This window comes from Mustela putorius, unplaced genomic scaffold, assembly GCF_011764305.1.
Source record: "Mustela putorius furo isolate JIRA1106 unplaced genomic scaffold, ASM1176430v1.1 tig00003962_pilon_pilon_pilon, whole genome shotgun sequence".
NCBI lineage: Eukaryota > Metazoa > Chordata > Mammalia > Carnivora > Mustelidae > Mustela > Mustela putorius.
Window position 1 is genome coordinate 3,065,821 of NW_025422106.1, and position 68,928 is coordinate 3,134,748.

The window sequence follows — 68,928 nt, forward strand, 5'->3', positions numbered from 1 at the left end:
GGTGCTGGCCAAGGCTTGGACCAGGGCAGCCACAGTTGGACAGCAGACCAGCTCTTCATCCGTGGGTACTTTGTGGTCTGAGATCTGTACTAGGCGGCTAGGTGGCAACCTCCAGAGAGGAGATTTCATAGGAACCAAAGGGCCCTATGAACAACTCTCCGGCTAGAGAGGAGGGGCAACCGAAAGACTTTTTCCCTTTTAGTCCAAGAGCCTTGGACTTTACTTCCCTTACTTCCGGGCATGTAAACACCTGGTGGGGCAGATTTTTCTGGAATGCGCCTGAACACTCTGCACCCTGCCAGGCTTACCCGCCAGCTCTCAGATGGCCCTGCAGACGAGTGGCTCAGATGGAGCCGCTGGAGAGTGTGGGAGCCTCCTCCTAGACCATCCTTCCACACACAGAGACCTCGGTGCCAGGAGGGAGCCCTCACCCTGAGGCAGAGGCCTGCCTCTTGGCGGAAGATCCCGCGGGACCAAAACCTGCTTTGTTCGCTCAGAGAGCCGTGTGTGTGGTAGGCTGCTGTACCCGGCTTAGTATATGTGCTGCCGAAGCGAGCACTGCTGTACCCGGCTTAGGACGGCATTCCCCGCAGGCCACTTTGGCCAGCACCAGGCCTGCAGACCCCCGCATCCCTGCCCCCTCCCCCTCGGGCTCCTTGGGGGCTGCCGCTTCAGAATTCCTGGTATCCTAATCGAATGTCCTTCGCTGCTGGACTGTAAGTGCCCTATATGTAAATTTCATTTAATCCTCACAACGTGAGATCTGGGTTGGGCAATTGTTACTACCGGTTTTGTAGATAAGAATACTAAGGTTGAGGAGGTTAATTTGTCCAACTTCTAGAAGCTAATGATAAATGCTGGACTCCAATACGTGTCTTTACGAAAACCAAATCCTGGCTCTGACCACTTCACTTTCTCTTCCCTGTTCAAACGCCAAGCTTTTCCAGTTTTTGAAATGGAAATAAGGGGCGCCTGGGTGGCTCAGTCCTTAAGCGCCTGCCTTCGCTCCGGTCGTGATCCTGGGGTCCTGGGATCGAGCCCCTGCCTCTGGCTCCCTAGTCAGTGGGAAGCCTGCTTCTCTCCCACTCCCCCTGCTTGTGTTCCCTTTCTTGCTGTCTCTCTCTCTGTCAAATAAATGAATAAAATCTAAAAAAAAAAAAAAAAGAAAAAGAAAAAAAAGAAAGAAACAGAAATAAATCTCATTAAAAAATACAAACTGATACTAGATAGACCTGAGATATTTGAGAGGTCCTCAAAGGGAAAAGGGAAAAATAAAGGGGTTCGAGAAAAATAAACTATTGACTCCAAAATAAAGGAAATCTAAGCACAATAATTTTAGACCAGTGACACCACCCCTCCCAATTTTCAAAACCATAAAGGTGGGGACTAAATTCAAATCCCTCTCTCCACCCCACTCTCCCCGCTCTTTCACTTTGGAGCTGAGTCTAGATGAGTAACAAGGAACGACACTGGGAAATTTTCACCTAAAGCTGAATGACTGAAGACCAGACTCCTTAGCTTCTCTGCCTGCCGGGTTGTCCACATCCACAGCACCTAAATCACTTTCCAGAGCTGTCCTGTCCTGTGTGTGTGTGTGTGGGGGGGGTGAAGCTGTTTGGTGAGCCTGAAGATTCTGCACCTGTTTCCATGTGCTCAGTCCTTGAAATGGAGGGTGAACATTGGTGCATGTGTGCGGTTTTCTGGGAGATGGATTCACAACTTTACTGATTTGTTTTCTAGTGGCAGATTTCACATATACAGAAACGTAAACAGTAAAAAAAAAAAAAAGAAAAGGTAAAATTCACATATGTTGAAGAGGATAATAACCCCTTCTTTATCCTTATTATTCAGCCTCAATTATCATTCATAGCCAGTCTTATTTCATGGGTTTTTTCTAGAGTATTTTAAAGCAAATCCTAGACATCATTTTACCCAAAATTACTTCAGTTGGAATGTTTAACAGATAAGGACTTCTACCTTTCTTTTTGTTTTCTGTTTTTTTTTTTTTTAAGATTTTATTTATTTATTTGACACAGAGAGACAGCAAGAGAAGGAACACAAGCAGGGGGAGTGGGAGAGGGAGTAGCAGGCTTCCCGCTGAGCAGGGAGCTGGATGCGGAGCTTCATTCCAGGACCCTGGGACCCCAACCCCAGCAGAAGGCAGCCGCCTAAGGACTGAGCCGCCCAGGTGCCCCTCTGTTCTCTTTTAACAAATCCTCCCTACGATTATTACACGTAACAAAATTAACAATAATCCCTTAATACTATCCATGTTTCAATTTCCTCAGCTGTCTCAAAGTTCTTTCCATGATTAGTTTTTCAGAGCATGACCTAAACAAAATCCACACCTTATATTTGATTGCTACATTTCTTAATTTGCCTATGACCGGTACCAGTTTCCTCCTTTCCTTTTCCTCTTGCCATTTATTCATTAATTGGGTCAACCCAATTCTCAAAGGACTGCCTTAGAAAAGTCCCCAAAGGACTTATCCTTACAGATTCCCACCCCATTGTTCAGTACAGCTTGTGGCCTGGAGAGCTAACCTGGCTCCCTCCGCTCCCTCCCAGAGAGAGTGGAGCAGGGCCGGGCAGAGCCTCCTCCCCACCACTTCCAGACTCGCTTTGGTTCCTCCGTTGCTCTTGGAATGGGAAACCTCTCTCCCTTTCCCTCTCCCAGACAGACAAGAATAGGATCCTCTGATGAGTCTTTGGGTTATCCAGCTCTCAGACTGTCAAAGACAGAACATATAGTCAGACCTAGAGGCAAAATTGCTGCCATTGGGCCAGGACTAACCAGTTCCTTCCTTGGGGATGCCCCCAGAGACCTCCGTTCTCCCCAAAGGAACCAGAGCACCCTCGGTTTCTGAGGTGGAGTGGCCAGACTAGCTTTGCCATCTCTTATTCCTTTCTGCCCCTAGGGCATCATTGACAGGGGGGCCTTGAACTTCTGTCTCTGCTCTGTCGCTTGTTGCCAGCTGTGTGCCCTTAGGCTAGCCATCTCTACGCTCTGACCCTCAGTCTCCTCAACGGTAAAATGGAAGTGGATTTTCTCTGCCCCACCTTCCAGGCATGGCTGCTAGGATACAAACAAAGAGGAAGGAAGGGAAGACAGTCAAGTGTACTATACATATGTAAATATCGTGTTGTTTCTCTCACAGTTGGTGGTATCTGAGGTGAGGAACCAGCCTACAGCCTTTTTCTGGCCTCGTGCCTAGAACAGGACTTCCCAAACTGGAAAGAGACCTGAGCTTGGTGGTGTCCAGCCTGCGCAGAAGCTGTGACTTCTAGGCTCCGAGAAGAGTTTCAGGATGCCCGTTCCTCTTTCCCAGGGACTGCCAAGGAGCTTGGAGCCAGAATTTTGTCTCATCCCTGAACTCCCTCCCTACAGCCCACACCCCTTCCCTCTTTCCAAGACTCCCAGCTTTGCTGTATCACCCATCCCCAAACCCCAACTTGTTTCCAGGAAGAACTCCAGAAAACACTGGTGGGGCCCTGGATAGGGCGGGGGTAGTTGCAACCCAGCTGCTCTGCTCTAGGCTTCCAATCTCAAGTCCCACCCACCGCTGGAAGATTTTGCTCTCTGGGACCTGGTGAGAGGGAGACTCCAGGAGCCAGAGCAGAATGCAGTGCAGACCTCGTTCATTGAAGAATACTCACATTTTTCATTTCCAAACCACACTTAGCTCATAAAAAGCCGGCAAATGTAATAAATTCTCCCCTGCAGGACATGGTTTTAATTAATTATTGGGTTATTCAAGGTGACTCATGTGTGAAATACAATTTGCCCTCATAAACGGAACCTCACATAATCCATTCTGAGTAACAGGCTGCTTGTGATCCTCCCTGAGACATATGCAAAGCTTATATGGATCCTTTGAAAGTCTTGGGGTGAAATAGAAGTGTGACTTTGGCTTAGAGCGAGTTTACTCATTGCAACAGCAATGCCCTTGGAGGGGGGTGGGGACAACTGGGGGAGCTCAGGGAGAGCGAATGAGCTCAGCCAGCTAGGGGTATTAAGAGATTGAGTCTGATTTTCTCAACTGCTGGTTTGATAGCATTTCTTTCTTAGAAAATCTGGTGTTGGGGCGCCTGGGTGGCTCAGTGGGTTAAGTGTCTGCCTTCGGCTCAGGTCCTGATCTCAGGGTCCTGGGATCGAGCCCCCGCTTGGGGCTCTCTGCTCAGCAGGGAGCCTGCTTCCCCCCTCTCTGCCTGCCTCTCTGCCTACTTGTGCTCTCTCTCTGTCAAGTAAATAAATAAAATTTAAAAAAAAGAAAATTTGGTGTTATATACCCGCCCCACATATATATTTATATACCTTATTCACTTATTTTGCAATATCTGCAGGGAAAATGTGAAGCCATCTCATTGCAGAAAAGAAATTTATGCTGACTTTTCCTTCCGCTGACCTGGCAGCCTCAGCTCCTCCTGCTACTGAAGACCCTGGGTCTTTATCATCCAAGGTTCATGTTTGCCTTATAGCATGAGGTCTCCACTGTGCAGCCCGGAGTCTCCATTTGGGAGTTAAACTCACTTCTACCTAACTTAAAAGCCCTTTCCTCCAGGCCCCACATCTACAGAGCGGGCTCCTTCCCTCCAGAGAGCTGGATCCCTACAGAGACATTAGCATTGCGGGGCTGGTTCCCCACACCAGTGAATCTACATTTCCAAAACTTTTTTTTTCCCCCTGGGAGTAGAAAGCTGATGCTCCGGAAGTACAATGGTGGGGGGGCAGTCTGGGGACTCTGGGCAGCGACACCTGTATGTCAGACTCCTCCCCCCTGGCCAAGGCAGTGCAGAGTGGAGTGGGGAAGAGAGGAGGAGGGCAGGATTCCAGGCTGACTTTGAGCTGGCCACCCAGACTTCAACCACAGAAGGGGTGGAAGACTCTGGCACTGTGGCTGGGTTCCTGCCCCAGGGAAGTGTATGGGTCTTTGAGGGGCAAAAAGAAGGGGAGATTTAAGGAAGAACTGCAGATGCCTTCTTTTCTCTTTGGTCCCTGAGTTGGGTGTGGAAGGGTCTGCCAGGGGCCCTGTACTGAGCCAGTTCTGAGCTAAGAAAGGGCTCCCCCAGCTTTTTTTCCTTCCTGGTCTTCTCTTCCCTTTTGCGTCCTTTAGTTTCCTTCCTTGATTTGGATGCCAGAACTTATTTATTTTTTAGTAAAAGGAAGGCTCGATTCTGGACACCCCCTTAACTCCCTCTGGACCCGCGAACTCTGTCCTGGCCGGTCCATACGGTTTCCAGGTCCTTCCAAATGGTGGGAGAAGTCATATCTCAACTGGAGTCTTGGCCTGGAATTTTTTTTTTTTTTTTCCCATTCACGGCCAGACCAACAAGACTACAAACTGAAACGAGACAAAATCCTCTTCTGTCTCTGACCTCCTCGAATGTTCAGTTTCAGGAGAAAAGAAATTTTTATATCATTTCAAAGTATGTGAATTTAATAAACACAGGTGGTGGTGGGTCACCCTCCCCATGAAGGTAAACTTTACCCCTAAGCACCTGCCTGGAAAAGACGGACTGAGGGAACGACAGGCAGCAGCTGCGTCCTCCCATTCAGGTGCTCTGACCTAGCATTTGAACAAGCCAGTTAGGCGTTAACCAGTTAATTCCATCACCAGACCTGTGGGACTGGACCCAGAGGACCCTCCCTCGCCTCCCAGAGAAATGGATGCAGAGTGCAACAGAGAAACTGGAGCATACATAGATGGGGGCGGGGAGGGGGGCAGAGGATGAAAATCGAGGTTAAAGAACGTAGGGAATTTCAGTGCAAATTCCCTGAGCAAAGGGAAGTCTTGGCAAGCAGGACAGGAGGGCAGCCGCGGCTGGGATCGTGCAGAACCCAGGTCGACACAGATAAAGATCACGCAGCTCAGCACCCCCTAGGCTGGCTTTCTAAGATGTCAAAATAACCAGCCACTCAGCCAATTCTGGGAGAAATCAGCCAGAGCTACCATCGGGCTTTTCTTTGACCAAACACTATTGGATTGGCTGGAATCTTTACTTTACCTGAGTTGTTAACTCCTTTAGGGAGTCTGTCAGGGCTCCCTTTGCCCTTATCCAGGAACAGACCCACCCGCATGGGGGAAACCTCTCACCTCCGCTGACTGAATATCAGAGAGAAAATTGTTTATAAACAAAACAATCTAGAAGATCCTGAAGTTTTATCAACTCTAATCTTAGGTCGGAAGCAAGACCAGACACCCACCCACAATTTTAAAGTCTCCCAAAGCCAATGAGGTTTTGTTTTTATTTTTTTATTTTTAAAAGGTTTTGTTTATTCACTTGAGACAGATGAGAAAGAGAGAGAGAGAAGCAGACTCCCCTCTGAGCCGGGTTCCATCCCATGACCTGGAGATCATGACCTAAGCTGAAGGCAGACACTTAACTATCTGAGCCCCCCAGGTGCCCCTAGTTTTTATTTTTAGTATTAGTCTTATTCTTGGTCATTTCCTTTCTGGTGTGACAGTGTCACAGCCACATGGACACAAAGAAAGCTGGAGCACTCCCATTCCAAGCCTCCCCCAGTTTTAGCCACACCAGTCAAATGGGGGGAGGCGTAGGGGGGTAGGGCAAAGGAGTAAGAGTCCAAGGACCCTACTGGCTGACTCTAGCCGTCCTTCATTTAGCAGTTTCTTTTGAGGGAACTGACATTGCTGACAGTCCCCAGTAAGGGACAGGAAGGAGAAAAGAGTGGACATTGCTGGTTTGGAGGGGGCGACGGGGGGTGGGGGGGATTTAATCCAGTTTATCACTCCTGTAATGTTTGGGTCATTTTAGGATGTCAGAGGCTGCTTTTTGAGAAAACACCAGAAGCTGGGGAGGCTGACCGCTAGCTCTCAAGTTAGAGTCCTCCTCCCCAGGGCTCCTTGTGGGGCTCCTGGGGGCAGGCTGCTCCTGTCCTCCAGACCCCCTCTCCTAGCCCAGATGTTCCTCACAACCCCCCACCCGCCCTGGGCCACCCTTACCTGTTCGTTTCCCTTTGCACGATGCATCCTCCAGGCTTGCCAAGGATCCTGTTAACCAAGAAACCATCCCCAAGATCTCCTAATCCAGCAAATGTCTTTAACCTCGCGTGCCTCGGTTTCCCTCTATTTTTAGCGAGGGAGACTCAGCAGACAGCCCAGGCCTCGGTCTAGGCAAGAAGGAGGATTTGGGCAAAGCTGTGGGGAGGGGGTTTGACCGGAGGCCCAGGTTTCTCCCGCACGGGTCGGAGTCGGTCGCTCGTCGCTCCAGGGACACGGAGAGCAAAGCGCCCAGAGTCGTCCCCACCGAAACGGGTGGGAGCCCCGGACCCACGGGCGCCCGGCCCTCGCCCCGCGGGGGAGGCGGGGAGCCAGCTCAGTGCAGGCAGCGTGAGAACCTCAGGCCCGCAGGCTCCCCTACCAAATTCTCGGGTGACCGGCACCAGGGGCCGACCTCCTTTTGGATGAGGCGGGGGAACCGGCCCGACCCAGTGAGATTGCCCCGAAGCGGGGCCCCAGCGGCCGGGGTGGGTCGCGGAGCGGAGGGCTCCGGGTTTGGGCTCTCACCTCTCCCCTGAGGGTCGGGAGAGGGCTCAGAGGGGCGTATAGGGGACGCATTTCCCTGGAGACGCATTTCTTTCGGTCAGGGGTACAGTGCATCCTCTCTCCGCAGGATGTGGGTCCCCAGATGCCCTGCGACCCCAGCAGCCGCGGCCCAGTTGGCCCAGTAGCGGCGCCTCTGCGGCCCCAGGCGGGCCGGAGATCTATAGAGCCTCCCGCCCAGGGCGGGGGTAAGTCGGGTGGGGGGGCCCCAACAGGCACACAGGGCCTATGTTTCTACCGTTAGACTTTGGCTTCATTTTTAGTCTGAATGGTGCAAATTGTTCATTTGTTTGAAACGTTCAATTGTTTGAAAAAACAATTTCAATTGTTTTTTCATTCGGCCTTCGGAGGTCTCAGCTGTACAGACCTGGTGTGGGAGCTAAAAGAGCGAGTTGCTATACACCCTCCACCCCACCGAGTACATCTTTGCACGCAGACTACCAGCTAAGTACCTGCTTTGCCATCATTCTCTTTCAGTTAAACTCAATTAAACTTCGTTCAGAAAAAAAAAAAACTTTTTTTCATGAATTAAGTCAACAATCTGATTTTTGTTAGTTCGAAGTATCTGAGAAAAGTCCACACTTTGGTTATCATCTGGATTGTGTAGAGACCTTATAAACAGAAATGTAATTAGTTTCTAATTTTTCTGCTTTCAATTTTTTATAAGAAACTTCTATTGCTTATATAACTAAAAAGGAACAACATTAAAATAATAATTGCTGGATTTTAATCTATCTTTTTAAAAATCAGATAATGTATGCTTAAGGAAAAATTCAAAATTTACCAAAGGACAGACGTTGAAAAGAAAAGTAATTCTTTTTCCCACTTCTTAACTCCTTCCCAGAAGCAGCCACTGCCCTGAGTTTCATATGCACCCTTACAAATATAGCCTTTACCACAAATGGAAGTATACTGTACACAAAGCTTTGTATTTTGTCTTTTTTTTTTTAAATCATGTTGATAATGGTTCTGTATCTTTACTAATGCCTCATTTTTAGTGACTCCATTTCATTGCGTGGATGTGCTGTAACTTAATCAGGCAACTACGGATAGCTGTTTAAACTGCTTCCAATTTTTTTCTTCCTTTTTTTCTGTTACTGTATTCAATAGTCACGACTCTGTATATATGCAATGTATCTGTATGGTATATTCTTAGAAATGGGTTGTATCAAAAGCCTTGTGCATTTTTAACGTTCACAGAGTTTAAACTTATTTTCTTCGTGTTACTTTTAACAATTTGCATGTCCATTTTTAGAAAACTGTCTTTTTGTGTCCTCCCGTTTTCTATGTTTTTTGTTGATCTAGATTCTTACTGATTTGTTTTTGTGAAACTTGATTAAAATGTAAGATTGTGGTTTTGTTCAGTCGATAGGGTTAAGCATGTGACAGAAGATGTAAAATTTATGCGTCCGTATATACTGGAGTTTTCCCAACAATTTTTTCTGGGAGATGGAGGACAGAATAGAGCAAATGGGGTATGGATTTTGGACTATCGCCCACTTGGATTTTCTCTTGCAGAATTCCATCTGTATTGGAAAACGGGGGGAGATTTTCTTTCTCTTAATCATCTCCTCATCTTCTCCACTCTCCTTAAGATTAGAGGACTCAGGGGCACCTGGCTGTCTCTTTCATCTTGGGTTGTAAATTTAAGATTAAAGATTACTTTAAAGAAAAAAAAAAAAAGATTAGAAGACACAGAAAAGTCCCTCATGGGACTATGACGGAAACTTCAGTGCTGCAGATAGAGCCCTCAGGCCCAGTTCCCCCAATCCTGGCTCCCTCTGATCCTCACCCCAGGGCAACCCCCTCCCCAGCTCACCAGACTCTTACCCAACAGCTTACAAAACACTAAAAATTGGGGTAGTGTCTAATATATGGCTCCTCCAGACATCTGGTAGCTGGGCTTCTGGAAATTCTACATTTTCACGAGGGGTGATGGTCTGTCTTCTAGGCCTTCAGTTTTCTGGGGAACAGAGAGAAAACAGCTAGTGCCCCTGGCGGCTACCTCCCACCACCTAGCGACATGTGCTTATTATGTTCCCAGAAGACAAGTGGGGAAACTGCAGACTGGCGGGGGGCGGGAGGGGGGGGATTGGAGGGTCGGTGGGACTGGAGTTGAGGGGCAAGAGGGGCAAGGGAGGGGTCAGAGCGATCCCGGGGACCTCAGAGACCACTCTCAGCCTCGGGATCCCCGCGGTGAGCCGATCACCCCTCACCCCCGCAGCGCCGAACTCCAGGCCGGGGCTCGGCTGTCCCAGGCTAGGTCGCAAAGGCAGCCCCTTGAGGCTGCACGGGTTTTCGTCTGACACACTTTGCAGCCGTAGCCAGCGCCTTGCTGGGGTCTTGCTGCTCAGTCCCGCGCTCCGGCGAGCTCTTTGGAAGACAGAATGGTTTGTGTCCGTTTAGGCACTTGAGATACCAGTGGAGAAACTGGGCAAAACCCCTAAGCGGATCTTTAGAGGGAAGTCAAGAGAGAATTATGCGAGCCAAGCCCTCCGCAGTGGGGGTGAGGATGTTGCCAGCATTCCCTGAGCACTTACTTGGAGCTGGGAACTTGCTAACAACTTCGGATGTGCCGGGTTCTCCCTTCTGCTCAAATGCTTCAGGGCAGTGTTGAAGGTTTGAAAATGAAATATATTCCCCCCTGGGTTTTGTTATCGAGTTTGATCTCTTCAGAATTGTTGAAAAGTGTCATATAGGTTGGGAAAAATCAAATTTTAAAGGTTTTTTTTTTTTTTAAGTATTCAGGTAATGACTTAATAATCTATTTCTTTTTTGTCAAAAATCTCTCTCAGGAGAAGTCTTCAGGGCTATATTACCTAATTTCTGACCAAACGACATTGAACTTTTTGGTCCTTTCACTGCATTGTTTTAAGTTAGAAAATGTTCCGATGTATCCAAATAACTGTTCGAAGTGGTAGAAACTGCACACTTGGACTTAAGACCTGAGCTCCTGTCTAGAAAGGGGGTGACCGCTCCAGGAAGGATGAGCTCCCACCTCCACCCCATCTGCCCTCTCCTGTGGATGCCACGTCCCCACATGCCCACCCTGCTTCCTTGGCCAGAGCCTGTCTTCCAGGGGTCTTCTCCAGGAACCTTCTCTTTCTTTGGAGAAGGAGTGGGGAGAAGAGAGCTAAGAAAGGATTTGAGGGCAGAATCCATGCTGCTGGTGGGAGTGGGGGTGCCTGGAGCAAGCAGCTGTAACGGTGATCAGCTTGCTTGCTTTCCTACCTTTTTTCTTTCTTCTTAAAGCTTTTATTTATTTATTTTAGAGAAAGAGAGAGCAAGTGGGGACAGGCAGAGGGACAGCAAGTCTCAGGCAGACTCTTGAGATTGGATACCCAGTGCCCAGCCCAACATGGGGCTCGATCCAGCGACCCTGAGATCATGACCTGAGCTGAAACCAAGAGTTAGCGGGAGACTTAAACAACTATGCTACCCAGGGATAGCCACCATCCCCATACCTCCCAGCAACTGGTTGTTTTGGGGTAGACATTTTCTCCTATCCTTTTTTGTGTGTGATTTCTCCTTTTTGTGTGTGAGCGAAGTTTTAACAAGGCAAAGGGAAAGGAAAAAACGAAAGAGCACTATTCGGATGTGCGGTCCTAGGGGACAGTCCACCCCTACTCCCTCTTCCCCTCGTGTTCAGGGTTGAGCTGAGAGGGATTTTAAGTTTCAGTTTCTGAAAATATTGTTGACCTTCTCTGACATCAACTTCCCCTTTCTGTCCTTTAGTTTTTACTGGTTCCTGGAAGTTTTCTCGGACAGGGTCCACACCGCCAGGGGAGATGAGCTGTGGCATAGTGGAGGGTGAGGGAACACTATTTTATTTTTTTAATAAAGATTTTATTTATTTATTTGACAGAGATTACAAGTAGGCAGAGAGTGAGAGGGAGAGAAGCAGGCTCCCTCTTGAGCAGAGAGCCCGATGCGGGGACTCAATCCTAGGACCCTGGGATCATGACCTGAGCCGAAGGCAGAGGCTTTAACCCACGGAGCCAGCCAGGCGCCCCGAGGGAACACTATTTTAGACCACCCGAATGTGGCAGAAAGTTCGCTCCCGGTCCAGAAGCAGGAAGATGGGAAAGGGAGTGTGTGGCGAAGTTCAAATGTATGGTGTGTAACAGTCCAGTTCCTGGGGGAGCTAGGGGCACACACCCAGGCGAGCCCTCAGCCCCAGGTTGGAGAAAAGACAGGGTGGAGTCTAGAAAGACAAAGAAGTTAACAATGTTTGGCCGTCTGGGGGCTTATCAGTGCGTGGGGTCAGGCGGGGGCTGAGGCGATATGCTCAGGCAGAGGCAGCTGGGGTGGGAGCTGCGCAGGTATGGAGGGGCTGCGTAGGGCCCAGGCCTCCCCACTGACCCAACCTGGGACACCGTGGTAGCTGGGCCCCTGGGGACCTGCCCTTTCCCAGTCTCCAGATGGAAGGGGTAGCTGGTGAAATATTAACCCCTTCTGGGTTCGAAGTGGGGATGCTGCAGGTCCTTGGAGGGTATGGAGAAAGAGAGATGGGAAGCTACACCCCCTTCTCCTTTCCTGCATCCTGGGACTCAAATCCAAGCCTTTCAACCCCCAACTCCCAGGTGGGGTGGGGGGAAGGGGCAAGTTCTTGGGTTTCTTCTGCCTCCAGGCTCCTCCTCTGCCAGAGGGAAGAGCTGTCAGCCTGGTTAAGGGGTGGGAGGTGGCTAGGCGGAGAACCCAGGAGGGGATGCCTCAGGCAGGGTCAAGAAAATCTTCTAGTGAATTGAGGGGGAGCAGATTATGGGCACCCCCTCCCCACAGCCCTCCATCTCGATCGGGACCGGAGGATGGGGAGGTGTCCAGGGCCCCTTTGGAGTTCTCTCACAGTAGTGCCCACATCTGGGCCTAGCTGACAGAGCAGGGAGGAGGGTCGGTGGCGGTGGCGGGAGGGATGCCCTCCAGTCTGGGGAGTTGCAGAGGCATTTATTGGCCGGGTGGGGTGGCGTTTCCAATCTAAGTCTCCTGGCTCAAGCGGGGGCACCGGGTGGGGGCCGAGCTAGGGTGCCTCCCTGCAGTGAATCAGGCTTCTGACCTCAGCCCCAAGTCAGCCTCACTCCCGAGGGTAAACATCCTCTGTGCTCTAGAAACTGGTGGGACCAGAAAGGCGAAGGGGTGGTGAGGTTGAGGGGGGGGTAGCGGGTAGGAGAGAGGCCTAGAAGAGGGGGATTCTGAAATCCTGTCTGTCTCCTGCCAGGTGACAGTAGTGACCTTCCTTGGGGGCAGCTGTGCTGCCTGCTTTCTCCTGCTAAATAAAGAATCCATTCCTCAAACCTAGCAAAAGCGCTTTGGAAAAGGTTCCAGGCTTGGGGGCCTGGGGGGGGGGAAGGAAAGGGCTCAGAAGTGCTGGCCCTATTCCCATTCTTCCAGGATCACCTGAAGGACATCTGTCTGAAGCGAGACTGGGCATGTGTGAGGGGTTAAGGAAACCCTCACCCCTTAAGGAAGGATTTGGTCATTAGACTTTAAGAATATGGTTACTATGGCATTGGTTTTATTTTTTTTTTAATGTTGAAGATGATGTGGGAAGAGCCTGTTTTGACTCACAACTTAAAGCCATTCTTAGAAGGGTAGAAAGAAGCTGTCAAGTCAAACAGACCCAGCATAGACCTGGATCCCACGAGCTTCAGGTCCCAGAAAGTGTCTTCGTCGCCCTGAGCACAGTCTCTTTGCATGTAAGAGAAGGTTGATACTAACATCCACAGAGTTGATGCTGGAATGAAATCAACCAAAGCGCGGGACACACCCAGCACAGCGGAGCCGCAGGGTTGCTCTGCCGGCCTCAGCTTCCTCTCAGACCTTGCCAAGCCCCAACTGCTTGTGTCCCAGAGACACCCTCAGCCACTTGCCCTCTGCTTAGTAGTCCCAGCCAAATGACTAGAGGCACTGAGAAGTGGATCAAAGAAAAAGCCATTCTCGGCTCGGCTCCTCAGCCCCCGAAGGAAGGGAAGGAGGCAGGGAGCTCAGTTCGCTTGGCTCTGGCGAAGAGGGGTAGATGTGAGTAGATCTTCGCTACTGTGGCCCAGAGACACTCCACAAGCCTGTGTTTTCAGCACCTCACTTAAAAAAAAAAAAAATTATTTATTTGTCAGAGAGAGAGAGAGCACAAGCAGGGGGAGCAGCAGGCAGAGGGAGAAGCAGGCTCCTCGCTGAGTAGGGAGACTAATGTGGGACTCACCCTGGGATCATGACCTGAGCCAAAGGCTGGTGCTTAACAGACGGAGCCACCCAGGCATCCCCCTAGCATCCTGTTTACTTTAAAAATGAAAATAATTCAGCAGAAGTCCTGGCTGAAAACCCTTCCTGGGTTTAGGACATCAGAAGACCTTTTTTTGGAGCTCACTTCTGGACTATTTGCCCTGGTTGCACCTGTTCCTGTTTCAGTCTGTAAAACTGGGGTAACACCATTCCTACCTTGTCTGGGGTGGGGAGTCCTTATAAGAACAGTGACAGAATGGAGGTGACTACCCTGGAATGCTCTGTTCCCTGCATGGTATTACACTGATCTCCAGACTAGAAACTAATCTCGAGTGCACAGTTCAAGTTCAAGCAACTTGAACTTGGCCTGGAAGGGTCTCACCAAGGTTTTGCCTGGTCTTGGAGCCATGCCCCAGTTCATCCTTGCCGTCCACACATATTGCCTCGAAAATTATTCCGCCTCTCAGGGCCCAGTTTTCTCGTCTGTAAATGGGGATTGAACCCCATCACCACCACCCCCAAACAGGTAGTTTGGGGAGGAATAAAGTTTCTAAAGCGCTTGGCTCCGCTCCTGACACATAATACGCGCTAAATAAACAGCAGGGACGCGTATTCCTAAAAAGATACCCGAGGCCGCTGATTGCAATGCCCCCTGAGGGGGACTTTACTTCCGAGGCTTTGGGGTATTTGAGCGGGAGCCGCTGGGGCGCAGCCTGGAGAGCAGCGGGAGGGAAGCGCTTGGTAACTTGCTGTCTGTCCGGCCCCGAGCACTGTTACTGGGAGCTCTGGCGCCATCTCCTCCAACCTCCGTCGTACTTCTTCCAGCCCGGAGCGGATCCTCCTGGAACCCCGCTGGGGCGAAAGCCCGCTTCTCTCCCGGAGCCGCGTAGACCCGCGCTGCCCGTGGCCGCCGAGCCGCGTCCCTACTGAGACGCCGGAGCCAGGTTGCGCTGGGCTGGGCTGCGCTTGGAGCGAGACGTCCGGGAGGCGGGCAGGGAGCAACGGTCCACCTGGGATTATCCCTCGCCAAGGAGCGCGGAGCTCAGCACCCTGAATCAGCCGAACTCCTCCGGTCGCATGGAGCAGCATCGCGGGCCTGGATTGTGGGCAGCGAGGTGTTCTCCAATTCTGTGCGAAGTCGCCCGGCTGCGCCTTTTCGGCGCACACTTTCTCCAACTGCTCCGCACAGGCCTCTCCCTCTCTCTCTCTCTCTCTCTCTCTCTCTGGCGGACCCCCAGCTCCACCCTGCTCTCTAGGTCCTCTCTCCAGATAGGGGAAATGGAGACCGCGCTTCAGTCATGCCCTCCGCCTCCACTGTCCCAGACCCCAGCAGGGTCCCCAGAGGCAGAGCAAATGAAAATGCCAGGGAAAGAGGGCAGGTTGTAGGGTTTGAGTCCAATAAGGGACGCCATTTTCCTTCTTTGGTCGGTCTTTCCCGCCCCTCAAACAGGAAGGTTGGAAAAGAACCTGGAATTTTCAAAGGATCAGGAAATTTGCTGAGGAATGGAGACCCAGAAGAGAACAGGCAATCCAACAGCTTTCTTCTCTCCCTAGGAATCCAGCCCATAGGAACGCAGTCCCTCCATTAGATATGAATACGGCTACTGGGCATCTTTCCATGAAATATAAATTTCCCAACCAGGCTGCAAGGAATATGAATTTTCATAGGTACATTGAGCCCTCTAACCACCACAAGGCCAGAAGAGTATCTATTTAGGCTATGTCTAAATACAACCAAATTAGAACATGAAAACCAGAGAACTTGATTCAGATCTTTTATGTTTAAATAAAGAGGGGGAAAGCACTTTTGAAAAATGCAAATAATGGGAAACATTCATAAATATATTAATCTCATTGGGATTCTGGTAGTTTGGTGGGTGTGGCAGACAAAATCTAGGACATCAACTAGCTGTTTTCTGGTCTAAAAACAAACCTAACCCAGGACACACATCTCCTTTGAGCCTCTGCTTCTTGGTTACAAAATAGAAAGAAGCCAAGTCCCATTTATTTTTTTAATGATTTTATTTATTTGACACAGAGAGGTCACAAGTAGGCAGGCAGAGAGAGGGGGAAACAGGCTCCCTGCTGAGCAGAGAGCCCCAATGCAGGCTCCATCCCAGGACCCTGAGATCATGACCTGAGCCGAAGACCGAAGACCAAGGCTTAACCCACTGAGCCACCCAGGTGCCCCCCCAAGTCCCATTTAGATGGTGGGAATTGACTTTGGAGAGTTCAAGTGGGAAGGCAGAGGGAATGGGAAGTGCAGCGGGCACTGAGTCAGAGACTCTGAGTCGGATCCTGGCTCTGTGTCTTTGGTGGCTCTTAGCCTCTGTGTTCTCTCATCTGTGAGAGGGGAATAATACGGATCTCACAAGACTGCTGTGAGGAATAAGCAAAGTAATACATGCGGAAGTCCTTTATCAGTATCAGACTTTCCCTGGCCTATCCCAAATTGAAAGGGGACCGCGGCAAGGAAAGCAAGGGTCCAGCTTGGGCCCTTGCCCAGGAATGGACATACGCATCCCCACAGCTACCTGATGCCCTGACATGCGGCTCTGCTGGCTCAGTCTCCCAAGAGATATCCAAGGGGAAGCAAGAGTCCGCTGCAGCGGACCTGCCTCAGCCTCTGTTTGCTTTGGCCAAACCTCTGCTGGGTTTGCCAACAGGATTTTGGTGTTTGCTCTCCTGCCTGGCATGATTGCTGCGGCAGCTGGCACTCTGTTCCCAATTACGACGCCGACCGATGTTGTATCAAGAGGGATCTCTTTCAGCACACCTGTTCTACGTCCTGCTGCTTCCACCCCTTTCTCAGATGGATGGGGACCCTTTTCATTTTTAAAGCAGGCTGGAGAGTGATGGCACAGTCTTTCCCTTTAAAATGAGGCACCTGGGTGGCTCAGTTGGTTAAGCATCTGCCTTTGGCTCAGGTCATGATCCCAGGGTCCCAGGATCGAGCACCACATCAGACTCCCTGCTCCTCAGGGAGCCTGCTTCTCCCTCTCCCCTGCCCAACACTCCCCCTGCTTCCCTGCTTGTGCTCTGTCTGTGTCAAATAAATTTTAAAAATCTTAAAAAAAAAAAAAAAAGGCTGTGCAAGAAGCCCATTCAAAGATTGAGAAGAATCAAGAGAGACCAGGCACTGATTCTAGATTTTTTTTTTTAAGGTCTTGTTTTGCTTTCCCACATTCCTTTCCTCGTGTTTTCTGGGGATAGTACATAGTTCAGGAGTAAAGGGGAAGGGGGACGCTTGCTGAAGCTCACCCAGACCAGTCGGAATCTATGGTTCATGAGAGTCATGGCTAATGTAAAATTAGCAAGTGCATGATGGGAAGAACACATGCGCGGAGCAATCACAATCCCTTCCCTCCTGCCACCTCCCCCAGCACACAGTGGGCATTCGGGAGTCATGAAATAACCTCCGCATGGCACATGGCCTGCTGGGCTTTCCCAGGCTGCTGGTTAATAACTTAAGAGTCATAGCTGAAGAATGCAAAATAATTGAAAGCAATGCTTAGTAAAATTGCAGTTCCACGGTCTTCATTGCCTTCCTAACAATTTGCAGAGCCCATTTCATTGCTTTTTTAGATTCCTTGAATTGAAATGGCACTGTGTGCTGTAATTAAGCTAAGTGACATGCCAGCTGTAAAGACAAGGGTTGTGAATGATTACATTCGGCTCATGTAATCATCCAGCACCGTTGGAGGACGACACTGGAGCAAACCAGCTGCCAATCTGCCTGACTTCCATTCCAGGCCAGAGTGGAAGGAAAACTGGAATCTGCAGTGGCCACCCTCCCCCGTTTTTTTTTTTTTTTAAAGATTTTATTTATTTGACACACACACACAGAGATCATAAGTCGGCAGAGAGGGAAGGGGAAGCAGGCTCCCTGCTGAGCAGAGAGCCCGATGTGGGACTCCATCCCAGGATCCTGAGATCATGACCTGAGCCAAAGGCAGAAGCTTAAGCCACTGAGCCACTGTGCCCCTGCAGTGGCCCTTTTAAGTCTAGGGAGAGTTCCCCCCAGCTAGTGTGAGGAGGGCTAGGGGTTTTAGAGTGTGGGGTGAGACACGTTAAGTGGTTCCCAAATGTGGCTATGCATCAGAACCCTCTGGGGGAGCTTTCTAATCCAGGACAATGTCCTCCCCCAGACTGACTATTCTGGCTTTCAGGAGGTGGGAGCACACGTGTCTTTTCAGCTGCCCAGGTGGTTCTGAGCCTGGAGAACCTCCCCAGTCCAAGATGGCTGTTTTTAACCATCTGGTCGTCAAGGAAAATAATTTTTGCACTTGGAGGGTTTTCCTTCAGTGTTGCTTTTTCTTTCTTATTTATTTATTTAAAATATTTTATTTATTATTTCATAGAAAGAATGACAGCAAGAGCAGGAACACAAGCAGGGCAAGTGGGAGAGGGAAAGCAGGCTTCCCACTGAGCAGGGAGCTGGACGCAGGGCTCGATTCCAGGATGCTGGGATCATGACCTGAGCAGAAAGCAGATGCTTAACCATCTGAACCACCCAGGCACCCCGAGTGCTGCTCTTTTAAATACATCTGGGAACAGGAACTCATCCATCTGCCTTATGAAACGGATACTCTGACTTCCATCCCCGCAAAGCTCCTTCTCCCAATGTTTCTATTTTCTTTGAGGGAACTCAGTTTTCTTTTTTTTTCTTTTCTTTCTTTAAGTAGTCTCCATGCCCAACGTGGAGTCCAATGTGGGACTTGAACTTACGACCCTGAGATCAAGACCTGAGCTGAGATCAAGTGTTGGATGCTTTATCAACTGCATTACCCAGGCACAGGACTCTCTTTTGAAGCTGTCATTGTTTTTCCCTTTTCTACTCCCTTCCATTCACTCAGCTATGATGTCCCAGATCTACAGTGCTTTTCTCGCCTGCCTCCTTCTCTTTCCCACAGCTCACCATCCTAAGAGAGGCTGAAAGGCTTGAAACCTGGGCCACCAGAAGAGCCTCCTAACCACTTGCCCAATGGTCTCTCCCTTTGCCAGTCATCCATTCTACCATCTTCTACCACATTCGACTTTCTAACCCTAAAAGGCCACATTCAAAACCTCCAGTGGTTTTCCACTGAATTAGGTAAACACTTCCCAGTGTAACATTTTAGACCCTCAGTATTCACTGATTCAGCAAATAGTTATTGAATTTTTATCATGTCCGAGGCACTAGGCTAAAAGCAGGGAATATAAAGATTTAAAGACATGGTACAGTTCCGCAGAGAGACAACCACATAAATTGGTTCACCGCCACAAGGATGAAATAAACAAGGGCACCAGGGTCTCCAGTATGGCCTCACACATTATTTTCCCATGATAAAAATTCAAATACTATTTGCTGAATCAGTGAATACTGAGGGTCCAATTTTCCTTTCAGATCAGCCTGATTGGACCAAAGTTTACTTCTCAACCATGTTCAGGGTTGTTTTTTTCTTCCAGACCAGTATGCCTCATATCACACCTCATATCCATTTTTTAAAATCGTATTATGCGGCACCTTGGTGGCTCAGTTGGTTATGCACCAGACTCTTGTTGGTTTTCGCTCAAGTCATGATCTCAGGGTTGTGGGATTGAGGCCCACGCTGGGCTCCACACTCGGCGGGGAGTCTGCTTGAGATTCTCTTCTCCCTCTCCTTCTACCCCTCTCCCGCCCCCAAATGAATCTTTTTAAAACAATTTAAGATTGTATTTCTCTTTCCCTGCTATCTCAAATATCACCTCCTCGGAAGAAGGGGACTTGATCCTCTCAGCTGGTGCGAGGGCATTTCCTTCTCAACTAATGACAGTTAGTGGCACTTAACTCAGGCCAGCTGTCTGTGGACCTGTCTTACTCCAACGCACACTCCATGGGGGCAAGATCACCCACAAACATTCAGCAGACAGTTGCTCCGCTTAGCCCTGAGGATGAACAGGAGCATGGGGGCTGCCATTTTGCCTTCTTTTTGGATAACCCAGACCTGTTGAAGTCTCTGAGCAGGACTGGCTACATAGTGTGGTGGGTACAAAATGAAAATGTGGGGCTCCTTGTTCAAAAAATGCTCAGAATTTCAAGAGGGTGACAACAGAGCATTTAACCAAGTACAGGGCCCTTCTAAGGGTGGAGCCTGTTGGGACTTCACAGATGGCATGCCCATGAAGCTGAGCCTATTTCTAGGATCAAAGATGCTGACACCAAATTGTCCCCTAGAAAGACAAATAATTCTGACTTCATCTTATTAAAAGACTTTCTTTTAATCAGCTTAGGAACCTTAACTGGCTGGTTCAGTGGTGACTAGGGAAAAAAAGGGAGAGATGCAGAGGTTCTAGAAAGCCCTATTTCATTAAGTCTTACAGCTTTTGTGTGGTCCAGACTATAATCTGTGGCAACCTGATAATGACAATGGAAAAATTGGCCTTGAATCATTTCATTTGGAGTCTCCTAAATGGCATTGGGAAGGGCTGGCAAAGGGAGGGTTAATTTTTTAAATTTTTTAACAGCTTTTTATTTTTATTTTTTATTTTTTTTTAAAGATTTTATTTATTTATTTGACAGAGAGAGATCACAGTAGGAGAGAGGAAGGGAAGAGATCACAGAGAGAGAGGAAGGGAAGCAGGCCCCCTGCTGAGCAGAGAGCCTGATGCGGGACTCGATCCTAGGACCCTGAGATCATGACCTGAGCCGAAGGCAGTGGCTTAACCCACTGAGCCACCCAGGCGCCCCTTTTAACAGCTTTTTAAAAAAAAGATTTTATTTATTCATTTGACAGACAGAGATCACAAGTAGGTAGAGAAGCAGGCAGAGAGAGAAAAGGAAGCAGGCTCCCCACTGAGCAGAGAGCCTGATGCGGAGCTTGATCCAAGGACCCTGGGATCATGACCTGAGCTGAAGGCAGAGGCTTAACCCACTGAGCCACCCAGGTGCCCCGGGTTAATTTTTTAAAATTCATCTCTATGCCCAACATGGGGCTCAAACTCACAATCCCGAGATCAAGAGTCACATGCTCCACCAACTGAGCCAGCCAGGTGGCCCAGTTAATTTTTTAGTAGTCTCCCTAGTTGTAATCAGGGCTTCCTTTTTTTTGCCATCCAGGTGAGACTTGACTTACTTACAAGAAGAAGTCTACACCAGGAGTCCTTGAAAACCAGGCCTTAAGGTGTTGTGTGTATGTGTGCTTCACAGCTGGACACAAATGGCTTCTCCATTCACTACTCCATCCACTACTTTGGATAACTGAGGAGTACTGAGGGCTTCAAGTATCCCAGAATCCCCTGACATCCTTGACAGAAAGTCATCCCATCAGGACTTCATAAAGCAAATCTGGGTCAACATTGTGAAGCAGATTCTTGACTTTAGACATCAACTTTCTTCCACCCCTGCCCCATACTTTTCCTCCAAAGCTCATTTCCGGGATCTAATTCCGAAAGAGCAAGTGAGGCAAAGTCTTAGATCACATTCTTGGAGGGTAGAGGATGAACAAAATGAAATGGCATGAACAAAATGGCAAAGCGAAATGTTATGCCTGGAGTCTAGCCAGGGTTGATGTTGGGCAGACACATGGCAACCACAGAGCTCCCAAAAGGGTCCCCTAGACACCAGGCTCCCAACAGGGAGGGCCAGGCTTATCATTCATCCAAAGAAATTCTTCAAGTTCTCCCAACATGTTTTTGGCGAATTTGGAGCTTTCTTAATGAGGAGAGCTCAGGAGAACTCTCTCTCCTGCTTCCCCCTTCCCATTCTTACTCTGGATCAGGCTCACCATCCCACCAGCATCAAACATGACAATTTATTTTATTAGTGTACACTTCAGGGGAAGATGCATCATTCTTGCAAGTTGATATAAAAAGACCTGCAGGCTGGGTAACTCTCCCCTCACTTCTTCATCAGAAAGATTGATGTGGATGTGGACTGTAAGGGAGGTAGCAGGAAGGTGTTAGGCATTGAGGTGGCTCAGGTAGGAGGAGGTCTGGTCTGTACCTGGTAAAGTTACATCTGCACCAATTCCCTTACTCAGGGCTCAGAATCCTCCAACATGCCTCGCCCTTTCTCTGTCTTTTCTCTTTGGGGTCGAAAACCAAGTGACGCAGACCTGTTGGTAGACTGAGGGCTTCGGATTCCTGGAAACTTTGAGTCCTTCTCTGAAACACTCTTCCTTTCACACTGCTCTATCTGGGGTTGGGGTCGGGGAGTGTTCTGGATGATGGGGCCATCTGAGGGACCCATAGGAATGCTACTGGTGGGACAACTGGGCTGTGTCCTGGGGCAGAACCAATACGTTTCAGAGGTCATGGTCCTACAGCACTGGAAGCTAACTGGGAGGGCACAGAAGACAAGGCTGTTGGCCCCATGCTGTTAATGGGAAGTCGTTTTAAGACCAGGATATCTAGACGAGGAAATAAAACTTTCAGTTGACTCTATGGACATTGTAGACACGTTAAGAAACGATAAATTATTTCCTGGGCGTAAGAGATGGAAAGAGGGGGGGCGCCTGGGTGGCTCAGTGGGTTAAGCCGCTGCCTTCGGCTCGGGTCATGATCTCAGGGTCCTGGGATCGAGTCCTGCATCGGGCTCTCTGCTCGGCGGGGAGCCTGCTTCCTCCTCTCTCTCTCTGCCTGCCTCTCTGCCTACTTGTGATCTCTCTCTGTCAAATAAATAAATAAAAAATCTTAAAAAAAAAAAAAGAGATGGAAAGAGGGGAAAATGACAGAGATCCAGTCTGATTCTGAAAAGAAAAAAAAAAAAAGAATTTTTCCTTAGCATTTCCTTTAAAATGGCCTTTAGAATATTCAAGCCAATTAACTTTTATCACCATCCTGTCTAGTAGGTCAGGAGACACTCCTAGATCCACATCCACAGTCACCAGAAACTCATTTTATCTACGCACCATTCACCTTCCTGCATCCTTCTAGCACCAGATGCTATGGTATGGACCATTCAAGAGCGGCCAAGATGGCTGGACAGAGACAAGAAGCGGTAGCGGTTAAGTGCGTGAGTGTAGGATCTCTCAATGCCCTTGTGCAAGTTACTTAACCTCTCTCACCCTTGGCTTTCTCTTTTGAAAAAAGAGAATGACAACAGCACTCACCACACAGGGCTGCTTTGAGGACTGAGAGAAGGTAGGCAAAGCCTTTAGTCCACTGAAAGCAAGTACGTCTTGCTTCAGTCCCTGCTGGGCTCATCGCCATCAACATGGCATCACCACCATCATCATGCTGGTGGGTCGTCCTCACCAGTGCCGCCAACTCACTCAGGTGCCAGGCATCCTGCTTTGGCAAGCTTTTAATCATCTTAAAATCTACAAAATGCGCTACTTATCCCCTAAAACTCAGTTGTTGACAGATCTGGAATCTGAGGCTGGTTGACCGACCTACTGTGAAAGTGGATCCAGAGGAAGGAAGATGAGATTATAGTGATTTAAGGAAAAACATGGAGGAATGTGTCAGGCCTCCTGTCCTCACATGGAGCAAGGTGGAAGAAACATCATGTTCTTTTGTCCAGAACCCATCACTTCTGTGAGGTTGGGGGAGTCATTTACTGTCCCCCAAACCCTGATTCTCTCCTTCTGCAAATTGAGGATAAATCATAATGTCTTCTTGTCAACCTCACAATATTGACCTGAGGATTGCATGACACATGGCACCTCTCCTTGATGTGTGGAAGGTATTACAGCAACCGGGAGAGCCCCTGATCCACAATTTGGACCTTACCTCTTTCTTTCATTCAACCATTAGTCATTATGCCGAAGCCCTATTCTTATGCCACATCATCTTTCATTTGTACATCAATGCATCGATAGCCAGGCATTGCCCTGTATATAACCAGATTTTATGAGTTTGCCTTGTATGTGTCAGTCCTTTGTGGACTGATTAATTGAGATTTTTAGACGCCATCATTTGACATAAGAGCAGAGGGCCAGCTCTGAGATCTGGTGACCCCATACAACATGCTAAGAGGGCCTGCCTGGTCTTCCTGGCTACCTGCAGAAATAGAAGAGCTATTTACTACGCCCTTAGCTCAAACTGAAGACTATTACAAACACCATTGGAAAGAAAGATGGTATGGTTTGGGCATCAGAACCATGTGACTCAAATCCTTGCTCTGTCACCAACAAGCTATGGGACCTCCCAAAAGTTAGGCGTTAATGTTTTTTGAGCCTCATTTTTTTTTCTTTTCTAAAAGGCACAATGTGATTGGAATGAAATTAGATAAAAAATATATGTAGAAGTGTTCTGGCACCTCTATGGTAGGCTCCCAAAAAAGGGGGTAACTGTTACCATCATTAATATTCATTAAAAAGTTACTGCCTTCAGCCACTGTCCACTACGGTAGTAAAAGTCTATAACAGAAGCCTCCGTGTGACAAACTGCTCTTAGAAATTAGAGCCAGAGAAACAAGTCTTTCCTACAGAACTAGCTACCTATTTCCTTTTGAACTTACTTTTACTCACTTAGGAGAAAATATCAAAAACTTCTCTGCCAACAAAATCCCAGAGCCTCTCAGGGAGCCTGAAACCAAGCTGGGCTTTGCTGAAGAATGACACAGACACGATATAATGAGCACTGGGTATTGTATGCAACAGATGAGTAACTGACCTCCACATCTGACACTGACGATACACTCTATGTCAACTAACTGAATTTAAATAAAGTAAGTTAAAAAGAAAAAAAAATAGAGGGGTGCCTGGGTGGCTCAGGGGGTTAAGTCCTCTGCCTTTGGTCACGGTCCCAGGGTCCTGGGATCGAGCTCCGCATCAGGCTCTCTGCTCGGCGGGGAGCCTGTTTCCCCTTCTCTCTCTGCCTGTCTCTCTGCCTACTTGTGATCTCTGTCTGTCAAATAAATAAATAAAATCTTTAAAAAAAAAAAAAAAGAAATAAAGAAAAAATTCCATCTGAAAAAGAAGGACACCTGATGTCAGGGGTTCAAGTAAGTGAGAAGCTCATTTCTAACTCACTATGACCCAAACCTGGTGTTGGGTCACCAATCCCTTAAGTGCCAATATGGGGACAACTAGGTGGCATAGTCTGGTAAGCCTTCGACTCTGGTTTTTAACTCTCTTTCTCACTAAAATAAATAAATCTTCAAAAAAAAAATTTTTTTTTTTAAATTTTAGTACTGGAAGATTACAAATCGAATATGGTAGGGGTGGGTTTGAGCTCCTTAAGGGCAGGCCAATAGGTCAGGCCTGGCTGTCACAGGTTCCTCTGCCCAGGCCTGGGTCTAGATGCAGGACAGTCCTCTGTACCACACCTGAGATGCTTATTCGAGAGACAGATTCCCAGGGCTTCATCTCAAGCCTCTTGCATCAGAACTTTCAGGGGGTGTGACCCAGAAAACTGTAGGCTTAACAAGCACCTCCCCCGCCACTGTGATTCATATTGTCAGGGAAGTTTGGGAAACACCAGGCCCAGTTTTTCTCTGACAGTGGTGAGAAGGGCATCAGAATCGTGGAGAAGCCCTCCTCAAATGCAGATTCCTGGACTCCCCCAGGACCTACTGAATCAGAATTTCTGGAAGCAGGCTGTAGACGTATGCATTTTTACAAGCACCCAAAGTGATGTCTACGGGGCTGATGTTTACCTGTTTGCCCTCCTGCTGCGTGAGCTACCAGTCACAAGGCGGCCGGGTCAAACTGGAGGTCACAGTCTGCTTTAGTAGGAGGGAGGGAGGTCGGTCATAGCAGAATCACATATTGCAAGGGGCTGGGGGGGGGCACATTTTGATTGAGGTCCGTCTGAACTGTTTACTTACCTGGATGTCTTTTATCAATCCAGGCACCCTCCTACTTCCCTGACGTTCCAGAAATACACACCTGCGGTGCTTGCCAGGGAAACAAGCCCATGAAGGGAATACAGGTGGACCCACCTAGTCCCTCTCACATCCTTTTTGGCCAGAGACCAGGTTGCGGCTGTAGGCTTCCTGACACGGGTCTCTTGCGGTGCTGCTGTAGCTCCTGCCAGGCCTCGGATCCAGTCGGGCTGGGGTGGCGACCACCAGCAGGTCGCTGAGGGTCATTTCATGGCTGGGAGGACTGTGCAGGAGCAGGAGCGAGGACAGACGCAGCTGCCTCTTCTCGCCAGAGCTTCGGCTGCTGAAGCAGCACTCCCAGGGCAGGCAGCGGTTTTCTGGAAAGGCAAAATCATTGGCATCACCCATTTGTAAGGCTGGGCGAGGCGCACATGGCCCGCGGAGGCCGCCTCGCCTCCCGCCGGGGTTCCCTGGCTTCAAGCTAGCTCAAGTTCCTGAATCAGAATCAGCCTCTGCTCCTCTCCTGCCAGAAGCTTCTCTTCCCTGTTTCCCTACTTCGTGCCCTTCCGCTGATTCTAACTCAGCCAAATGCCTCTCACCTCAATGACAACCAGCAATCAGGAATCGTCAGACAGGGAGCTTGCCAAAAGCAGTTTATTTTTACCTTTTTTTGTAATTTCATTAAGACCAGAGACTCCCTAAGAATGTGAATGATATCTCCCCCACCAGGCAGGGAAGGGGGTGTCTTCCTAAGGCTGCATTCCCCGACCACCACCCCAGACTGGGCGCTCCTCAAAGACAAGGACTGGTCCTGTTGGGAACCCCTAAGCTCTTGGCACCGGCCTGGCTGGGCTGGCACTCACGTGACTTGTGACTCCGCCCCAGCTTTGGGCTGCCGCAAGCTGGGAACAGGGAGAGCTTCTCCCGAAGTGGGACCTTGGTGAAGAGCTCCGACAGCAGGGGCTGCTTCTGAGTCTCATTCTCCAGTGCCGGCCAGCTTGGCTTCAGACTTCGTGAGAAGCTCTGGGATTTTGCTGGAAGGCAAATTTTGGATATTTTCCCCTGGATGAGGTCTTGCGGGAAGTGATGCTCCTTGTATTTAAAGACCACCTTGTCCATCTCGGGGCTACCGCAGCCAGAGCTGGTTGTCCCGGTCCCACCAGGCAGAGGCTCTGGGGAGTCTGAGACCTGAGTGGTAGGAGCTGGGCACGTTTCTATGGAGGCTAAGGGCTGGAAGAGAAAACAGTCCAACGTGAGATTGTGGAAGCCTGACACGCCTTCCCATTCCTTCTTGATTTAAATAAACAGACTAAGGAGGCCAAGTTCATCAGCAGCAAGAAAGATTAGGTTAGAATACTTTCGTAACCAGGAATTGGCTGAACACTAGGGCAGAGGATGGCGAATGTCCATAGAGCTTCCTCTGGTTTTTTGTTTTGGGGGTATTTTTTTTTTTAACAAAAGAGAAATTTTATTTATCAAATTTACTTAGTTTTTATTTAAAGATTTTATTTATTTATTTCAGAGAGAGAAGGAACACAAGCATCTGCCTGAGATCCTCCCACTCCCTCTGCCCCACCCTCCGTGTGCATGTGTGCTCTCTTTCTAAAATAAATAAATACATCTTTTTTTAAAAAAAAAAGATTTGATGGAGTGCCTGGGTGGCTCAGTGGGTTAAGCCTCTGCCTTTGGCTCAGATCATGATCTCAGGGTTCTTGGATTGAGCCCCGCATCGGGCTCTCTGCTCAGCGGGGAGCCTGCGGCTCCCCCACCTCCTCTGCTTGCTTCTCTGCCTACTTGTGATCTCTGTCTGTCAAATAAATAAATAAAATATTTTTAAAAAAAGATTTGAGCATTTCAATGCATGTAAATTTAATCTTAAAAAAAAAAAAGAAAAACAGGCTCAACACGAAAAAGGTCACAGAATGAGATAAATGACCCAATCACATTTAAATAAAGCTTAAATGCATATATTTTTTTAAAAAATACCTACTTTGCTAGGGAAACATATTAACAAAAGATGGTGGATAGGAGAATGGGAGGTGAGCATAGAGATAAGAGGGAAATATAAATAAATGAAAGATGTAAAGTCTTTGAATGAAGCAGGGCTTTTTATTAAATTAACACTACGCATATGAAATACAAAGAAAAACAATAAAAAATTGCTGCTTATTTAAAAAAATCTCTTTGGAGTTAAGTGATACTACTTTACACTTAGATTAATGAGAGAAGAACAAAGACAGTCTTAAGAAGTTGCAGTAATATTAAAATAACAGCTAATGCTTCCTGAACCCTTTGTGGCAGGTGCCACTCTCTACATTTTCATGTATTCTTCCATTTAATCCTCAAAGCAATCCACTGGCAGGTACTATTATTAAAATTCTGCTTTTTTAGGGGCACCTGGGTAGCTCAGTGGGTTAAAGCCTCTGCCTTCGGCTCAGGTCATGATCTCAGGGTCCTGGGATCGAGCCCCACATCAGGCTCTTTGCTCAGCGGAGAGCCTGCTTCCTCTTCTCTCTCTGCCTACTTGTGATCTCTGTCAAATAAATAAAAATCTTTTTTAAAATTTCCATTTTTATTTATTTGAGAGAATGAGAGAGAGACAGAGAGAGTGCAAGAGCGGGAGGAGGGGCAGAGGGAGAGGGGGAAGCAGACTCCCTGCTGAGTGCAGAGCCTGCCAACAAGGGGCTGGATCCCAGGATCCCAGGATCCTGAAATCGTGACGTACGCTGAAGTCAGACGCTTAACCCACTGAGCCACCCAGGTGCTAAAATTCCAGTTTTTTCCGTTGAGGAAACTGAGGCTTGGGGAGATAAGAGTGACTAGACACAAGTCATAAAGGAGACTCCAGGATCCAAATAGAGGCAACCAGATCGATGCATACTCTTTACTCTTTTCCTTTTTTTTTCTTTATTACAGGAAAAAATGCACATGCGCACGCATGACATAGAATTTGCTACCTTAACCATTTTTTTAAAGATTTTATTTATTTGACAGAGAGAGACACAGAGAGAAAGGGAACACAAGCAGGGAGAGTGGGAGAGGGAGAAGCAGGCTTCCCGCTGAGCAGGACCCTGGGATCATGACCTGAGCTGAAGGCAGGCGCTTAACAACTGAGCCACCGAGGTGCCCCATCTACCTTAACCACATTTTTAAAAAAAGATTTTATTTATTTATTTGACAGACAGAGATCGTGAGTAGGCAGAGAGGCAGGCAGAGAGAGAGGGGGAAGCAGGCTCTCCGCACAGAGCCCGATGCGGGGCTCGAACCCAGGACCCTGAGATCATGACCTGAGCCAAAGGCAGAGGTTTAACCCACTGAGCCACCCAGGCGCCCCTACCTTAACCATTTTTAAGTATACAGTAAGTAGCATCAGTAATATCCCCATCACTGTGCAACAGACCTGCAGGGAGACTCCCTGTTGAGTAGGGAGCCTGACCTGGGGCTCGATCCCATACCCATGAGCAAGGACCTGAGCTAAAACCAAGAGTCAGATGTTTAACCAACTGAGCCACCTTGGTGCCACTCAGGTTTTTAAAGATTTGTTTGTTTATTTATTTATTTATTTGAGAAAAAGCAGGAGGATGGGCAGAGGGAGATGGGGAAAGAATCTCAAATAGACTCCACACTGAGGGCAGAGCCCAATGGGGGACTTGACCCCACGACCCCAAGATCACAACCTGAGTGGAAACCAAGAGTCAGGCACTCAACCAAATGGGCCACCCATAAATCCTTCAGCCATTTAAAAAATCAGGTTATCTTTGGTATGAGTTGTAAGAATCCTTTATATATTCTGGATACGAACCCCTTATCAGAGACATAGTTTGAAAATATTTTCTCCCATTTCATAGGTTGCCTTTTCACTCTGTTGACTGTTCAAGTTTATATAGTCCCACTTACCTACTTTTGCTTTTTTTTAAAGTTTTGTTTCCTTATTTATTATTTATTATTTAAGTATAATAAATACTTAAATACTTAATAATACTAAACTACTTAAATAAATTTAGGTAATCTCTATATGTAACATGGGACTTGAACTCATGACCCTGAGATCAAGAGCCACACGGTCTTCTGCCTGAACCAGGCAGGCAGCCCAGCTTTTGGTGTGAAATCCAGTGTCATGAAGCTTCAAAGCCTAACCTCTCTTTTTTTTTTTTTTTTAAGATTTTATTTATTTATCCGACAGACAGAGATCACAAGTAGGCAGAGAGAGGCAGGCAGAGAGAGAGGAGGAAGCAGGCTCCCTGCTGAGCAGAGAGCCCGATGTGGGGCTCGATCCCAGGACCCTGGGATCATGACCCGAGCCAAAGGCAGCAGCCCAACCCACTGAGCCACCCAGGTGCCCCCGAAGCCTAATCTCTTAAAGGTGTTTATGGAATGGTGGTTGTAAACCTATTAATAAGTCATGAAATTAATGTAGTGGGTTGTAACATGTATTTTTATTTATTTATTTTAAAGATTTTATTTATTCATTTGAGAGAGAGAGAGACAGAGAGAACACAAGCAGGGAGAGACGGAGAAGCAGACTTCCCATTGAGCTGGGAGCCTAATGTGGGGTTGGATCCCAGGACCCTGGGATCATGATCTGAGCTGAAGGCAGAGGCTTAGTCAACTGAGCCACCCAGCTGCCCCAGGAACTGGTATTTTTGAAAGAACAGAACAGAACAGAACAGAATAAAAAATATCAAAGGAGTCACCATCCGTAGTATGGCTCATCGTTGTTTTAGAAGCTTTTTTCCAGTGTGTGTGTATGGACGGATGAAATGAAACAGATTTCCACTGCAGGCTATGGTTAGGAACTTGAAAAGCATTGCACTCCACCGTATTGTACTTAGGCCTGGCAATCGCCAGCAAGGCCGAACATTTTCCAGGACTTACATACAGTCATCATATAGCCTGACTACAGTAAACACAAAAGGACCCGTTCTAGAGCTGTCAGGACCACATTTATGTGGCACCCTAGTGTCCACAAAGATAGAAAATCAACTGTCACATTCAATTAATGTTCTTGATGTGAACTTTATGGGTGATGTTTGTTTTGACTTCCTCATTGTAAAAGAGTTATAAAGATTGTATACATCTGGTTTTCTGCTTATAAATATCTATAAGTTATTTAGGGCTCCAGGGGAGATCTGAAAGAGTGTTCTCTCCTTCAACAGGTGTCCATATACAAATGGAGTTTGAGAAACACTGTGTAAGGGCATGAGCTGGGTTCGACACTGCCACAAAGCTCAGACTGTGACCTTATTCGGAAACAGGGTCTTTGCAGATATCACGAGGCAGGTGAAAGTGAGGTCATATTGGATCCGGGGGAGCCCTCAGTCCAATGACTGGTGGTGTGCTTACAGGAAGGCCACGTGAAGACCTACAGAAGAGACACTCAACGAGTCCCACTGGAGTCCCAGTGCCACAAGCCAAGAAGCGCCAAGGATTGTTGGCAGCCACCAGAATCTAACAAGAATCAAGGAAGGAAAAGAAGGATCCTCCCTCTAGAGCCTTCAGATGAGGCACGGCCCCACCAACACCTTGTTTTCAGACTTCTAGCCTCCAGAACTGTGAACAAATAAATGCGTGTTTTAAGCCCCCAAGTCCATGGTGATTTGCTCCAGCAGCCAGAGATGAGAACATGCCTAAAGATGGGGTGCAGAAGACGGCCACTGGAAAAGCCCCAAAATTATGGATCCATTCTCCTAGCATGTACGCTCTCGCACAACTTGGACTTCCCAAGTGGGGACACTGAGGCTTAAGTGGCTTGCTCAGAAAGCAAGACTCCTACCACTGCCCCCTGAGTGAGCAGAGCCCTCTGGGGAGGTAGACCGCTCTACTCACCCCTGTGCTGGGAAATATGTTCACTGCAGAGGCAGATTTGACCTCCTCGATTCTGGAGATGGGTTGACTGAGCTCCATCCCTGGGCAGCTGAGAAGGTTCGAGTGGCTGAGGTCAGGTACAGATGTGTAACGCCTTGCAGCTATAGGCTCGCAAGGAGGAGGGCTGGCCCCTTCTGGGTCAAGGCTGCTGTCTGTCTCATTTGTCTTTGCATCTCTGACACTCAGGAAGAAGTCCGGTGTGCAGGATACCAATGCCATTGGCTGGAGATGCTGGGAAGGAGGAAACCAAACACAGCCCGTGGGAACCCAGCTCTGTCCACTTACAGATTTATCTGCACCAAGGGTAGGTGCCGAGGAGAGGAGGAGGAGAAGGAAAGCAATAGGTATCAAAGTCTCTCTAATCTGAGGTTCTTATCCTGGGGTGCAGGGACCCCCTAGAGGGCTCATGGACAGTTTCACAGGATCTTTGAGCTGCTTAAACCTATACATTTAGAACTTTGTATACTTTGTATCTTTGTATACTTTATGGTAAGAGAGTATCATATATTTTATCAGTTTCTTAAAAAAGACCTATGACCCTAGCAAAGTTACAAAAAAAAAAAAAAAAAAACCTAAAAATATCCTGCTGTCATCCTGTCCCTTCTGGTGAGCGTTCGAGAAAAAGGAGATGGACCAAAAAGCCAGTTGAGTCCTTCTCCTGAGCCAGAAGAAATAATGAGGCACAGAAGGTCAATCCAAAGATTCAGACTGTAGAACAACGGGACAGCTGCCCCCCGCCCCACCACGTCCAGGGCTGGCCCACACTTCGAGCAGAGAGCAGGCTGGAAGGACCTAGCTGTGGTCCCTTACCCCACATAAAGGTGAGGGTCCTGCCTCCGTGAAGCCCTTCTCTGCGGCCCCCTCTCTCAGCTGCACCCCTGGCCTGCTAGAGGGGAGCACTCCAGCCCAAACTGGGCTTGGGACCCATGAGTAGAATGGTCCCAGAGCCCGCTCCCTACACGGGGAATCGTGCTCAGCCTCCCAGCTGCTTTTCTTCCCGACGGAGGAGACCAGGACAGAGCAGCGAGAGTCCTCTGAAGGATGCCCGGCACGTCGTGACTTCCTGTGGCCTGGCCCTCGGTCAGCCCCCTTCCTTCAGTGCGTCAGGGCTCTGAGCAGCGGTCTCCTGAGCAGCCCCCCACGGAGCGGCCCCAGCCGGGGAAGGGTGCCGGGCACACATGCTCCCCTCCCAGCGGGGTTTACTTGTTTGAAGGTGAAGGTGGCGGCCTGGGGTTTCTGCTGGGGTCTCTGTCGGCAGCTTTTCGTCCTCTTGCCCCTCGCTTGCTCGCCTGCCGACTCCCCCTGCATCTCCACCTTCTTCTCCTTCACTGGGAAGGACTTTTTCTCCTGCTTCAGCCTCAGGTCCTGGATCAGCTGCCTGTCCAGGTAGAACAGGGAGGGTCGCCGAGGTTAGGGATGGGCTGCAAAAGTGGGCGCTCCCCCACCCCTCCCCGAGGGGTCGCTGATGCTTGGTAAAGAGTGCAGTGTCGTCCCCCCGGGTGTCCAGTCTGCTCAAATGACTACAGGGCCCGACGCAGGAGGTGGGGAGGGGACAGCCGTGCCTCCCACCATACCATTCCCAGTCTGGGGAATAGCATCCAAGGAGTGGACACAGTCAGGGCCTCTGCCCACCTCTTCCACCTTCTCTCTCTCTCTCTCTCTCTCCACTTCCCAGGAGGCCAAATCCCACATGTGGCAGGGGCTGGGAAGAGGGTCTGGGTAGGGGGCCAACCCGAGGGGCCCCTACGTTGGGCCACTTTATATCCTGGGCCTTTCTGGCCAATGATGTAGTGAGAATAACAGTCACGTGGGTCAGGAGATGGGGATCCCAACCCTTCTTTGGTCATCACCATTCTGTGACCCCTTCTGTGCTCCGACCTCCCCATCCATAAAATGAGGTGATGGGTAGGGACTGGACAGGACAGGATGAGTGCCTTCCAGCTCTTAGATTTTACACCTATGTGAATCTAGGAGATAGCTCCCTGGGAATTCTGGAGGAGGGTGCAGGTTCCTGTCTCAGAAACGAGTTTCTAGAAGCAGCTACATACTGAACACCCCACACCAACGATGCCTATGATGCCTGGTCCCTGTGAGACTAAAGCAAATGTTTCCCTGACAATTTCTAGGTTGGGGATTGAAGCTCAGAGACCCTCCTCACCATCCTAGGCCCGTCACCCAGGAGGTCAAGCATGACCCAACCCATCCCAACACCCATCCACCTGGCCCGGAGCCCTCCTACCGGGCATACTCCTCCCGAGCCCTGGAGGTAATAGTATTCTGGAAGAGGGAGCTGTTGTCCTGGAAAAACTTCTCATACTTCTCCGAATTCAGAGTAGGATAAATCAGGCGGAACCCCCCACGATTCTCCTGCTCGTACTTCTCAGTTTTCTCCAACTGGACAGCCTGGAAACCCTTGACTTCCTCCATCCTGTGGGGGAACAGAACGCAGGGCTGCCGTAGATTTTCTCGGGATGAAGCCTGGAAGGGACACGCCAAGCCGGACGTCCTGTGGGGCCAGGCCGAGGCCTTGCACACAACAGTGGTCAACCCGTATTTGCTAAATAAACATGTGAACGTTTCCCTGAAAGGAGATCCTAGCCCTCTCAGGACGGCCAATGTCCTAATGCACAGGAAGCTGATCAGAATGGTCAGTCTTTCTGTATGAGACTCTCTCCTCACACAAAAACCCATCTCCCCTTGGCTCAGCTCTGAGGAGGCAGACCGTCATCACCTCCCCATTCACAACCCCTGCAACCCTCCTCTGGAGAACTGGCAGCTTGTGTTTGGCTAAATGTGAGGGCCTTTTGGATGCGCTTTTATGAGAACTGTGATGATCTCATTCTCCTTCACAGCCCCTCAGGGAGGTGGAGGTCAGGGAGGGAGGAATGAGAAACCCCTTTCACAGGAGGGAAACCAAGAGCCCTGAGCTACCAGGGCCAATTCATGACCAAGAGAATGACTCAGGGGAGGGCCCCAGCTTCTCCCTGGTGGATGGATGCTGCCTCCTCCTTGAGCAGTGGGGAGAGAGCTGGCCCAGCAGAAGGCATTCTGGAATCCTAAAGAGCATACTCGCTGTGCTCCGGCCCCAGGCCTGCCCCTTCCCAGCAAGGGGACCTTGCACACAAGTTGGTTCCTCTTCCAGAAGCCTGGTCTCCTTAGCTCCAGCGACAGGACCACACAAAAGCCCCTGCTACCGATCTGCCTCGGAGGGAAGATGGAGAGCACAGGCAAAAGTGCTCGGAGAATCTCAGTGTCCTCCCAACACAGAGGCTACTGTCCCAGTTCCCAAAACTCTGGCCCCAAGAATCAGTGGGTTCTGCTCATGTGGGCACGGCAGTTGTTGTGGGATCTGAAAAGAAACAAAGGCATGTCCTCGGCCGGGTTTAGTCTTCAGACACTAGAATCACCCCACAGAATGAAGGCCCCTATTTACAGGCAAATGCTGCCAGGCAGGGAGCTGGGCACACTCGCCCCCGCCAACCCAGGGACTTGTTCCCGTCAACCCAGGGATGCGGGGAGGATGGGGGGTAGGGAATGAGGGGGTAGTGGGGGTGGGTAGTAGGGCTCATGTGTCTTTCCATAAAAATAAAGCAACAGTTTTAATTTTTGATTGGTAATCCCTGAATCTTCCTGTTGTATTAGTAAACTCATACCCATAATGTCTAGTTCTGTCTACAACTTAATCTCTTATTTTTAGGTAAAAAAAAAAAAAAAGGCTCAGAGTGAAACTGTGGAAGTTGCCACATTCTGCAAATATAAACTGATTTTCCAAATAGGATTATCATTTGTTAGAACTGACTCCACTCCCCACCAACTCCAAGCAAGATTATTTTTTTAAAACGTAATGACTTTTTAAAATTGAAGTATAATTGATATAGAACAGTCTGTTAGTTTCTCAGGTGTGCAAACACGATTCACTACTTGTATGTATTGGGAAATGAACACCACAATAAGTCTACTTAACATCTGTCAACATACACAGTTAACAAAGTTTTTTTCCAGGGTGCCTGGGTGGCTCAGTAGGTTAAGCATCTGCCTTCGGCTCAGGTCATGATCCCAGGGCTCTGGGATCGAGCCCCGAGTCAGGTTCCCTGCTCACCGTGAAGCCTGCTTCTCCATCAGCCCCTCCCTCTGCTCATGCTCTCTCGTTCTCTCTCAAATAAACAAAATCTTTTTTTAAATTTTTTCTTGTGATGAAAACTTTTAAGATCTTAGCAACTTTCAAATATGCAACACAGCCTTACTAACTATAGTCATATGCCCTACATTACCTCCCCGTGACTTATTTTATAACTGAAAGTTTGTACCTCTTAAGCCCCTTCACTCATTTTGCCCACTGCCCCCTGCCAGGCAAGACTTTTCACCACCTCTAATACACACTATTGTGCCAGACACTATGATGAACCTTTTATTACACATTATCTCATTTAATTCCACCTTATAGATCACTGGCTCCATTTCACAGAAAGAACACTGAGGCTCAGAGAAGAGACGTACAGGCCATATAACTAGTAGGTTGCTGAGGACCAGGACAACTCAGACTTACTGGGAGCAAGAAAGTCATAGAGAATGGGGTCCCCAGGGTGAAGGGACACCTCTGTACCTGGTCTCCCGAGAACGACATTGCTGCCGGAATCGCCCCCGTTGTCTCTCCTCCTCCAAGACTTTCTTTTTGTCACAGTTTCCCAGGTTGATCAGGACCAAGGTGTCATAGAGCAGACTGTCTTTCACCTCTTTATCGAGCCAGGAGTCGGTGGAGAAGCTCGGAGAGTGGTTAACCTGTGAGGGCAGCAGGGGGCCGGGCTGTCCGTGTGGAAGCAGGGAGTAAGGCCCACCAGCCACCTCCAGGGAGCTCCCTAAGCCCAGCATGGGGCCTTGGCTACCACACAGGGGTGGGGGGGTAGGGGGAAGCGGGAGAGGGAGTCTGCCCTGGAGGCACGGTGAGGAGAGGAGGAAGCAGAACTTCCTCTAGTTTAACCAGCTTCGATTTCGGTCCTTTCCTCTTGTGAAGCATCAGGGCCACTGTGTCTGGTTTTCCTGCACCTGGTGGGTGCGCTTTCCCATGTACATGGCAAAGCCTTGAGCAGAGGGAAGGGTGCTGTCTAAAGGACCAGCCTTTAGACATAGAGCCTTTAGAGGTGGGGAAGAAACCAGATTGATGTCTTCAGGACCCTCCTCCTTCGGGAGGAGGGAGAGGGCTTGTTCCTGCTCATGGAAAAGACCAGATCATTCAGATGCACTCTGTAACATTTGAAGGTTTTTAGTGATTTCTGAAGGCCTGTGTCCCGTGGCCAATTCCACTCATTGGGTAAGCGCTCCAAACAGCCATATTCTCCTTCCTACCTATATCTGAGAACAAAGGCTGGGAATGGAGGAAAGCCAAGGCCCCAGGAAGGGCACACATGATTCGGGCTCTGCCCTCTAAAGACTCTGACTCTGTGCCAACCGGCCCTAACCGCTGGGACTTGGCACCTGGCTCGGCCAACCCCCATATCCTATAATGCAAACTGACGGGGTTGTTTGAGGGCTGCTGACCTCAGGTGTAATGGGGAAGAGAGATAGCCACCCAGATGCTTTTCTTCCTCCACCAACCACTCTGCCATGGGTCTGGGGGAGGCAGGAAACTCACTGAGTGGTTCCCCACTCATTCCCTTGGCCACAGATACCAGGACCTGAGTGGCCCAAGCCCCTGAGATCCAGGACTGGCTGCTCCTATATGATCTTGAACGCTGCCACCCAGCTTTGAGGAAGAACACCCCCTTTCTGGGAGATGATTCTGCGACAAAAAAATCAAGTTGTCCCTAGAGTCTTTCTTGTTTTCTCTAGAGTCTTTCTGTGCCTGAGTTCAAAGTTTCCAGGTCTGGGTGGACCTCAAGAGGGCACAGGAGCTCTCTAATTCCCGGCCATCTACCCCCCTCTGGTGGCCACTTCTTAGCTCAGAGAGAAGCCCCAGGCAGCCAGCACCACTGGATGAACGGGCATGGCCAGGAAGTTGATTAAAATGACTGGCTGAACCAGAGATGAAGGCATGAACCTGACCCCGGCTGATCCCCAGGAACAGCAGCCAATTTTCACCCCTAACCCCAACCCCTCTACCTCCAGCAGCCAGGGCTTGAGTTTGTGGTCCAACAAAATGTCGAAGCCCAGGATTTCAAAGCAGGCGCTGTTGAGGGTGTGGTTGGGGAAGCAGGTGTGGTAGTTATGCTTGATGATGGGGTGGGCGGAGATGATGGTCTTGATGATGACGTCCTCCATGTCTCTCCAGATCTGCTCCATGTTGTAGCCATGGGTCTCCATGTACATGTTGAAGGTGGAGAGCTTCCTGGAAGGAAACCACAGGCCATGAGGCGAGGCAGCCCACCTTCTGGTCATCTGAGGCCATCTCCTGCTGGAAACCAGAAACTTCTGGAGAAGTTAAGACCCCAGAGGTAATGGGGACAGACGCCCAGGACCCAGGGTGACAAGTAGGGCTATGACAGCTCAGGAGGGGGCTTCAGGAACCTCTATAGCCCAGAAGTGCGTGCAGATAATGACACAGAAGACCTGGCATGGGCACTGTCCCTGTGACCCGGAAAACACATGGGAGGCTGGGGCAGGGACTGGGTATTCGAGGTGGAAAGCTTAATGGATGGGTGAATAAAAAAAAAAAAAAAAAAAAAAAAAAACACCCTACATCATGGTTTTGTTTTGATGGCAAATATTTTGCAAACTTTGGTGGTCATGAGAAACTCACAGGGAGCCTTTTAAGAACACCAATCCCTGGGTCCCCCCCACCAGCCATCTGACGGGATTCTGGGAGGCACCAAAGACACGGAAACTTTGCTTGAGGACTATTCGCAGAGAAAAGGCAGCCCCGGAGCATTTCCACAGATAGGGTTACCAACTGTCCCAGCAAACCAGGATGGTCCCAATTGTTTAGATAAAGAAGATGGGGTGTGTATCTACAACGGAATATGATGCAGCCATCCAAAAAATGGAATCTTACCATTTGTAACCATGTGGATGGAACTAGAGGGTATTATGCTAAGCAAACTAAGCCAATCAGAGGAAGACAATTATCCCATGATCTCACTCATGGGTGGAATTTGAGAAACAAAACAGAGAGAATTTAAGAAACAAAACAAAAAATAGGGAAAGGAAGGGAAAAATAAAATAAAACAAAATCAGAGAGGGAGGCAAACTGTAAGAGACTCTTAACTACAGGAAATAAACTGAGGGTTGCTGGAGGGGATGTGGGTAGGGGGATGGGGTAACTGGGTGACGGGTATTTAGGAGGGCACGGGATGGAATGAGCACTGGGTGTTAGACGCAACAATGAGTCGCTGACCTCTACCTCTGAAACTAATGATACAGTATACTTTAATTACTTGGATTTAAATAAACTAAAATTTAAAAATAATAATAAATTTTAAAAAAAAGAACTGAAAGTCTCACATCATGGGAAACCCCTTACGCAGAGGCAAACTGAGGTGGCTTGTCACCCTATTACAGAGATCGGAGAATGTCTACGGTTCATGAGGAAACATGTGAAGGGCTGCTCTGGTCAGCTCTGAGCTGGGCGCTACAGAAAAGAGGCAAAGCGGAGGGTCTGAGAGACAAGGGTGGGGACACAGACACGCCCCCACACACAGGCAGGCGCGTGCGCACAGAGAGTTGAAATGGGAAGTGAGAAAGGGAGAGGAAGAGAGGCAGGGGCGTAAAGAGTAAAGAAGAGAGACTAAGACAAGAGACGTGGCTCACAAGGTTGTTCAAAGAGCTCACTGGACCCCAGCCAGCGGAGCCAAAAAGAAGGAAACAGGAATGTACACTTGCTGAGGGCCTGCTGTCTATGAAAAGGTCGGGAAATGAGAGAACCCCAAGAAACCACCCCCAGGGTCATGGGAAGCCTAAGGACCATTTCGAGGGTCAACTCACATAGGAAACAACCAAGGTTGCATTTATTTAAAGATACATTAGCAAAGGCCACTCGATACAGAGGCCCACTGCCTCTACTTGCCAATGCCAGGGAAGTGTGCCACATAAATGAATTTTCCAGATCGCTTGAAGCCAAGCCATTCAAGTGCAAAATAAAAATGTATTTAATTTGCCTAATTGGGAAATAAATTTTCCCAAAATAGATTATACACTTCCCTGCCTTCGTATAACAGACACTGCAAATCATAACATAACCTCTTCTTGATGACTCAGGCACATCACAATGAGCGTACATTACTGTATAATTTCCTAATGCCCCATGGTTGCCAATTCAATTGAACACATCAGCCATGTGCCAGGAGCCGCGGAAGATGCAGAGGACGTGGTCTCTGACCCCCAAGCCCTGCCAGATTTCCAGTTGTTCTGTCTTCCCCCTCACTGTTCCTGCTGAGTGCATGACTGGTTGGGGGGGGTCTACTGGGGGACGCAGTTGGCCTCCTGCTGGGGACGGGGGAACTGGGGACAGGTGAGACAGTCAACAAGAGAAGCAGATCGCCTCAGAAGATGGGGAAGAAGAAGAGAGAAAAGGTGAGGGGCGCCAGGGTGGCTTAGTGGGTTAAGCCACTTAGTGGGTTAACTTAGTGGGTTAAGCTTTGGCTCAGGTCATGATCTCAGGGTCCTGGGATTGAACCCCGTGTCAAGCTCTCTGCTCATCAGGGAGCCTGTTCCCCCCCCACCCCTCTCTCTCTGCCTGCTTCTCGGCCTAATTGTGGTCTCTCTGTCAAATAAATTAATAAAATCTTAAAAAAAAAAAAAGAAAGAAAGAAAAAGAAGAAGAGGAGGAGGAGGAAAGGTGAAAAGAAAAGGGAGGCACAGAAGAAAAGGAGGACTCTGCCTGTCCCATGGGAAGTGCTCAGAAGGCCAGGAAGCCACTCTCACCTTCAGAGAGCTTAAACATAATGGAGAACACATGAAAACGTGTGCACCAAGCCAAAGCAGTCATGGGCTATGGTTGATGTTGACCAGAGCGTGGTAGGAGTCCAGAGATGGGAAGGTTCCTGCGGAACCTTCAGATCCACGGGCTCGTCCTCAGAGATGGACCCCCGGTTCTCTCATCTGATTATCAAGTGAGCAGAGACTCACGGAGAAGACGGGCGGCACAGCAGCTCTGTGGCTGGACCAGGACCTACAGCCAGATCAGAGAAGGCAACATGGAAGCCTAGCAAGCCAGAAGGGCCTTCAAGGATGTTCTCTCATGTATTCTGTTGGAGCTGAACAAAGATGGAGAAGCGGGAATGGGCAAGACCTATATACAGAATGTGAGCCAGAGTGTCCTGGCGGATAACCACAGAGGGGACGGACAGACAGCGCGCCCTAGTGGTGAAGGGTAGACACTCCGGCGTTTTCATGGCGGTTCTATCACCTCCTGGCTGTGGGACCTTGGGCAAGTTATTTAACCCTTTATGCTGCAGAATTCTAATATGCAAAATCGTGCTGATGATAATTCTTAGAGTGTCGTTATGAGGATTAGAGGGGATGAGGTGTGTGTATTTCTTAGAATAGTGCCCGGCCCCTAGCAAGCCCTCAACAAATAGAAAGCTCACTACCCGTGTAGCAGGACAACAATGGAAAGTGGTGTCTGGTCACATTACAGTAGATTGAGCAGAAGAGTTTGAACTTGATGCTCTAGGCACCTGGGAGCCACAGTGATGTGGAAGTAAGCAGCAGAGAAGTCCCCCCCTTACTCAGAGAAGGTATGTTCTAAGACCCCCCAGAGGATGCCAGAACCCATCCATGGGTAGTACCCAAGTCTACAGGTACTGGTTTTTCCTATACATACACAACTATAATAAAGGTTAATTTGTAAATGAGATAGAGTAAGCGATTCATAATAAAAACTAAAAATAGAAAAATTACAACATTACACCGTAATGAAAGTAATGTGAATATTGTCTCTCTCTCTCAGGCTCTCAAAATAGCTTCCTGGGCTGTACTCCCCTTTCTTATGAGGATGATGTGAGATGACGAGACGCCTACCTGGTCAGATGAATGAGGACAACACAGGCACGTGACCTAGCATTAGGCTACCATTGACCTTCTGACGATGCATCAGAAAGAAGACCATCCATTACCGGACCTCAGTTAACCGTAGCCAGTGATACAGAACACAGAATAAGGATTACAGAATATTCACAGCATCTCCCCGCGTGGGGGTTTTTGCTTCTGAGCTCATTCATACATGTCCTCTCAATAGGTCCTTAACAGCATGTCTGAGGCTGGCCAGCCAGGATTGTACGTTTCTGTCATTCTAGAGATGAGAAAATGGAGGCACAGAGAGATCGAAGCCTGGATTTAGGGAGGAGGGCAGGGAGGCCAAGCAGCCGTCAGGTCTGAGGCTGAAGGGAGGCCTGGGTCTGGTGGAAAGGAAGGGACACGGGGACATCTGCAGGAGGAACGTTCAGGATTCAACTATGGAGATGACATCAAACTCTCTAACCTTGCTGGTCGGGAGGCAGAGAAGAGGAGCTGGGCAGGGGAGCCAGTTTGGAAGGCTGGGCTGGGAGCAAGGAGCAAGAAAACGCTGAGTTGGGGGCAACAGATGTCGGGGTGCACCGAGGAGGGATGAGCCTGGAGCTCAGGGAGAAGGGGCAGCGTGGAGGCTAGGGGAGTGGAGCAGAGGGGCAAGGCCTTGCCTGGTGGGGAGGGGGCAGAGGAGAGGGAAAAGAGGAGGAAGGGGGGGTGGGTGTCACAGAACAATACTGCACACTCTCCCCTGAGCCCTGGCCCCCTAACACCCCATCCATCGTGGCTTGAGTGTCCAAAGCCTGTCGCTGGGAGGTCTTCTTGTAAGAGGAGAGGAAAAGGGGGACCTTAGGTTACATGCCTTCTGAGGAAAAATCACAGTAAACACCAACAGTGTCCCTGCAGCCATCACGGGTCCTCTGAGCCTCACAATGACCCTGGGGGGGCGGTGAAGAAGCGGCGGTTCAGAGAGAGGAAGAGACGGACCCACGCGTGTCCTGCTGGTGAGAGTCAGAGCCAGGCCTAAGAGCCAGGCCTCGCTGAGTATTGACTCTTGGCTGACCTGGTGCCCAGGGTCCAGGTGGGGAGCCAAGGAGGCGGGACAGCTTCAGGCACGCTCTGAAACAGCGGAGACTGCCCCTCCAAGCAGGTTTCAGCTGGCGATTTTCCATTTGCTTTTTGGAACTCTGCCACCAGGGGAGTTGTGAAATTTCACGTGCCTCTCTGATGCTTTGAAGCCAAACAGACTGTGTGTTTACCAGGCCTTTGAAGCCCGGGGCAGGGAACGGAGCCGCACCTTGCAATCCGACAGACCTGCCTTCTCCCCCGGCTCTAGAATTTACGACCGTGTGACCTTGGGCAGCTTAACCTCTCAGAGACTCAGTTTCCTTGTCTGTGAAATGGAGATGGTACCTAACTCATGGTTCTGCACCTAAAAAGAGCCGATTACGATGCCTCGGTCATAGAAGAGAGAAGATGCAAAGGTGGAAAACATGTGCAGAGCCCCCGGCATGGGCCCCCAACACAGTAGGCCTTAGTCCATACTGCCTTGCCTTCCCCTTGGGCCTGGCCCATGTTCACTTCCTCCAGTCCCCCCTTTTGCCTAAAAGTCGAATGAGACAGGATCAGACAACAACGTGAAAGTGATAACTGGGAAGACACGCATTCCTCGCCTTCCCCCCACTTCTGGGGAATCTCAAAGCCAGCCAGCCACGGCCAGGCCACAGCAGGCATCATGACCTATCACTCGAGAATCTCTGTTGGAGCATCACCCTGGGAAACCACAGGCCAAAGGAACAATGGCTTGACATTGACATGTCCCTCTCCCTTGGCCAACTAGCAATGGATAAATATCAATTGGTTTGGAAATGTCAGAAGGGCCCGGTGTCATAAATGCATGCTTTGGTGTGTATGTGGTGAGTGTGTGTGTGTGGGTGTGTGTGTATCCAGCTGGGGATGTTTATCTCTCCTCCTCCCAACCTCCTAGGTTTACGATGTAGCCTTCTTTTAATGATTAACAGCCAGAGGGCAGAGAATAAGGAGGCAAAGGAATATTTGCTGAGCCCAGGTGACCCAAGATGGAAACACTAATGTGGGCGGACGGACAGGCAAGATCTGAACTCTGAGTGTAGCAGGGCAAGAAGACAAAAGTGAGGCAGCCTTCTTACCTCTTGCTTCCGGTGTGAGCATCTTGAATGAAATTGGAACTGTGCTTATTAATGGAATAATTAGTCAGGTGCATGCAGATATCGTCCTGGGGAAAGAGACACAAGTCTGTGTCATCAGGAGGTAGGGCAGGCCTCCTACTTCTTCTCTGTGCCCTCCCCTGTGGCCTCTGGGGCTTAAAGAGAAGGAAAAGAGAGGGACCGCCTTGGGGCCTAAACTGGTAAAACAGGAAGTAATATGGTAGCCTTCAGCCTGGGGTAGAAGAGAGTCTAGCTACTCGCAAGATTGAGGGTTCACTGCCCAAGGGACATTTCAGGAATCCTGGGGGGTCAAAGAGTGAAGGATGGGAGTGGGGGAGAGACGGGGGTTCGCCCATGACCTTCTCTCCTCACGCATCAGAGATCTGAGGCACCGGCTTTGCAGAAGGGAGACCTGGCCACGAGTCGCAGCCTCATCTCTTCCCAGTTCTTGACTTTGGACAAGTTCCTCAAACTCTTTTTTGAGTTTTCATGAGGAAATGAAAATGAGTTTTCATGAGGAAATGAAAATGAGCTTTCATTTCCTCATCTGTAAAATGGAGATCATAATCTCTGCTTCTGAGGGCTCCTGAGAGGGCTAAAGGAAAGCACATCTGGACGTCCGCAACCTGGCACATAGTAAGTGTTCAACAAATGACGGCCACATCCACAGTGCCTGGAGAATGTGGACTGAAGTGGGATTTTTCATCCCGCTAAGGAAGAGGGGGCAGGGCCTATCCCTGGAGCTCACCACGTTGTCTGGGCTGGGATGGCAGTAGGAGCTGGTGGCGAAGCGTGCCAGGCCTTCGTTGTACACAAAAATCCTGAGAGGGTCACAGGAGGTCATCAGCACATAAATCCGTAGGTCAAACTTGAACCCATCAATGATAAAGGGCTGCAAGGAGGGAAGAGAAGGCATAGAAGCCTCAGACTTGAAGATTAGTACCTTGGCTTGGTTTTGCCTGGTACTACAGAATACAGTTTGGGCTGAGGGGAAGAAGACAAGGGGACTTGACCTGTGGGAGTCACTAAACCCCGCTGTGCCTCGGTTTCCTACAGCACAAGTAACCACCTCCCAGAGATCTCTGGGCAACCAAGCAAAGTAACATTAAAAAGTTCTGTGATGGGGCGCCTGGGTGGCTCAGTGGGTGAAGTCTGCCTTTGGCTCAGGTCATGATGCCAGGGTCATGGGATCGAGCCCTGCACTGGGCTTTCTACTCAGTGAGGACCATGCTTCTCCCTCTCCCTCTGCTGCTCCCCCACTCTCTCTCTTTCCCAAATAAATAAGTAATTTTTTTTTTAGAAAAATTAAAAGTCCCGTGATGAAGGACATGTTATCACCATCTAGGGCTGTGTTACATGGCAGTTCGGCAAGAGAGTGTTCCTGCAGAGCTAACCAGCCCTTCTCAGTCCATGCACACTTCCAGAGGGCTCCCTCCCTGCAGTGGGTTCTGCCACTATGACCTCTGACCACCAGCCACAGAGCAAACCCGGTTACCATGATCCCTCCAGGACTACTGCCTTCTCCCAAATGAAGTTGGGCATCCACAGGCCAACAGTGTCCTCCAGGGGTCATCTGCTAGAGGTGACAGGCCCAGCCAAGTAAGGCCAGACCAGCTACAAGGGTACAAGGGTGACTGATGCTCTGGGCCAGACACATGTCACATCCCTGTTAGAAGGCCTGGTCTGACAACTTTCAAGGCTAAAGACAGGATATGGCTTTGCCCCCGTCACCTCATTTCCCATGGTGTGGCAGAGCTAGAAGGTTGCTGTGGGCGAGAAAGAAATGATCACCATGAAGAAGTACCTTTGAAATATAGAGTTGACAGATCATATCTTCGCCTGGCTTGATATCTTTCACCGTCCGGGTGATGAATATACCTCTCCCTTGGCAGCCCGAATCCGGCTTACAAATGAATGTCTTATTTTTTCTTGACCTGCTGTAGTTCTGCAAATCTCCCCAGCTACCAGAGCAGCAGGGAGGGAATGAGAGACACCTTTAGCGGGGGGAGCAATGAAAAGGAACACTAGGTCTTTATTAAAACAAAACCAGTAACAACAACAAGAAACCACTAAAGCTATCTAATGCGGCAAAACTCTAGAGTCAACAGACACATGTTGGGAGATCTGGCAATAGAAGAGACAGCCATGCACGCACACATGTGGCGGAGAGAGGGTGGGCTTTGGAGGAAACTCAGGCCTGGATTTAAACCCAGGTGACGCCACTCACCAGCCGTGTCACCCTGTGCAAGGACTTGACCTCTTTAAGCCTCACTTCCATCATCTATACACTGAGGATGAGGACACCTCTCTTGTCTGGAGGTTAATCACGTCACAGAATGCAGGCAAGTTTTCTGATACATGCGACATGCACCATGAAGGTAGCTGTGACCCAAGGATTTTGGCTTTCTGGGTTTGCAGATAAGAGATGTGGAGTTCAGCCCGGACAGGTTGTATGACCTTGGATCAACCAGTCTCCTCCCCTGCTCTAGGCTTCAGGTCTTCCCAGGGAACACCTCCACTCCAGCCAGAGTATCATGGCACAACTACTCTCCTTGAACACACCCTGAAGACACTATCTTCAGAAGAAAGAAACCAACTTAATGCATTCTGAATCTCAGTCTTGCTACACTTCTTGTCTTGCATTGCAACTCATCGGCATGGTGACCACTGGCGAACTCACTTCAAGGCAGTGTTCCTCAGTGGCCACTAAAATCTGGAGGTGCCCGTTGGTCTGAAAGCAAACATGTTTCCTTCTAAGTTGCTACTAAGTCTTGAAAGTTGTTCCGGACAAGCTAGGGAAGTCTGGGGATCCTGGAGCTCTTGGTTTGGAAAAGTACTGGGCATAGAGGACAGAGTGGGATTCTCACCATGTGAAAAGAATTCCAGTGGCAATGCCTCTCTGTCCCCTTGTCCTTATCCCAAAGACCAGACCCAGGTCACGTCTGTGTCATCTCACCTTTGCTCTGTTTCTTGGTGGTGGGACCCAGAGCATTTTCTGTACTAATGCCTGGATGCCCGATTTTAAGATGGATAAAGTGAGAAAGGAGACAGGGAAAGGTTGGCTGCCATTCCTGATCCTGCCAGAGACCAGAGGTCAGGCGTCCCTCCCTGCTCCTAATCTGGGCACTAACCACTACCCAACTCCATCCAGAAGTGCTCACAGTCCTTAAAAATTCAGAAACTGCACAGTTAAAAGGTTGGAACAAGTTCAAAATCAACAGCTTTCAGGGTCAGAACAAATTCTCATCCCAACTGCAGGTGCAGGATCCAAGGCACCCAGCCCTGAAATGTCATCTCATTTTTTATAGCAGAGCCTGGTGTTCTGTTCTCTCAACCTTGGACACACCCTTTATGCCTTCTCTTCCTGAAAAGGAGAGAGAGACGGGGAGATCCTTTGGGAAGAGAAAGCAGCACTGGGGAATCTGGAACAAGAGGGAAACATAAATTGGGGGTGGGTAGTGTGGAAGGGAATACAGGTGGGCGCTCACTCGGCAGGAAGACACCAGGTCCTAGGGAAAAAGTGGAAATCCTTAGGGAACAGCTTCAACATACGGCTCATATTCCTGGCCAGCAAGTCCTTGCGGCAGATTTCACTCATCCCTGGGAAGTGATTGATTTTCTGCAAAGGAAGCCAGAATTCATGAACAATGGCGTCCACCGGAGTACCCATGAGATGCCCTCAGGGGACAGTCCTAAAATTGGGGGCCCACTGGGTAGATACCAGACTTATACTGAGGACTGGCTCTGCCCCGGATAATACCTGGTAACTTTTCATTTCCATCACCCTCTCCAGCGACACCGAGTAGTCCGTCCAGTAGAGAGTCCAGTCATTGGTCTCTCCTCCTTCTCGAAGGCCATATCGCTGAGCTGCCCTGCGCACTGCCACGGAGTTGGAAAAAGGAAGGCCTGTTAGCCCAGGGAGTGGGGGAGGAGCATGGGGTAGGGAGGTTATGTTTCTCGTTTCTCTGAGACGGTGTGCTGGAGAGAGATGCCTCAGCTCGTTGAGCCTGGAAGCCATCTTGCCTGGTCTGAACGCACCATTGCCAAGAAAGGAACAACAAGAGCCATTGAGGCATTCGGCCAATACCCAGTGAGCCCCACAGAAGGCTCTCTGGGAAGAATGTTTTACCCGCCCTGGCTTCCCCTTGCCAGGAAGTAGGCTTCTGGCTCTCCTCCAAACACCAAGCACAGAATGTTCAGGGAATATAAACTAATCCTTAACATCAGTCAGAGCCAAGCTTAATTAGGAAGGTAAACTGACAGGAAAAAAAAAAGTATACGATGCATTTCAAAATCACATATATGCTATCGCATCCTTCTTCCCCTGTCCCTGTTAGCATTGGTAACACAATTCAAATGCCTTCAAGGGCCTGAGAGAGAAGAAGTGCCAGTGACCCAGGGGAGTCAGCACCAGCCTAAAACATTCAAACTTAAAATAGGTCGAATGAATACTCTGTTCCACAACTCAGTGTAGGTCTGTAGGTCGTCTTCTGTCTGTGGACTGCCAGTCTCTAACTCGTGCTCTAACAAGAAGCAACAGCTGTCTTCTCTACAATCAGATTCCCAAATCACCCTGGAGAGGAGCTATACACACACACACCACTGGGGCCAAATCCCGTATTTCCTTGGAATGAGATCCCCAACTTCCTCAAATAGTTAATTGAGGACAGAGACAATGGGATGTAGAAACACCCCCATTTCATTCTCAAGAATACACAAGAATGACCCTTCCCAACCCTTTGGGGTAATCCACTGGGTCCCCATCGTGGATCCCTTGAACGCAGGTGCTCACCGCTCTCATACCGGCAGGTGGAGAGATTGATCACCAATCATCTGGAAAAGAGAAAAAAAAGAAAGCAAGACAGAGACAGACACGCTTGCCAGAACGGAGGACCACACCCAGGGGCTGCACGAGATCCATCCTGCCATAGGAAGCCTGGTCTGACTACCCCGGCGACTGAAGACACAGATCCCAGGGGTGGCAGAGGGGCGGAAGACATGGACTGTACCAGGATCCTGCCCACAGAGGCAGAAATTCTGTATTGTGGTTGTAACGAATTCTGCTTCCGCTTTATATGAACATTATCACCTCCTCAAATCCTTTTACTCCAGCGGCCCGTCAGGAACAGGAAGCGAAAATCTTTTGGGCCAAATTACTTCATGGTCTCCCTCCTCTTGCCCCCCACTAAGAGAAGTAGTGAGTTAGAAAGTGGACAAGGGACGCCTGGGTGGCTCAGTCGGTAAGCGTCTGCCTTCAGCTTGGGCCATGATCCCAGGATTCTGGGATCAAGTCCCCCCTCCGGCTCCCGGCTTAGCAGGAAGCCTGCTTTTCCCTCTCCCTCAGCTGCTCCCCTGCTTGTGTTCCCTCTATCACTGTGTCTCTCTCTGTCAAATAAATAAATAAAATCTTGAAGGAAGGAAAGAAAGAAAGGAATGAAGGAAGGAAGGAAGAAAGGGGGAGGACAAGCTTTCTAGTATCAGTGAATCTGAGGAGTGACTTGTTGTCCCCAAATGGAGACATGTCCCTGAATGTAATGGAATAGTAAATAGGAACCAGAATGCAGAAGCCACAGGCAGATCCTAAGAAGTGAGCGTCAGTTTCACTATTTTCAAAATGTACTAAGTTGGGCACCCGAGTGGCTCAGTTGGTTGAGTGGTTGCCTTTGGCTCAGGTCGAGATCCCGGAGTCCTGGGCTCCCTGCTTGGTGGGGAGTCTGCTTCTACCTCTGACCTTCCCTCCTCCCACGCTCTCTTTCTCTCTCATTCTCTCTCTCAAATAAATAAATAAATAAAATCTTAAATAAAATAAAATGTACTAAGTTCCCAGGGCAATAAGCACTTCCTTAAAACAAGAAAATTGTCTTTCCCCACACAATTTTTTAAAAAAGCAAGCATTCTAAACACAAATAGAATGAAGATTAGAACAAGGTATGGTTTGAGATTACACACATCGTATTTGATTCTATAAAACAGATCACTGGGGTGCCTGAGGGGCTCAGGCAGTTAAGTGTCTGCCTCTGGCTCAGGTCATGATCCCAAGGTCCTGGGATGGATCCTGCACTGGGGAGTGGGGGAGGGGGTGGGGGGTGTTCCATGCTCAGCAGAAAATCTGCTTCTCCCTCTGCCTGCCACTACCCCTGTTTGTGCTCTCTCTCTCTGACAAATAAGCATGATTATTCCTCCATAATCATAATAAATAAAATCTTTGAACAATCAATCAGTTAATCAAACTGATCACCAGGTAGATTCTTCTCACAAGAACTGAAGGGGGTGTGATTTTGAAGACCCCAGGACACAACATCTCTTTAACCTCTCATCAGTGGCCAAAGTCCCCTCCCCTCCAGGTCCCTTCTGCTCCCAACAACACAAATCCCCATTCTCATCTTTCAATCCTAACCTCTTTTTCTTCCTCTTCTTGCCTTGCTGCTGAGTGTTCTGAAGCCCCTCTTGCCCCCCAGCATTCTCGCTCACGAAAGCCAGGGTGACGCTTTCTTTCGGATCTTCTTGGGAACTGTCCTCCCGCTCTTCAGAGTCTGCCCCTTCTTCGCCTTCTAAAGGCAGGCACTGGAGCATCTCCCCAGGCTGGGAAGTGGCTCTGGGGAAATCCCCGAGTACCCTGGGGAGACAGCAGAGGGAGCAGCAGTTACTCTGATCCACCTGCAGGGGGACCCCCTCCCTTGCTCATGTGGGTGGTAGACCCAGTCCAAGACCAGGCACCATCGCCCTTTAGAAAATGCCACCCCACCTCCAGGGTTGGTACAAGCTCAGGGAGAGAGAGCTGATTCCACCTTTTGTCCTTGGGGACGCTGACCTTGGAGACTCACTCAGCCAACCCTGGCTTTAGCTTTTGCTCTCCTGGGATTTTCAGGAGCAAGCTGAGATGCTATGCATGGCACCAGCTGGTAAACAATCTTATTAAAGTGAGTGAGTGTCTGGAGACGGCCTCAGAACCAAGCCCTAAGCCTTCCCAACCGAGGGGGGGAGTCCCACAGGGTACAGATGGGGTGCTCTGAGGAGGTCTGTTAACTGTTTAGACGCTACGCAGAACCTCCCACGCCCAGCCTGTTGTTGATGGTGAAGACAACGGTCACTCACGGAGTTCAAGGTCAATGCATAGCTGACTGAACACAGTTCAAGCCCAGGGCCAGACGGAGACCTTCAGAGATCTCACACACAGCAAAGGTACAGGTGTCTCCCGCACCATGTGATTCAACACAAAAACAAAACCAGATGGCAAAAGACCAATAAGGAGGTCCAGCAAAGTTCTTGTTCCTCCCCCATTCCAAGGATGACTTCTTTATCGTTTGCTTGAAATTTCAAATATCAAATTCTTTTCATGGTTTTTAATGCTCCTGCTTCAGTAGTCCTTAGGAATATGCTTCGTGTGCCTTTGGCTAGCCCAGAACAGTCCAGATCCAATGAACTACTCCATCTCCTTCACATCTGAGGCTCCTATGACCATAAAGCCAACTTTCTGGGGCTCCTCCTCCTCTTTACCTCCCAAACCTGGCCAGCCTCCTCACCATGGCAACCCCTGCCCTTTGATGCCTTTGCCACTTACTACCTGCTCTTCCCTCATCAAGTCTTTGCTTTTAAAAAAAGATAGTAATATCTTTATGATAATTTATTACAATGAAATCATAAAACAACAAAAGGGAGTTTAGAAAAGGATAGGGTGGGAAGTCACCTGTGGCTTTTCTACCCTGGAAGAGCAACTTTGCTCCTTTTGCATATTCTCTTTGATTCTTAATTTCTAAGCATGATTATTCCTCCATAATCATAACAATAATATAGAAACCATTTTCTATCTGCTTTCCTACACACACACACACACTTAATATCATATCAGAAACATCCTTTCGGTGGTGACAAAGTTTACATGTTTCCAGTGTTTCACGGCTGTGTAATAACACCGCACTGAAGGAATGTGTCTGAATTTGACCAACCATTGCCCTATTGTTGGCCATGTAAGTTGCTTCCAATTTTGCTATTACAGTAATAGCTCTGAAATGCACACTTTCATGTATAGAGGGCCTTTTACCTCTTGAGGATTATTTTACCTAAAATAATATCCAGAATGAGGAATTACTAGGTTAATGTAAAAATTATATAGCTTCTGGCTTTATCGATCGATCTATCTTATTTATATCTATCTATCTATCTATCTTATTTATACTGCCATGTTGTTTCTCAGAGGGACTCCAACAATCAGGATTACCACCATACATGATAACAGCAGGCCCAGCAGGGCCACACAATCTCATGGGATTTCCTCCACGCCCGCACTTGCTAATTCTCACCAACATTTTGTACCTTATGAGTCATGTTTTTAACATTACTGCACCCTTCTATGCGTCTCTGCCCCTTTCCCAAACCAAAATTGGGGACTGGAGGGCTCTAACGTGGAGGCTACCTAGAAATAACGTAATCATAAGCCTTTATGTGAGTGTACTTCTTTATATTTTTCAGAGAATTACCCTGTACACCGTCAGTCACACTGAATGTTCACAGCCATCGCCAAGAGGAAGGGCAACCAAGAGTCATCATGGGTTTCTCTCTTGCTCAGGAGGGCTGCCACTTACAGCCAACCCCCTTTATGGTGACACCCAGGCAGGGGGCAAAAGAGTTGTATGCAGCACAACAAACCAATGACACCTGGCCCTTTTGAGTCCGTTTTCCCAGTGACCAGGCACATTCTCGTTCAAGAGCACCAAGGTGCCTGAAATCTTGACCTTGAGCTACTCCCTCGATTCCAGGTAAATGGCCACTTCCACTCCCCTAGCCCTCTACAAGTGGTTTCTGTTTACCAAGCCCTGGAGGAGTGGCTCCATTTACCCAAAGGTTAATGTTAACGAAGGAGAGAAAACTGACCCTGAATTTGGCCTCTGGAGCTGCGAATTGTCTCTGCTCTTTCTTGAGTCGCTGCCCAAGTTGTAAGAACAAGTCATGGCTGCTGCTGTTTGTCTGCTTCAGAGAGAAAAACAACAGGAAAAGGATCAGACTCTGCCGACTCTTGCATGACGAGAGAGCCCCAGGCACAGAGACCAAAGAGTTGAGCCCATGTACTTCTCAAGGAACTGGTCCCCGCAGCATACTTACATACCTTCCCCCGGATTCTATGCTGTCCATGACATGAGATCCACATGAATGGTACCCAAGCTGGGCACAAGACGGTAGAGAGCAGTCAATGCCATGTGCATCTCTTTTGGCTTTGCCTTTGGCCCCCTAGCTTTCTCTTTCCCCAGTCCTCTCATTCTTGTTCCATCCCCAATGCTAAATCCCCACTGACTTCTCTCAAAGGCTCCTAACAGGGAATCTCTTGCTCCAGGTTTGCTGGGGTGGGAGTTGGGGGGCTGGGGGATTGCGGGAGTTAGTCCGCAGAAACGTTCACTTGGCCCACCACTGTGTGTCCTTGTTGTAGTTTTAAATAGAAGTAGTTGCCAACAACCAGACAATGTAGATTTCTCATAAAAATCCAGACTTCCACTTCTTTGGGGAAAGTAGGGCCCCATTGCTTCATGCCAGCAATCCACAGAGCCAAGTCATGGCTCCTTCTTTGGGTACTTTCCAGTCTGCCCCAATTCCATCCCAATGGTCTCCCTGATCCTGGAGCCAAGCCACAGCTGTCCTGGTGCTACCCCTTTCCTTACAGTAGCATTAAGAGAGAGGCCGGATCACTTCTCTCCTTCAGGACAGAGGCCCAGCCTCATGGACCCCTGGTTTGAGCTGTCCTCCTTTAACACATCTCTGGCCCCCAAGTGGCAATGAGTTAACGCAAAAGCTGCTTGCCCCAGAACCTCTCAGGTCTCCTCCGACTCCACCAGCCTTCTCTTTGCTAGTCTCAGCAGCCACTCACTCCCTGCTAACCCGGGGGTCCCCAACTACTCTCCTGCCCAACAATTTCATTGTCAAAAGCAGCCTTGAGGAATCAGAGGAGGAGAGGCACTAAATTTTAAGGACAAAGCCTAAGGAGAAGACAAAAGGGTGAAATGGGTCATGTTTTTAACATTACTGCACCCTTCTATGCGTCTCTGCCCCTTTCCCAAACCAAAATTGGGGACTGGAGGGCTCTAACGTGGAGGCTATCTAGAAATAACGTAATCATAAGGGCTGCCAGCATCCCAAGCCATACACATACCCTGTCTAAGGGCCTCTGCAGTCAGAGAAGTGACATTTATTTATTATTTATTTATTTAAAAAATAGATTCCATGCCCAGCGTGGGGCACAACGTGGGACCTGAACTCACAACCCTAAAATCAAGACCTGAGCTGAGATCAAGAGTCAGATGCTCAACCAACTGAGCCATGCCAGCGAAGCATCTGATTCTTAGATCCAGCTCATGGCTTGACCTCAGGATCATGAGTTCAAGCCCAGTGTTTGCCCCACACTGGGTGTAGAGCCTACTTAGGAAAAAAAAAAAAAAAGAATCAGATGCTTAAGCAAATGGGCCACCCAGACACCCCCAAAGATGTGATGTTAAATCCTTGCTAAGAGGCAGCTGAAGTTTCCTTCCATTTTAGTGTGGGCTTTGATCTTGGATCTTCCAAGCCAGACAAAGCCGACCAAACCCTGGTCAGACAGCATGAAAATGTACTTCGTTGGCCACCAGGGGGAGGAAATGAGCCTTAGGATGGCTTCAAGCAAACACATCGCAGGTTATTTGGAAAACCTCAAAGGAGGAACCCTATTTCATTTCCAGCTCTGAAGGACTCTACAGGTCAACTACACTTCTTACCTCCTAGAGGTGCTGCAGAGCGTGAAAAATATTTAGGGTTTTCTTTTGCAAGGCTGAATTCAAATACAGGTGCCAAGAAACTGGAGGAAAGAATCATTTGGAGGTTGATTAAAAACAGAGAATAGAGCATGTTAAAAGTTTTTGTTTAAAGTTTTAGCTGAGTTTTCTCCCCTGAACTTCAGAGCCTGGATCTTGTTTTTGTTTCTGTTTTTGTTTTTAAGATTTTATTTATTTACTTGACAGAGAGACAGTGAGAGAAGAAACACAAGCAGGGGGAGTGGGAGAGGGAGAAGCAGGCTTCCCGCTGAGCAGGGAGCCTGATGTGGGACTTGATTCCAGGACCTTGCGATCATGACCAGAGCCGAATGCCCACGCTTAATGACTGAGCCACCCAGGCACCCCAGAGCCTGGACCTTTCTTTCAGTCTGTAGCCCTATACATGGCACCGAAGAGCTATCCTACTGTGTCTGTTGAGGGCTTCCTTCTCTTCTCACGAATAATATATTTTCCTGCACCTCCTCGCCTTTTCATCTTTTGGTTCTCATTCCCCTACCAGAAGCATCCCTCAGAAGGCTTCCAGTGGCCAACTCTTGGAAAAGGTCAAAGTAGATGGGGGGAGAAGGTGTAGAGGTAAGAACTCCGGATCTTGCTTCCGGCTTTGCTTCTTTGACTTTGTATGCCATAAGAAGCCAAGTATACCTCCTCCCTTATCTCCTATCTTTTTTTTCTTTTTTTTTTTTTTTTAGAATAGCTGATGTACAAGGTTACATTAGTTTCAGGCGTACCCTGATTCCATGTCTTTTCTGTGATTACAGGACCACTAGGAAGATAAAAACTTGACATCTAGGGGCGCCTGGGCGCCTGGGTGGCTCAGTGGGTTAAGCCGCTGCCTTCGGCTCGGGTCATGATCTCAGGGTCTTGGGATCGAGTCCTGCATCCGGCTCTCTGCTCAGCAGGGAGCCTGCTTCCTCCTCTCTCTCTGCCTGACTCTCTGCCTACTTGTAATCTCTCTCTGTCAAATAAATAAATAAAATCTTTAAAAAAAAAAAAAAAAAAACTTGACATCTAGAAAAGTGCTTTGAGCTTGAATGTAGGCCAGATAAGTTAAGATGCTTTTTATGACCTTTTGGCTTTCCATTCTAGCCACCTTTGAACTTTCAGTACAGGGACTGAATAGGTTCTTAGCAAGACATGGACTAACAAGGGAGGGATGGGGGAACTCAGTTGCTCAAGGAATGAGCCAGTAAGAAGTGCTGAGAATGACTCGCCTCATTCCCTGGAAACACTAAGAATCTTGTGGACTCAGATGACATTTTTTATTCTGCTAAAAATGGAGAGCAATGGGGCATCTAGGTGGCTCAGTGGGTTAAAGCCTCTGCCTTCAGCTCAGGTCATAATCTCAGGGTCCCGGGATCAAGCCCCACACCAGACTCTCTGCTCCTTGGGGAGCCTGCTTCCCCCCACACCTCTCTGCCTGCCTCTCTGCCTACTTGTGATCTCTGTCTGTCAAATAAATAAATAAATAATAAAATCTTAAAAATACATATATATATATAAAATAGAACAGTAGGGTTGGTGCACCTATTAAATAACTTCTTGAGGTGCCTGGCACAGGCTGGGTCTTAGTAAACGTTAGCTCTCTTCCACGTGGTCCCCAGATGTAAGTTACATTTTCCCTACTATTCCAATCCCAAAGGAGAACATTCCTCAAACCTAGAAGAATTCTCCTTCAGAAGATGAGAAATAGTTGTGCCTGGGTGGGTCGGTGGTTAAGAGTCTGCCTCCGGATGGGTCATGATCCCAGAGTCTTGGGATCGAGTCCCACATCGTGCTCCCTGCTCTGCTGAAGCCTGCTTCTCTCTCTTCCTCTCCCACTCTCCCTGCCTGTACTCCCTTCTCTTCCTGTGTCTCTATCAAATGAATAAATAATTTTTTTTAAAGGAGGTGATAAAGAATACTGGAAGGGGGAGGGGGGCTGGAAAGGAGAGGTAGGAATATTTGCAGAGAGCTGCGCTGGCTATTCAAAACAGAAATGTCTCTCTGAAAGATTTCTCCAGACAAAGGAAGAAAGGTGATGGGGAGAAGGACCCAGGGATAGGGAAGCAGGAGGCAGAGAGAGTTTTGTGATTCCCAGGGATCTCTGGTATCCACGGAACAGCTCCCCGGGCACCGGGTTTGGGAAATCGGGGGGGGGGGGGGGGGGGGGGGGGGCAGGAAGTGAGGGACAGGAGGGAATATGGAACTAGGGAAAGAAGAGTTGGCGTGTGAACAAGATCTTGGCATCATCGGAGTCTTGAGGAGGAGAAAGGGAACGAGGGTCTTTCAGAGGTGAACGCGAGGATGGGGCTGGGAAGAGACGAGCTACCCCGCCAAGGGAGGACAGGGACCGGGAGGGTGAGTGGCTTTGGAGGTAGAGCGCCACTGGGGAGGGCGGAAGGGGTAACCCTGGGGAACTGGGCTTTGAGGGGGGTTGGGGGTACGACGGACCCGGTTTTCGGCGGGGAGACACTAGAAGGCCACGATCTAGGGCCAGCACCGAGCTTGGGGGGCTCTTACCCGCGATTCCTACTCCCGGCTCTTGCCCGGGCTCTGCTGCCCGTACCGCTGGCAACTACACCTGCGGGGCCCCTCCTCAAAAGATTAAGGAGACACGCTCCCATTGGCTGCTCGACAACCCGCGCACCCAACCCTCGCTCCTCCTAACTTGGGGTGCGCCCAGCCCTCTTGTATTTGCATATAGGGCTTTCTAGGTCGTCGATTGGCCCCAGCGGTAGGCTGCCGTGCCCCCACCTCCCGAATCCAATTAACCGCCCGGCTCTCTGAGAGGGCAGCGCCCGAGGTTGTCCCGGGAGACGCGGAGGACGCTTGGCCCGCGCTCCCAGCGCTCGCGGGCCCCACTACCCGCAGCCCCGCGGGGGTCCCCGCCCTCCCCCGCCCGCGCCGTCTGGGCGTCGTGCGCAGGCGCAGCCGGAGCCCCAGGGCCCAGCGGACTCGAACCGCGGTCTTCAGAAGTTGCAGCTGCTACGGAGGGGTCGGCGGTTGGGTTTCGCTGAGCCGGGCCGCTCTGTATCCAGGCCCTCGCGGGAGGGTAAATAACCGAAACCAGGACCGGGGGAAAGCCCTGCAAAGAGCACGGGATTGAGACCCCAGTCAAGACCTCAGGCACATGTGTCATCCAACCTCTCTGGGCTCAGCGTCTCTAACAGTAAAGTAGCTAATCGTAAACCTGCCAATGAACCTCGTTGGCTTCTTAAATCATGACATCTCAAAGAGTGGGAAGCCTGGCCCAAGAGAGAGAGGGCCGCCCAGAGCTCTGGGGTCTTGGCTTCTCCCAGCGACATTTTGGCTGTCGTCTGGCAGGTAGGGAATCTGGATTCAAATAATGTAGTTTCCTTCCGTTTCCACCTGTCTAAGCCCAGACCGATGCGTGCCAGGCTGCCTGCAAAGGACTGACAGCTGGTAGACCTGGTTTTGCCTGGGTTAGTTCGGGATTGGTGAAAAAGGATCGGTTTAAAATTCCTGAACCACAGTGTTTTTAGGAAACTCTCTTAGGGATCGAGTCAAAGATTCTTGTTGCCCATATATCCATCCCTCTCGTTCTGGAGATTTCCAGATGCTTGAATTGATGCTGCGGGAATGTATAATTACAACAGTCAGCTGGCCCTCTGGCTCATACATACCCTAAACCCTGTGGGAAATCTCCAGGCAGGCAGGCTCTGTCCTTGGACATATGGACAGGCCAAAAATTGTGTAAACAAATTTCACTAGGGGCCCATTTTGAAGCCCTAACTCCCACCCCTTAGAAAAGGGATATATGTTAAACCTTTATGCCTAGCTATTTGGACAGGTTCTCACTACTGAGTGCTCTCCTATGCAGAGAAATAAACTGTTGCCTTTTGGACCCAAGTTGGAGGATGTTTTCCTGCCAGCACAGGACACTGCCCTTTTACCTGCTATGTGCCTGGACAGGCAAAGTCATGGCTTAGCCCCCAGCAGAATGAAAGTCTGGTTCAAGATGCTTAAATAGACCCTGGAGGGCCTGAGGTGGATCTTGCAGTCCTTCTGCTGCTCTTCCAGAAACCTCTCTGCCATCTTATCCTCTTCCTCTTCCCTCTTCCCCCTTCCCTCCAGGTGGCCCTGGGCTATCTTGCCCTGCCCCCTCTCCAGGGCCTAGCAGGCCCAGGTGACTGTCATCAACCCGCCCAGAGCAGATGCTTCCCTAGAACCAACTGTCCCAGCTCTTTTCCCCTCCCCCACCCCGCCCCTTTCTTTCCCCAGTGTCCTACCAATCTGCCCTGCCAAGCTCCTGCTTCGGTCTCGGGTCCCTCTGGAGCGATATTGTGATGGAAATGAGGGAAAGGATGCAGGACGGAGCCGCAAAGATTTACAGCTTCCAGAGGGTTTCCATTAAAATCCCTGACAACTGGTTATTTATGAGAGGGTTGGCGGCAGCGGGAGTTAATAGGCCAGAGGCTGGCACCCCTGTCCTTTCAGGGGTGATGACGGGAACAAACACGGGATGAACCATAGACCTGTCCTCAATGGAGAGCAAAGCCGGCTTCGACCCTGTCAGGCATCCCCTCCAGGGCCAGAGTGACAGCCAGGAAATCAGAAAGCATCAGTGATTTGTGCCAGGCAAACCCAAAACAGAAAATTCCCTGAGGTCCGGAGCACCTGGGGGGTTAGGTCGGTTAGGGTCTGACTCTTGATTTCCACTCAGGTCATGATCGGTGGGCGGGGGTGGGGTCCTGAGGTTGAACCCAGTGTGGGGCTCAGTACTCAGCAGGAAGTCTGCCTGAGAGTCTCTATCCCTCTGCCCCTCCCCTTCATTCCACAAATAAATAAATAAATCTTAAAGGGGGTGGGGGGAGGAAGACAAATCCCCTAGGCAAACACCTAGGGTTTTTCTGGGCCTGGGTGTGAAAGTTTGAAGGAGTATGTGGGAGTCTCCCTTTCAGGAGTCAGAAAATTGGGACTGTGTCCCCTCCCCTGAGCTCAAGAGGCCAGAGTGTACAAGGGAGACAGCAGGACATAGAGGTATGAAACTTGTTTTCGCTGTTTGTTCCTAAGACACCTACCTGACTAACTAACAAGACAATAACAAAATCCTCGGAATGTTGTTTGCTCTACAGTTGACACACACACTCTTTTTTCTCAGCTTAGGACTCTTCCTCTAAAGTGTTTGTTTTTTTTTTTAATATTCTATTATTTATTTGACAGAGATCACAAGTAGGCAGAGAGGCAGGCAGAGAGAGAGAGCAGGAAGCAGGCTCCCCTCGGAGCAGAGAGCCCGACGTGGCGCTCGATTCCAGGACTCTGGGATCATGACCTGAGCCAAAGGCAGAGGCTTTAACCCACTGAGTCACCCAGGCAATTTCCTTCTAAGTTGTTAACGGGGAAATCAAAGAGCGTCCCGCTCCTGTCTGTGCCAAAGAAAGTCTTGGTATATGTACCCGGAATGGAATAGGGAGTGGAAATGAGACAAATATTCTTAGAAAATCTCCCCCCCCCACCATGCCCCAGTTTTGGGGTTTTGTTGTTGTTGTCTTGTTTTTTTGTTTTTGTTTCTTTGCTTTAGGTCTGCAAGGTATGAGGGCATGTTCTGGAAGTGTGTACAGTCACAGAATCAGAATTCCTGTAAAATTAGAAACGCTCTTAAAAACCAAGTATTTCCCTTGAATTCTATTTAGAAAAGGAAATCGAGGGGCGCCTGGGTGGCTCAGTGGGTTGGGCCGCTGCCTTCGGCTCGGGTCATGATCTCGGGGTCCTGGGATCGAGTTCCGCGTCGGGCTCTCTGCTCAGCGGGGAGCCTGCTTCCTTCTCTCTCTCTCTCTCTCTCTCTCTCTGCCTGCCTCTCAGTGTACTTGTGATTTCTCTCTGTCAAATAAATAAATAAAATCTAAAAAAAAAAAAAAAAGAAAAGGAAATCGAGGCCCAGAAAAATGTAGTGGCTCGACCAAGGCCTTGCAGTGAGTTCATAGAACCCACTACTCCCTCCTTCACACAATCTTACTACCCGTTACTGGTGAAACAGAGACTGCTGTCCAGCACTCCCACTTTACTGTGTAGCTGATGGGGCCGACTGAGCCCCAGGGAATGGGGCTGCTTGCCCTTGAGCAATGGAACTTCTGGGCTTCTGCCTTTATCTTGTCCTTTGTCATCTTCCCCTTTTCCTTCTGGGGGAAACCACTCTCCCTGAAATGAGCTGTTAATCATTGTTTTCAGCCCATCCTCTTCCTGGTGTGGATGGATCTTAGAAGCAAGTTCTATAGAAAGTGTCCTTTTGCATGTGAAGTCGAAAGTGCGTTACTTGAATACTTCCTGTGTGCAAAGCATTTTGCCGGGCACCTTGGAAACCACACAGACACACGCACTGATGTGTGTACCACATGTAGCTGAAGGACCCCCTGCGGTCACACTTGCCTTTTTATTTTTCTTCAGAGAGCTTGGAGCATCCATTTCCTGTGAACATTTATTTTTGGTGGGTCCAACAATACGTGTGTGCATGAAATGAGTATATAGTATGAAGCCCTCTTTCTTGCACAGTGGTATCGTTTTATACGTAAAAAAAATAGTATCTAGTCTAATCCAGACTTTCAAGCAGTTAAATTCACATAGAATCTTTGCTCTTCAAAAAATTATTTAATGAAGAACTTAAATATTCAATGGTTAGAGAATGGTGAAGTAAATTATGGTAAAATCGTTCATTGTTGGGGCACCTGGGTGGCTCAGTCATTAAGCGTCTGCCCTGGGCTCAGGTCATGATCCCAGGGTGGAGCCCCACATGGCTTCTTCCTCTCCCTCTGCCCCTACCCCCACTCTTGCTATCTCTCTCTCTCAAATAAATAAAATCTTTAATTTTAAAAATGTGCACGTGTTAAAGATTTCATGTAATTCAGTCAGTGAGGGAACCAACGGTTCCGCTGGTTCAAAAAAAGCAGCACAATTTGCCTGGCAAAAGGAATATTGAAAGAAATTGTAAATGGATGCAAAAACTGCCCCCCCCCAGCCCCCCAAGGGAAAGAGGGAAAACAGTCAAACCTCTGTCAAACCAGACAGGAATTCCTTGCCTATCAGTTACCTACAATTTACAGAGTTGTAAAATAATTCTTATAGAATCAATTCAAATCAGCTAACCAAGGGAGGGGGTCCAACAGAGAGGTTTTTCTCCACAGACAGCAGTTTTGAAAGTATGGGTGGAATTAAGAAATCTCTCTCTCTCTCCCTTTTAGTTTATTTAACATTGTGTTTTAAAACAGATAGCCCGGGTGCCTGGGTGGCTCAGTGGGTTAAGCCGCTGCCTTCAGCTCAGGTCATGATCTCAGGGTCCTGGGATCGAGTCCCGCATCGGGCTCTCTGCTCAGCAGGGAGCCTGCTTCCTCCTCTCTCTCTCTGCCTGCCTCTCTGCCTACTTGTGACCTCTCTTTGTCAAGTAAGTAAATAAAATCTTTAAAAAAAATAAAATAAAATAAAACAGATAGCCCTCCCAAGTTCTTACAGGGACCCCTGCAAAACACCTTTTTTTTTTTTTTTTTTTAAAGATCATATTTATTTATTTGTCACAGAGAGAGATCACAAGTAGGCAGAGAGGCAGGCAGAGAGAAAGGGGAAGCTGGCTTCCTGCTGAGCAGAGGATGGGGGGAGTGTGGGCTCAGGGTTTGATCCCAGGACCCTGAGATCATGACCTAAGCTCAAGGCAGAGACTTAACCCACTGAGCCACTCAGGTGCCCTGCAAAGCACCTTTAAATATTAACATTCCCTGAAGTGTGTAACAGGTGACTTGGTTTGCCCACACATTCTAGACACAGGATTAAGGTGAGGCATACCGGCTCCTGTTTCTCCAGGTTATAAAACACCATACTTGACCTGCACATGGAGAAAACCCAACAGCATCCTAACCTAGTTAGTAGTCTCCTTCTTTCCAATGATTGTTCAGTCCTTCTCTTTCTCAAATCTAGGCATAGAAACTCTCTGTACTCTGTAAGGCATCCACTTAGAGAATTCTAGGTGGGTTACAGAGACAGCAAGCTTCCGTGATAACATTCCTCCCTCACCCTCTTTTTTCATGGAGTTGAGAGTCCAAAGGCCAGAGTCATTGCCACTGGGTAGAGCCGGGCAGGGCTGGAGCTGAGGGCAGAGGTGAAAGTAAGCAGCTACTACTGCTGCGTGGACACCTTGTAGACTGCCTGCCTCTTCTCCCCATAGTCCACTCCCCTGTCACTCAGATGCTCCAGATACGCACCAGCAAGGACAGTGAGCATGTATGTCTGTTTAAACTGCAGTTTCAGGAGCACCTGGGTGGCTCAGTCGGTTAAGCATCGGACTCTTGAATGGGGCTCAGGTTATGATCTCAGCGTCATGAGATTGAGCTCTGAGTAGGGCTCGAGAACAGGCAGAACTCTGCTTGGGATTCTCTCCCCACTCCCTCTTCTGTCCCTCTCCCTGCTCGTGCACTCTCTCTCTCTCAAATAAATAAATAAAATCTTTTTAAAAAATAAATTTCTGGGGCACCTAGGTGGCTCAATCGTTAAGTGTCTGCCTTCAGCTCAGGTCATGATCCCAGGAACTTGGGATTGAGCCCTGCCTCGGGCTCCCTGCTCTGGTAGAAGCCTGCTTCTCCCTCTCCCACTCTCTCTGCTTGTGTTCCCTCTCTCGCTATGTCTCTCTTTCTGTCAGTGGGTTAAGCCACTGCCTTCGGCTCAGGTCATGATCTCAGGGTCCTGGGATCGAGTCCTGCGTCGGGCTCTCTGCTCAGCGGGGAGCCTGCTTCCCTTCCTCTCTCTCTGCCTGCCTCTCTGTCTACTTGTGATCTCTCTCTGTAAATAAAAATCTTTTAAAAAATGAATAAGATCTTTGGAAATAAATAAACAAGTACATGAGTGAATTTCAGTTGAATAGAGAATTTCCACGTCTGTTTGGCTTCCCCATACGTACATACATATCCTATTAAATCTGATTCTCTCCCGTAAAATAAATTTAAACTCCATAAAAAACCCAGTTCCCAGTTGCAATAGCCACATTTCAAGCACTCGGTAGCCACATGTGGTTAGTGGTTACCAGATCAGATAGTGTAGGTAAGGAGCATTTCCGTCACTGCAGAGAATTCTACTGGACAACACTGCTGTAGATGACTATTCCCTCCATGTCAAATTTTGTTCCCATCCCTTTTTCTGTGGCCAAGCTTGTTATTCAAGTAAATCAAATGTCTCCTTTGATAAAGACTCTCTCTTTGACCAAACTTTAGTCACTTGGGCTCCTCTGAGCCCTCTTCTGGATGAGGTCTCAACCTTGGGCTTCTGTGTCTGTCTTTGCCAAGTCTGCAGCTGGGGTCCTGGGGTGCAAGGGCACTGGGTTCTGGGACCCCCCAATAGACCTGGTGCTTCCACTTACCACTGACAAAATCCAAAGGCAGAGAGACAAGTCATGGAGAAACAAGAAATTTTATTTCAGGGAGGCCAACATGAGGAAGTCAGTGCACAGTCTCAAGGACTGTCACCAAAGTCCTGAAAATAGTTAGAGGTTTAGATAGGGAAAATGTGAGAGAAAGGTTGGTGGTACAAACAGGTGGGCAGTAAAGGTCAGGTCGATCATTGTCTTGGGGGTTAGCCCTGTTGGGTCCTGCTGGCTCTGGGTGGTCCTTGTAGCTTGGAGAGGGGTGAGGTAGTTTCAGTTCCCATAGCGGGATGCTTTGCCTGCAGGGTCTTTTGCCTGAGTTAAGAGATAGGTGGGAAAGAACTTAATTAGAAAGTACAGACTGAGGTCAAAATGGAGGTAGTTGAAATCCTCTTTCAAGTCCAATTTCAGCAAAAATCAGCTTAGAGAGAATCCTTATTTATTTATTTATGATTTTATTTATTTATTTATTTGACAGAGAGACACAATGAGAGAAGGAACACAAGCAGGGAGAGTGGGAGAGGGAGAAGCAAGCTTCCCAAGCAGCAGGGAGCTGAATGTGGGGCTCCATCCCAGGACCCCACGATCGCAACCTGAGCTGAAGGCAGACGCTTAACCACTGAGCTACCCAGGCACCCCAAGAATCCTTATTCTTGAAATTTGATCAATCCTTAGTCTGCCTTCAGCAAGAATCCTATTAAACCAGTTCAGGGAGAATCTCCCATTCTTTTTTTTTTTTTTTTTTTAAGATTTTATTTATTTGGGGTGCCTGGGTGGCTCAGTTGGTTAAGCAACTGCCTTCAGCTCAGGTCATGATCCTGGAGTCCCAGGATCAAGTCCCACATCGGGAGTCTGTTCTCTCTTTGACCTCTCCCCTCTCACACACTCTCTCTCTCTCTCAAATAAATAAATAAAATCTAAAAAAAAAAAAAAAGTGTTCTGGAGGAAAAAAAAAAAAGATTTTATTTATTTGTCAGAGGGAGGGATAGAGAGCACAAGCAGAGGGAGCAGAAGGCAGAGGAAGAAGCAGGTTCCCCCTGCCAAGCAAGGAGCCCGATGCCAGGACTCAGTCCCAGGACCCTGGGATCATGACCTGAGCTGAAAGCAGATGCTTAACCAACTGAGCCACCCAGGCGTCTCAGAATCCCCCATTCTTGAAGTCTCCTCTTGTAATTTTCCGTCCATTGACTCCCTCATCCTCCCTAACGGCTGTAAATCCCCACTTGTCCTCATTTTTTTGGGAACTAAGCACAGTCTCTCTCCCCTTTTGTAATGTTCTTATTGCAATCATCCCAAATAAAATTTTCCTTACTGTTTTAATAGGCTTCAGAATAATTTTTTCTCTAACACCTTTTTTTGAAACTTTAAAATTAATGCCATGCTACCTTAACACTGTGTAATCCCTCTTCTAAAGCCACTATCATGTGGCATCATACTCATTTATGCCCTGGTCTTCCCTTATGGATTACTGAACTCTGGTACAAAGAGTCTAGTGAGTGTCACGATTAGGACCAAAGTGGCTTGGATCAGAATGCTTGGTATAGAGCCTACTGATAACACTAGCCAGGTGAGCCTGTGCAAGTAACTGTACATCTATCTCCAAGCCTCAATTGTCTCATCTGTGAAATGGGGATAATAAAAGGGCTTCCCTTATAAGGAGTAAATGAGAAAACCACTGTTTCAGGCACAGAATAACTACTCCCAGCCCCAGTCTTTGTTTGTCTCCATTCCTAACACTTGAAGATAGAAATGGAGGATTTTCCCTATAGGTATGAGTATCAATTCCCATTTCTTCACTATCCAGTTGTACTTGTAGCTCTCCCTTGACACTCCTATCAGAAATAAATCAGACTAATTAATTTTTTTATTCTATGCTATCAAATTTAGCTTCCCAAAGTATCACCAAAACAACCTTCTGATAAGACAAAACTGAGGGACGCCTGGGTGGCTCAGTTGGCTGAGTACCTGACTCTTGATTTCAGCTCAGGTCATGATCTGAGGGTCCTGGGATCCAGCCCTCTGTTGGGCTCCACGCTCAGTGGGGAGTCTGCTTCAGGATTCTCTCTCTCCCTCTGCCCCTCCCCTCCTTGAAAAAATAAATCTTTTTTGTTGTTGTTAATTAACATATAAGGTATTATTATTATCCTCAGGGGTACAGGTCTGTGAATTGTCAGACTTACACACTTCACAGCATTCCCCATAGCACATATCTTCCCCAACGTCCATAACCCAACCACCCTCTCCCTATCCCCCCAACCCCCAGCAACCCTCAGTTTGTTTTGTGAAATTAAGAATTTCTTTTTTTTTTAAGATTTTATTTATTTATTTGACAGAGAGAAATCACAAGTAGTCGGAGAGGCAGGCAGAGAGAGGGAAGCAGGCTCCCTGCTGAGCAGAGAGCCCGATGCAGGACTCGATCCCAGGACCCTGAGATCATGACCTGAGCCGAAGGCAGCGGCTTAACCTACTGAGCCACCCAGGCGCCCAAATTAAGAATTTCTTATGGGGGACCTGGCTGGCTCAGTTGGTTAAGCAACTGCCTTCAGCTCAGGTCATTATCCCAGCGTCCCAGGATCGTGTCCTGCATTGGGCTCCCAGCTCCACGGGGGGTCTGCTTTTCCCTCTGACCTTCTCCTGGCTCATGCTCTCTCTCAAATAAATAAAATCTTATATCAGGGAGATCATATAATAATTGTCTTTCTCTGACTTACTTATTTTGCTCAGCGTAATACCCTCTAGTTCCATCCACATCGTTGCAAATGGCAAGATTTCTTTTGATGGCTGCAATATATATATATATATATATCTTCTTTATCCATTCATTTGTTGATGGACATCTCGGCTCTTTCCATAGTTTGGCCATTGTGGACATTGCTGCTATAAACATTTGAGGACACTTGCCTCTTTGATCACTACATTTGTATCTCTAGGGTAAATACCCAGTAGTGCAATTGCTGGGTCGTAAGGTAGTTCTATTTTCAACTTTTTCAAGAACCTCCATACTGTTTTCCAGAGAGGCTGCACCAGCTTGCATTCCCATCAACAGTGTGGGAGGGTTCCCCTTTCTCCACATCCTCGCCAGCATCAATTGTTTCTGACTTGTTAATTTTAGCCATTCTGACTGGTGTGAGGTGGTATCTCATTGTGGTTTTAATTTGTATTTCCCTGATGCCGAGTGATGTGGAACACTTTTTCATTTGTCTATTGGCCATCTGGATGTCTTCTTTGCAGAAAGGTCTGTTCATGTTCTCTGCCTATTTCTTGATTGGATTATTTGTTCTTTGGGTGTTGAGTTTGATAATTTCTTTATAGATTTTGGATACTAGCCCTTTATCTGATATGTCGCTTGCAAATATCTTCTCCCATTATGTCAGTTGTCTTTTGGTTTTGTTGACTGTTTCCTTTGCTGTGCAAAAGGTTTTGATCTTGATGAAGTCCTAGTAGTTCATATTTGCCCTTGCTTCCCTTGTCTTTGGCGAAAAAATAAATCTTTCTTAAAAAGACAAACCTAAGATTATTCTTACCTTAGTGAGAATACACCATCTTGGCAAAGTTATAGTACCAGCTTAGGGAAGAAGGACAAAACAGTGGTATTTATTGAGACTTTGAAGTTTGGTTTGGGGAAGGGGTGGATCTTTCAATGTGAGGGTAGAGGCAAAAGTTGAGTAGGATAGGATAAGAGTCATGATATAACAGCTTGGGATTGGTGGGCACAGCCAAACAAGGATTTTGAGGCCAGGGGTTCTAAGAGTCTTGAAAAGTATAGAGCTATCATCATGTGATGCTTTCTATTGAAAAATTGGTGGCTCTGGGATGCCAAGGTGACTCAGTCAGTTAAGCGTCTGCCTTCAGCTCAGGTCATGATCCCAGGGTCCTGGGATCAAGTCTCACATCTGCTTCTCCCTTTCCATCTCCCCCATGTTTGTGTTCCCTCTGTTGCTATCTGTCAACTAAGTAATCTTTTTTTTTTTTTTTTTTTTTTAAGATTTGACAGAGAGACCTAGCAAGAGAGGGAACACAAGCAGGGAGAGTAGGAGAGGGAGAAGCAGGCTTTCAGCGGGGGAGGGAGCCCAACATGGGGTCAATCCCAGGACCCTGAGATCATGACCTGAGCCGAAGGCAGACGCTTAACAACTGAGCCACCCAGGCACCCAAAAATAAAATCTTTTTTTTTTTTTTTTTAACTGGTGGTTCTTCTAGGCGACTTCTAAAATGCACAGTGGATTCATTTGCATTTTTAACATCCAGGCAAAAAAGTTCCATGAAATAATTGTATTAATATGGATGGTATGGTGTGTGGGTGTAGGTAGGAGATGTCAATAATAAGGGCTTTTTTAAAAGCTAGTAAGTAGGGTCCCTGGGTGGCTCAGTGGGTTAAGCCACTGCCTTTGGCTCAGGTCATGATCTCAGGGTCCTGGGATCGAGTCCCGCATCGGGCTCTCTGCTCGGCAGGGCTCCTGCTTCCTCCTCTCTCTCTGCCTGCCTCTCTGCCTACTTGTGATCTCTCTCTGTCAAGTAAATAAATAAAATCTTTAAAAAGAAAAAAAAAAGCTAGTAAGTAAAATTAAAGGAGATATATCCAGGAGACTGAGGACACTTATCCCTGTAGACAGAGTTTAAAATGGAAGAGCATAATTTTGGTGACACAGAAGGTGATTTGAACTTTCAACAGAACCCCCAGTAAAAGTTTGCTGGCTTACTATTTTCCGCCATCCATTCTTCTCAATTGAATGCCACCAATTTTGTGCTAAGGCAGTATAAGGAATGCTTATTCTTCTGCCTGAAATGTAAAATGTCTTCAGGGGCATAAATTCCCCAGTTAGATGGCATGGAAAGTTTCTTTCCAGAATTAGATGGGTACTACACCTTGGAGAAGAGACACTTCTAACCACCCATAGATAGCAATTGCGGTGTTAAAGAAGTAATTACTCTGACACTTGTTAAACCACTAAGAGAGGCTTTATCTAGGAGTATTGCCATAGGAACATTACAATAGATAAAGATTGCATTCAACCCCAAATACAATAAGGACAAGTGGGTGGAAAATTACTAAGAAAAGACATCAAGGGTGGGCGAGGGGGATTCCTGCCGAACCGACTTAACAGGATACTTGTTGAAGACAGGCCAGGGATTGATCACTTATCAAGGATAAGGCATTCCCTCTAATGACTTTATTCTTATTGTATTTAAGAGCATTACCTTGGCAGAGTTAATGCTAAAAAATAATTTCTTTATAGGAAGGGAAAGATGAAACACAGAAACAGGGGCATCCAGGGAGATTGCTGGGTCTCCTTTAGGA

General features: G+C 48.5%; 1 protein-coding gene across 7 annotated transcripts; it reads right to left on the reverse strand.

The window, feature by feature from the left end:
* Positions 1-22,359: 22,359 nt before the first annotated feature.
* TTLL6 (tubulin tyrosine ligase like 6) lies at positions 22,360-57,094 on the reverse strand. 7 transcript variants are annotated; one of them, XM_013062670.2, is made up of 17 exons: positions 56,792-57,094; positions 54,236-54,315; positions 52,371-52,466; positions 49,897-50,115; positions 48,292-48,332; positions 47,260-47,378; positions 47,052-47,118; positions 45,304-45,460; positions 44,248-44,391; positions 43,482-43,567; positions 37,474-37,699; positions 35,981-36,156; positions 33,617-33,805; positions 32,581-32,755; positions 31,339-31,608; positions 26,376-26,742; positions 24,592-25,889 (listed from the first exon to the last, which is right to left on the reverse strand). In XM_013062670.2, exons 8-17 carry the CDS (start codon positions 45,328-45,330, stop codon positions 25,630-25,632), a joined length of 1,920 nt encoding a protein of 639 aa, XP_012918124.1. In that variant the 5' UTR covers positions 45,331-45,460; positions 47,052-47,118; positions 47,260-47,378; positions 48,292-48,332; positions 49,897-50,115; positions 52,371-52,466; positions 54,236-54,315; positions 56,792-57,094; the 3' UTR covers positions 24,592-25,629. The 7 variants fall into 7 exon arrangements, with proteins under 7 accessions (XP_044926320.1, XP_012918124.1, XP_004764810.1 ...); XM_004764753.3 differs by having other exon boundaries at positions 46,988-47,118; XM_045070385.1 differs by lacking the exons at positions 49,897-50,115; positions 52,371-52,466; positions 54,236-54,315; positions 56,792-57,094 and adding an exon at positions 22,360-22,489 and having other exon boundaries at positions 25,630-25,889; positions 46,988-47,118.
* Positions 57,095-68,928: the final 11,834 nt, after the last annotated feature.

What these genes read in the sequence shown, in the direction of transcription:
- TTLL6 (XM_045070386.1), bottom strand. Translation starts at nt 47,517, where the DNA reads ATGGCTTCCAGGCTCAACGAGCTGAGGCATCTCTCTCCAGCACACCGT. An exon ending in GTCAACTCTATATTTCAAAG is followed by an intron (nt 44,392 to 45,303) that starts GTACTTCTTCAT and finishes CCCTCCTTGCAG; the next exon opens with CCCTTTATCATTGATGGGTT. An exon ending in GCTCGGGAGGAGTATGCCCG is followed by an intron (nt 32,756 to 33,616) that starts GTAGGAGGGCTC and finishes CTACCTGGACAG; the next exon opens with GCAGCTGATCCAGGACCTGA.